Source organism: Halichoeres trimaculatus, unplaced genomic scaffold (assembly GCF_033239565.1).
Source record: "Halichoeres trimaculatus isolate MK-OKI-2021-1 unplaced genomic scaffold, fHalTri1.1 fHalTri1_scaffold_12, whole genome shotgun sequence".
NCBI lineage: Eukaryota > Metazoa > Chordata > Actinopteri > Labriformes > Labridae > Halichoeres > Halichoeres trimaculatus.
Window position 1 is genome coordinate 32,734,555 of NW_027437190.1, and position 52,956 is coordinate 32,787,510.

General features: G+C 40.8%; 2 protein-coding genes across 3 annotated transcripts; one reads left to right on the top strand and one right to left on the bottom strand.

The window, feature by feature from the left end:
• Positions 1–342: 342 nt before the first annotated feature.
• On the bottom strand, positions 343–41,097 carry smarcc1a (SWI/SNF related BAF chromatin remodeling complex subunit C1a). 2 transcript variants are annotated; one of them, XM_074683076.1, is made up of 28 exons: positions 40,844–41,097; positions 33,385–33,504; positions 33,208–33,293; positions 32,861–32,942; positions 29,102–29,194; positions 28,930–28,999; positions 28,688–28,757; positions 26,104–26,179; positions 25,861–25,986; positions 25,092–25,186; positions 22,954–23,084; positions 20,724–20,777; positions 20,580–20,617; positions 20,378–20,499; positions 20,218–20,289; positions 20,020–20,133; positions 17,937–18,090; positions 17,733–17,843; positions 17,483–17,542; positions 17,084–17,342; positions 14,139–14,300; positions 11,893–11,948; positions 8,424–8,580; positions 8,163–8,338; positions 7,952–8,086; positions 4,804–5,134; positions 3,038–3,163; positions 343–2,942 (listed from the first exon to the last, which is right to left on the bottom strand). In XM_074683076.1, the coding sequence occupies exons 1-28, from the start codon at positions 41,030–41,032 to the stop codon at positions 2,866–2,868; spliced, it is 3,342 nt and encodes a 1,113-aa protein (XP_074539177.1). In that variant the 5' UTR covers positions 41,033–41,097; the 3' UTR covers positions 343–2,865. The 2 variants fall into 2 exon arrangements, with proteins under 2 accessions (XP_074539177.1, XP_074539176.1); XM_074683075.1 differs by having other exon boundaries at positions 25,092–25,210.
• A 4,209-nt stretch (positions 41,098–45,306) lies between these two features.
• Positions 45,307–51,679, top strand: LOC141801240 (uncharacterized). The gene is made up of 5 exons (XM_074684216.1): positions 45,307–45,370; positions 48,988–49,273; positions 49,602–49,756; positions 51,134–51,419; positions 51,496–51,679. Exons 1-5 carry the CDS (start codon positions 45,307–45,309, stop codon positions 51,677–51,679), a joined length of 975 nt encoding a protein of 324 aa, XP_074540317.1.
• Positions 51,680–52,956: the final 1,277 nt, after the last annotated feature.

The following is a 52,956-nucleotide window of genomic DNA, read 5'->3' on the forward strand; positions in this document are numbered from 1 at the left end:
TATTTTAAATGTTTTTTAATGTCTTTTAATGTAATTTTAATCTCTGGAATTCAAATTCTTTATTTCAGGACCTTAAGCAGATATGAGATTAAAATGCGATTAATTCGATTAATTAATTACAAATCATGTAATTAATCAGATTGTTTTTTTTTAATCACCTGACAGCACTATAACAAACATAATTTTATTTTTTTGTACAGATTTGATCTTGTTTCCTCATTTACCGCTGCTTGCAGATTATTTTGTTCTTCTGATTTTGCAAAACTGACGCTGTTGAAGGAAGAATCATTTTATCACACACAAAAAGAGACAATGAGGACGTCGAGCTCATACAAAACACAGTTTATTTGACAGTGTCTAGGTCCAAGTACCAACAGACCCCATACAAAATAAAAAAAGGAAAACAAATGCTACAAACTTCCAAAGAACAGAGATAACTTCCATCTACACAAAACTTCTCCTTAAAATACATTACCATCAACACAAAAAGTAGCGATTAAAGATAATATATGTAAGGGGATTCCTGGCATGTCGAATATTTCAGAACAAGCCTGAATGAGAAAGGAGGGCGTGTTTAATGACCGTACGTGTGAATTAATTTCATGTGTGTTCTTCCTCCGACGGACTGGGAGAAGAGGGCGGCGGGAGTCGGTGATGCAGCAGTCACGCGGGCGGGGAAAAGAAAAATGATTCAACAGAAGAAAGGAGATGGGAACGAGAGGTAGCGAAGGGGTGCGCAGAGAGGTAGCAGAGAGCAGGAGGAAGATTTCTAGAAGAGGTAGCTAGCAGATGAACGAGGAAGAGGTAGCAGAAGTACTAACAGTGCAGAGCGAAAAGGGAGGAGGGGAGTCGAGCCACTCTAGTCTGGATTGTGATGAGATTATCTACCTGAATTCAAGGCTGTTTTGAGTCGCAAAATTTGTCTGTAAAGGTATCCTATAAGACAAAAAACAAACACATTCCAGTTGAAGAAACTAACAAATCAAGATGGCTACTTGATTAATTAAGCGATTCTTCTTTAAGTTTCAGAAAATTTAAGTTCCCAACAACACGAGTTGTCAGGTGTGGGAGTATTTTCCCAGCTCTTGGGCGCAGATGGACTGACACAGGAGTGAGGGTATTGCTTATTTCCCCGTGGCTCGAAGAAAACCTGCGTGTGTGTGAGCGGGGTTAGCGAGGTAGGCAGCAGTAAGCGTTGGGAAACCGAAAGCAGAGGTGTTAGGGAGTTAGGGGTCGTTTTATTCGCTACAGTATCAGCACCTAAACAAACATCTAGAAGCCCACCGCGCTGAGGAGGAGCGTCGTTTGTGTCCGGATGTTTCCGTCGAGCCGCATCACAGCGTCTCCCACTCTCTGTAAAGGCTGCGTGAAGTTCAGCAGGAGATTAGATGTACGTGTGTGTGTGTTTGTGTGTTTATGTGTGTGTGTGTCGTCCAGTGCTTTGTGGCAGGGTCTGGCCAAGTCGTTGTGTGCACGCAGCCTCCAGTGTGAGCCTCAGCTTAGCTTACTTTTCTGTGTGTGTGTGTGTGTGTGTGTGTGTGTGTGTGGGTGTGTGTGTGTGGAGAAGGAGGGATGATGGACGTTCATTCATCGCCACGACCACAAACGCTGTAGGTTATTCCCGTTAATCCACATACATCGCCCAAAGCACCAGATGTTAAATAATCCATCGCTGGAAAAGTCTCCCTACAAATCCACTGTTTACTTTTTGCTCGAGTGACATTATCTCTCAGCGCCAGAGCAGCTGTTAAGGAAAAATTAATCACGCTTAACGATCTTTAATTACGGACAAAAGATTTTTTAAAAAAGCAGATCAAGAAATTTAGTTTGAGCCCAAAAAGTTCAACAAAATTCAACAAGTTTCTGCAGCTTAAAACTCAAAGCTTTTAGAGCTCCTGCTAAATGGAGCGGCCATCTTTGTTTGGGTCAAGTGACAAAGCTTCACTTTGACAAACAGGTTTGAAAACACAAATACTACTTTTTAGCAATAACTGGTGTTTGTTTTTATGAGATTTATCAAATTCTATCAAATTAAAGCATAATCTGACAAATTAGATAAGAATTAATTTAATTACGCGCGATTTAACTCATCTTAAGCTAACGCAAAAGTCTGAAATTGAGGAAAGTTTTTATAAGAGTGATGTGAGCATCCATCATCCATCCTCCTGACCTGAACACACACACACACACACTCATAGACACACACACACAGAACTACAGTGTATCATTTAAAGAGGAGCGAGAGGTAGATACTCGACAAGACAAGAGGCTGAGTCCTTCCTGTGTGTGTGTGTGTGTGTGTGTGTGTGTGTGTGTGTGTGTGTGTGTGTGTGATCCGTTTGCCTCACACCCCTTCATGTCCGACCTGCCCTGTTGTCTCACTAGCTCCCCCCAGTGTTTGGCTCGTAAAGAGGCAGCAGACATGACGAGGTGTGTGTTTCATGTGATTGGAGGAGGAGGGGGCGGGGTTACAGTGTCGTTTCAAACTAATTAAAGAAACAGGAAGTGAGACAGAGCCTGTATTTGTCATCGTTCAGAGTGGGTCTCTCCAGCCTCCTTCTGGCCCAACAGAGCAGAAAACAGTGTTTATTACTCGACCACCCTTCCCGCTGTGCCCTGAGAGGAAGTCTGCATGTGTGTGTGTGTGAGTGTGTGTTTAATTGGGTTACCCTTGCTGCTGAACCCTGAGTGTGTGTGTATGCGTGTGTGTGTGTGTGTTTGGTGGTAACTTTATGGTAGGTTTTGGGGTGTTAAGGGTTAAGTAGCAAAGGCCATTAAAATGGGGCTGAGGTTTAGAGAGTGTGTGTGTGTGTGTGCTTTCATTGTGTGTGGATGTTTGGGTGTAAGGTCTTAGTTGTCAGTCACTCATGAACTAGGGGGCGCTGGAGGACCCACAGGAACTGGAGGGACCCCTTCAGGCTGTGCAGGTGGAGGGCCAGGATCTGGAGGAGGACAGGAACCGTTTCAGTTTACACACTGAGAGAATCAACGAGTGGGAACAAACGTGGAGGAAATGTCTGGAAAGATTTGTACTCACACATGCCGTTGGGAGCTCCAGGATGGCGTGGGGGCATCATGGGAGGCATGCCCCCAGGGGGAGGGCCAGCAGAGGGGGGCCCGGGCATCATACGTCCTGCCATTGGCTGGCCGGGTCCCATCGGACCTGTGGAGGAAAAATATGTTTAAATAATACTGAAACACTGGATTAATCAATGAGGAGGAGAAAAACAAGACTGAAAAATGAGAAGTAGTTATTCTTTAAAGGTAGAGTCTGCAGGATTTTCCTAAAATACTAAAATATCAACTTTTGCAAGAATAATCCTGCTCAATCTTCTCTTATGAGACATGTGTGTCAGCGTCTGTGTCTGCCTCCACCCCCTCTCCTCGGCCTGTATGTTGATGTTTTGGTTGTGTCAGGACATTTCTGGGCGGAGATCAAGTATGGTTGCGTCAGCCAATTACAGAGCGCTCAGTGCTCAAGTGACAAGTGGAAGAAGCTAGCTGAGAGGCTACGATAGTGGACGTAGCACGGAGGAAGAAAACACAACCAAAACGAAACAAAAAAAAGTGAAGTGAAGCTTTCAGAAAACTTGGAGAGCAGCACAAATAAAGAGCTAAATCAAGACCAAAAGTTTGTAAATTTGAAAAAAATCAAAGCGGTACACCTGGCTTGCTATGTTAGCACGAGCTACTTAAGGGTATTTAACACATACCTGGTTAGCTGTAGGCTAACTCACGTTCTTTGCCCCATGTGGGGATTTAAATTAAGGCCAAAGGTTTTATAAATTAGAAAAAGAACATTTTAAAAGCATAAATTGAAACCAAAAATGTTTAAAAAGTTTATCCTTAATTTAAGAAAAATTAAATACTTTAGCAATTATTTTTTCAATCCAAAAATACTTCTGATTCAGCTCTTAATTTTTTTAACAAATTATTTATTTTCAGTTTTTACTCTTAAATATATTTTAAGATTTGAGGTGTCAATTTTTGAGTGCAATTTTTTTCCACATTCAAAGTTTTTTATTTACATATACAAATCTTCCTTTTTTGGGTTCAGGGTTTTTTTTTAACTTTTAGATTGTTTTTTGTTTTGTTTTTTTCTCCCAGATTCAAACTTTTGGCCCTGTACTGGCGTGGAGGGGCATGGCAAATAAGGCTCAGAGCTTTTCCAGTGATGTTTCCTTCAGGAAACATAGGAACTTTGAGAGATATGACTCTACCCTTCCTGTATTTAAAAAATCAAAGTGCTGTATTAAAAGTATTTTTGGATTGAAAAATAATTCATTTTACTTATCTTTTTGTTTTGGTTTAGTGTTTAATTTTTCTTGAATTTAGGATCAAACTTTAAAGTTTGGGTTTCAATTCATCTCTTTTTAACAATTTCACAAAAATTTTGGCCTTAATTTGACTCCATACATGGGACAAAGAGCAACGTGAGTTAGCTTTATGCTAACCAGGTATGTGTCAAATACCCGTGATTAGCTTTTGCTAACATGCTAAGTCAGCTGCACTACTCCCCAGTCTCTCCCATGTAGAAATGTGATGCTACAGGCGGTTGCTAGGCTACAGAGTATGTTCACCTAGTCACAGCTGGAGGCTGTGGGTGTGTGCTGCAGCTGGCACTGAGCCCAGTTTGAATGTTGTGTTTATAAATAATCCTGCAGACCTTACTTTTAAACAATTATCAAGCAGAAAAAATTAAACAAATGAAACAAATGAACTTTGGTGGAAATCTGGACAAATGTTTGATGAAAATGTGAGATTCTTCTTTCTTTTAACAACACTTTGAAAATCCTGTCTCACCCGTCTGTCCTGGGTGGTGTGGGGCCATCGGATGGTGACCCATTGGTGGGTAGCCAGGGTGCATTGCACCGCCTGGAGGTGGCCCTCCATGATGGGGCACCGGGCCTCCATGGTGAGGCTGAGGCCCTCCTGGGTGCATGCCTGGTGGAGGGGGTCCTTGGTGGGGTCCAGATCCTGGAGCCTGTCCCTGTCCTTGAGCCTGGGCGGCGGCTGCAGCTGCAGCGGCGGCTTGCTGCTCCATCTGCTGCCTGGCCTTCATCTCGGCGTACTTGAGCTGCTCCATGTGGAAGGCCTGACGCTCGGTGAGCAGCTGCTGCCGCTGGAGCTCCAACTGCAGAGAGAGACGCAGGAAAATGTCAAATACAAAACAGAAAAGCCAAATATTTATACACAACCTTCAACGAGAACAGTAGAGGGCTGAATGCACGCCACAAAGTCCCCACTTAGAAAGACAAATTCCATCACTGCTGTTTTCTAGCTCAGATAGCTCCTGCTTTAATGGGCTAACAGTAATCTACCCCTGCAGAAAACTGAGTTCTGGTTAGAGATGCAAACTGCCTTCAGGATTCTCTAATCAGGTCAGAGAAGATGCATGAAGCCAAACTGATCTGCACAACTTTATTCAGCTCTGTTAGTTACTCGGCACGTCTGCACAGCAGCCTCTACAGGTTTGTTAGGAGTGAGTGTCTCTTTTTTCTGCTGTGTAGGTCTTTGTTTTCTGATTCCCACTGTTTCACAGCCAGCAGCAGCAGCAGAGGTCTGATTTCTCTGCCTGCTTTGGAGAGCTTATGTAAACCAGAGTTCTTTTCATGCACTATTTACAGCTGCAGAAACTGGGCTACGCTCCTGAAGCCTCCACCGCAGAAACACAGTTTTACACTCTCACTGCTGTCTCCTGGGATCGTCCAGTGGCAGGACACACACCCACACACAGAGCCCAGGGCCATTCATTTGCCCCGGAGAGGCAGGTTACGGTTCGTCTTGCCTGGCTATTCATCCTCTCACAAAGAAGTTACTCTGTGTTTTTCTCTCCTGTGGCTGAGGAAGATTTGGATCGAACAGGAAGAAACTTGTGAGACGCTTGCTCAGGCTGATGAAGTCGAAATATTCACTCGTTATTAGAGATGGATTTTCCTCACTTGGTTCGTGTGTGCTTTGTTCAGTGTGAGCTCTGATGACAGCAGTAAGAAAGTGGAGGATAAAACCACGACTCAGTGTTGCCAACTTCGAGACCTTGTCGCTACATTTACTGACTTTTCAGACCCCCTGGGAGTTTTTTAATAACAACAATTCTTGCAACTTTCAGAAGTTTGGAGAATCTGAGGTTAAGGAGGAGGGTTGATATTTAGACATAAAAAAACAAGAATGTACAGAAGAAAGTTAATTAGTAGTTGTAAACATATTTATGATGCTGTGTTTTACCTGCTTTCTGTCTCTCCCACCTTATTTCTCTCTCCTACAGAGTCCATGACAATCACATGCAAATGGATTTTTATGCAGATTACACCGCAGCATCATTTAGTGGCTTTTACTGACTTCTGGGACAAAAAATAGCGACTTTCCTTACTGAGGAGTTGGCATGTTGAAACTAGCGATATTTCACTCTGCTTCAACAATGTTTGGAATAGGGCTGGACGATTAATTGAATTTTAATCTTGATTTCGATTTTGGATACTCGCAATCATAAAAATGTTATAATTGAAGAAAAACGATTAATGTGTCGCAGGGCGCGGCGTGTATGTAATTTCCTGCGCTACCAAAGCACGGTAAATGCACCGTAGGTAGGACTATTTCAATCATCTGGAAGCTTTTTGGCTCCAAGTCGTCGGACATCCAGCAGAAGGACATTACTTGCAAAATTTGTCACGCTGCCGTGTCAGCTTCCCAAGGCAACACAACAAATTTATTTAACCACTTAAAGTTCTGCCACAAAATGGTTTATGATCAAGTTTTAAAGGACCAAAAGAGCTGGAAAAGTGCTAGCTTGTCAGCTTCAGCCAGCGCCACAACGACAACACTCCGTTAAAGTGATACTCTGGGATGGAACAAGTTGGGTCCTATCACAAGGTTTAGGGCAGAAATTACCCCTACAGCAGTGTTTTTGTGCAGCAGAAGCCCAGAGCGCTCGCACCAAACACCCCCTCCCTGCTCCTCTGCTGGTTTCCTCTGCACTCAGACGGGGCCATATTTTACTTGACCAAAAACACAAATAAACGGACTCCCACTGAAAAAATCTGATATCGGTCTGCATTCAGGCTTAATTGAGAGAATTTTCAGCGCGTTACTTTCACACAAAAACACCGCTAAATAAGGCTCTAGTTCTCATCGTGTCTCTTCGTCCTGGCAGACTACCTGCGTTTGTTTATATCTGGCACGCCGTGCGCGTGGACTGATACACTAAGCGGCGAGCGCCTCGTAGCCAGCTGTGGCTCTGCAGCGGAGGTAGCGCCGTTTTTCGACACAATGAGAACTAGAGCCTTATTTAGCGGTGTTTTTGTGTGAAAGTAAAAGCTGAAAATTCTCTAAATAAAGCGTGAATGCAGACCGATATCAGACTTTTTCAGTGAGAGTCTGTTTATTTGTGTTTTTGGTCAAGTAAAATATGGCCCCGTCTGAGTGCAGAGGAAACCTGCAGAGGAGCAGGGAGGGGGTGTTTGGTGCGAGCGCTCTGGGCTTCTGCTGCACAAAAACACTGCTGTAGGGGTAATTTCTGCCCTAAACCTTGTGATAGGACCCAACTTGTTCCATCCCAGAGTATCACTTTAAGCAGATATGAGATTTAAATGGGATTAATTAGATTAATTAATCAAAAATTGTGTAATTAATTAGATTTTATTTTAATTGCATGACTATAAATGTCAAAATTTAAATAATAATTAAAATAATAATAATCTACTCTGAGAAAGAAGGAGGACTGTGTCACTTCCAGAGGAACTGGGGTCTCAGCCCTGAAAGATGAATCCATCCAACCCTCTTTGGGTGTGTGGGTTGGACTGAGAGCGTCTGCTAACGGATCATCTTCATAATTAATAACCACAGCGAAGAGCACTTAGTCCTTGTACAGAGATTAAGTTCATCCAGGAACAAGCGCACAGTTCAGGGTCAGCGCTTCAGATTAACATCCATATTTAATGACCCAAAGACTTACCGCCTCCTTCTCCCGGTCCATGATGGTCTCCAGCTCCTCGAAGTGCCTCAGCTTGATCTCCAGCTTCTTCATCTGGGTCTCCACCAGCAGAGCCACCAGGGACTTGATTTTCCTCTCCTCTACTGCCGCCAAGTGCTGCGAAAAAAGAGAGGCGTGATAAAAATCTGCGTTCATGTTCGTTGTGGTTTCGTCGGCTCTTCTGCAGACTCACCTTAGCCTTGGTGGCGGCAGACGCCAGCGCAGCAGCAGCCGCCGTGGCAATGTTCCCCTCTCCGATGTCGTGCTCCAGCTTCTTCCTCTTCTCCTCTCCTTCCTCCGTCACCTTCTCGTCCTTCTCCTTCTCCTGATCTGAGGACGACGTCTCCATGGCTTCCTCCTTCTCTTTGTCTGACGGGGGATGAAGAGATGGATCTTTAAATGTTGACTCAGAGTCTTCCTGTCCACAAACACCTGACACATCTTCCCCACTCACCTGCTGCGGTCGTCTTGGCTTCTCCACTTTCCTCGCCCTCCTCTTCACGCTCTGAAGCCTCGGCTCCCTCCTTCTTCACCTTCTCTGGAGCCTCCGTCTTCTCGCTGCTCTTCTCTGCAGACTCGCTGGGCTTCTCTGCCTCGTCCTTCGACTCGGCCTGAGAGAAGAAGACACAGAATGATGAGCGTCCAGAGGAGGGGCGGTTTAAGTTTACAGTACAAACAACAAAACTCTGCTTTAAAAACTTCTTCTACTCTGGGGATGATGATGAATTTTAAATCACATGTGACTTGTCTTCTGAAAAATCTGAGGCTGAGTTGTGTTTCTTTTAATGTAAAAAAAGTCTTATTGCTGCAATTTTTTACCTGTTTTAGATTTTGTGCATGTTTCCATATGGTGGATACTGTCTACCATGCCTCCTTGAGGTTCACAACAACAATGTTTATAAATCTAAAATGAAAAACATGAAGGCTGGTTTTATAAGATGTTAAAGTTTCAGCTCAGTTTTTTGATCAACTGATTCCTAGAAATTTTAATCCATAAAGTTGTGTTTTGTTGACTGTACTTTGTCTTTTTTTGGGTTTCCCGTCTAACTTTGTGTTTTGCTGCTGCCCGTCTTGGCCAGGTCTCCCTTGAAAAAAAGATTTTTAATCTCAGTGGGACCAACCTGGTTAAATAAAGGTTGAATAAATAAAAATAAAATTGCTGGTTTGACATGGGTTAACCCTTTAACACCAGATGCGTTGGCGCAGACACATCGCACTTTGAAGGATCTTTATTCCAAAAATGATTCACACAATCAGAAAAATGCAGATGGTTTGTGAAAACTGAGACTGTGCTCTTTCAGCCCTGGTTATAAAATAGGGGTAGGAGAAAAAAAGGAGAAAGTACATTGATCTGCACACGGTTATGTGAATGCTTGTATATGTGTGTGAATACATGTATGTGTGGGCGGATCTACATGTATATATGTATATATATATATATATATATTTAGATATGTTTCCATATATATATATATATATATATATATATATATATATATATATATATATATATATATATATATATATATATATATATATATATATAAATAAGTGGATTTGATTGTACAATGACCTGAAAATAAACTAACTAAACATCAAAAATCAGGATTCTTTGTCAATTTCTTTTTTTCAAATTGAAATTCTTCATTTTACTCTTAAGCCACGTTTCTATCAAGCAGTTCAGTACGGTGTGGAACAGTTAAGCCTGATCCTGTTTGTGTTTCCACAGCAAACTGTGCCCTCTAGTGGTAGGTGGTAGCCGGATGCCAAAAGCTGCAGCTTTTTAACAATAGCGTGACACCGTAGCAGTGTGACACAGTTTACCCAGCTATTAAATCCAACGAAGAAGAAAAACGCGACACAGTAAACAAAGAGCATAGATGTAAGACATGCAGCATTTCGTCCTCTCTGTGATTGGCATGTAGCTCTAGGGCTGAACAATTTATCGTTTTCAGATCGAAATCGCAATTTTAGACAATGCAATTTTGAGATCGCCAAAGCAGCAATTTTTTTGCAGCACTCCTGACTGACTCAGGATCTGTTGTGTCAAGTATTATACACATTCTGTTTTACAAATTTGTAGACAATCTATATGTTAGAAGTGCTGGTAAGCAGGTCAACAACACAAAGCCTCTGTTTAGGAGTAGAAGTTGATGAAAACAGATTATTTATCATCACTATTGATTAAAAAATCGTGAATTGCAATATCTGCCAGAAAAATTTTATCTTTTCCTATAACCGTTCAGCCCTACATGTGAATATCCCAAAGCTTGATTTGAAGAAAATCGTGAATCGAATTGAAATCACAATATCTGCCAGAAAAATCGCAATTCAATCTTTTCTTAAAATCGTTCAGCCCTATGTAGCTCTTTGATACAAAGAACAATCAAGCTTTGTCTCAGAGAAGTCTGCGTGCCACCAGGAGAAATCCAGCCGCTGTCGCACAGGAAGTGTTGATTCTTTCGACCAATCAACAGTCTGCAGTGTTGTACCTCCACCCTCAGAGAGCGGATCGGTTCAGTCTGGCACCCATACGGAAGGGTCCCAAAAAGTGGGACGGCTTGTCTGGATTATTTGGGGATCTATCAGTGAAAACGCCGTACCAAATCAAACTGAACCCATCTGCTTGGTGGAAACCCGGCTTTAGTTGATAAACTGGACTGAAAAAAAAGTTACCAATTTTCTCCAGCAGAGGGCGAACTGTTTCTCTCTGACTCACGTAATGTACATTTTATGGGATAATATGGCTCCTGATACAGTCTGTAGACATTATCATCATTTAACTTATTTACATGGTCTGGAGTTACAGAGCGAACGAAAAACCGCAAAAATAGTAAATTTCGAAGACACCCCAAAAATTGTGGTAGCATATCATCCCAGCCCTGAGGTTTTTGCGTGAGTCAGAGACTTAAGAGGGAACTTAATGTGAAAAAAGTTAACATTAGACGGGATCAACTTTGCCATGAATGAGGCTCTCTGTAGTTTTTAATTTGTGTAATGTCATGTGTTGATTAAGGCTTGTAATGTGTGGTGACTTTTTTAGCACAGTGAACCAGGTCTTGTTTGAAAATTATGTGCAAAATTCAAGGTTGACGATGCGTGATAACCTTCTTGGAACAGAGCTGCATTTTTACTGTTTATGTATCGGCTCATGTATTTATTGTGAGATGTTAGAGCAGTGAACCAAGTCTTCTTTTTACTGTGTGAGCATGATTTGAGGCTTTTATTGTGTGATATCCTTTTTAAAACAATGCTCCAAGCCTTATTTGTACTGTACATTTAGCGTAACCAGCTGATCATCTTTATCCTTTACTTTCACTTTCAGTTTGTCCTGTGACGAGGAGCAGATTCTGGTGATGCTGTCAGCGATTTTTTATTTACAAAATAAGAGACAATGTTTAGAAATGTGAATATACTTGTGTTTTTTATTCTTAAACTTGAAGTTTATTCTGTAAAAATTGTTCCTGATGTTTGATTGTTGAGTTTTCTTCCTTAACTAAACTTCTAAAACCCAATTCTGTCTTTGTGTTTTGCTTTATTTTAAGCTTTTTTTACTCTCATATAACATAAAGACACTTGGAAGTAACTTCAGATATTGAAAGTTCAAAGCATATGGGAAAAATGGTCCAAAGCATTTACTGACAGGGCGTTTTGAGGCTCAGGTGTTAAAGGGTTAAAGGGCTAATGAGGAAGTCACAAATTAGACATTTAAATAATCCCTTCATATTCATCCTGTGGGCCTTTCTTCGTCTGGAAAATAAACTTTTGACACCAACTTAGAGACTGATAATGTCAGAAAGCAACAAAAAAATGTCCTTGAAGTTAGTCGTGATGAGGATAACGAGCTTAATCCTGCAGAGGGCGCCACATGAGACTGTCTCCGACCCGTGCTCAGGCTGGGATGAGGGGAAAGAGGGTCTTACCTTGTCGGCCTGCTGCGAGTCTGAGTCTGTGTCCATCTTCTCTGCCTCTGGAGTTTCTGTGAGGGAGAAAAACAATCATTATGTCACAAACTCAACCTGATGAAGAGGGTTACGGACGCTGTGCTGCAGCTTCAACACTCGTGTGTGTATGAGGTGAAATAACAGAACAAAACTCCACGTTACTCCACGCTCAGGGGACGTAACTGTAAGAGCAGGAAGCTGCAGTGACATTTCCCCGTGTTTGGAGTCGCACATAAACACACACTCATCAGGAAAGTGTTTAAGGGAGAAAGTGAGGACATGGAATTAAGGTCAGGAGCGTTTGAAGTGAGCAGGCTCACAGGGGAGACGGCGAGAAGTGTTACGCAAGAGCAAAGACGCAAACACACGCATGTGACCGTGTGTTAAAGCAAGTCACGGCGCACTTCAGTGTTTAAGAGTTGAATATCCATCGCATAATGAGCGCCTTCAGGGCGGAGCATGCTTTAATGATCAGAAATGTGGCTCGAATTCAGGTGACGATGGTTTTGTTTGCAGGAGAGCAGAGTGAATTATTTTAAGAAAGCAAAGCGAGGAAGAGATCAGAATATGATGAGTGAGATGACCCAGTTTTCGGCTCCCCCTCCTCCCACTCTCCTGCCCCATCTGCCACTGTTGTTTTAATCCACTAGTTACCACGGATGTATGCACACACACAAATATTTCTCTGTTTCTCCTCCCGCTGCTGGTGAAAACTCACATTCTGTCTGATATTCAGAGGAAGAAAACAATCGTTTTTACTGTAAAGTCACACATACTTCAACTGAGGGTTAGTTTATATTTCTACGAGAGTTTTATGAGCTGTTCAATTTATCAAATGTCACAAAATGATGTAGGGCTGCAGCTATCGAATATTTTAGTATTCGAGTTTTCTACTGAAAATCCCATCGAGTAATCGAGTAATCGGATAAAATACATTTTTGTTAAGTTAAAAGAGCAGTTATTTTTCAAATGAAAATTTGTAAACACACTTTGACTTATTTTTTGTGCCTTGTACATGTCATCAAATGTTGCGGACCCAAATGGCACCCGTTTCGTAGAATGACCCATTAGTCTCCAAACTCCAGAAAAGAAGCTCGATTTGTTGCTAGTTGCTATTTTGTATAAGAGGTAGCTTAATATGGCCTCAGCTCTATTTGAAATACTCTTCGATCTTTTTTCAAATTAAACGATTCCTCGAGGCGGAGAAAATTACTCGAGTAATTTTTGTAATCGAGTACCTCGAATCATTTGAGGAATCGTTTCAGCTCTAAAACAGGGTTCCTACAGCTCAAAGCAAGTTAAATTCAAGAGGGAGTACTCGTACTGGTATTGGTCTGCATGAAAAGTAGTATTGAACATCCCTAATTTTAATGATTATTTTGAAGAAGTAATTCTTAAATAATGCAAACATGTTTCTAGTTTGAATTTTGAAGAGTAAACTTGACAAAAACTGCAAATTCCAACATAATAATAATTTCCATTTTTAGCTAAATAAATGATAAAACCTGTTCACTTTCTGTATTAAATAAAAGTGAAATACCACCCAAATGACCCACTGTAAAATTGGTCATTGCTTGAAATTAATACTTGGTAAAATTGATAAGTTTACCCCATGGACATGAAATGTTCCCCTAATTAAAGAATCATTCTGTTTTATTTCTGTATTTCTGACCCCTTCAGGCGGAAAAAGATGTCTACTTCTCTCTTCTCATAATGGTCCATTAGTGAGAAACTCGCCTCCCTGGTGTGAAGTTATGTTTACTCTAAATCAATGTTTCATGAAAAATTAAAAACATCCCCACAAAGTCCCTGAAGACCCAAACAAACAGCGAGATAAACACTGAGCAGGTTTCTTGAAAATAATCTTTAACCAACCTTTCCCTCGCAGAAAGATGACTCAAACAAATGAAGTTTTAATCTAAAGTATGCGCTCTGTCAGCTGATAATTTATGTTTGTGCAGTAGGTGTGAACGGTTTAGTTACATATTAAGCAGAAGTGAGTCTGAATCACACACACACACACACACACACACACACACACACACACACACACACACACACACACACACACACACACTAATGTGCATCATGTCATATCTCCAGCCCAACACTGAGAAGTTAACCTGCTCGTATCTGCTGCCCTCCAGTGGCAGCAGAGGAAACTACACCCTAACTTCCATGACAAGCCCTTCACAGTTTTTAAGCTCAACTTTCTCCTTTCTTACCGGTCTTTTCCGGCTCCTCGGGGGCGGTGCCGGCGATGCCGCTGCTCTCCAGACCGAATGCGGGGTCCACCTTCCCCGTGCTCCTCGCCGCCTCCTGCACCTTCTTCACGTGGGCCTCCACCAGCTCAGCAGGCACCTCTTCACGCACACGAGAGAACTCCTCTGTGGAAAGACAGAGCATATTTCAAAATAAAATCAGACCAGGCAGCTCTGTATCTATGGCATGAACCACATTTTGATTCCTCGCTGACTTCTGCACAAATCTGGCAAAAATATTAGACCCTCCTTCATATCTACGGTTATACGTTCCTGGATAACGTTGCACCGTTTATCAATCGTGGAATTTAGATTGTAGCTGAGAGCAATCACTAACGTAAGAAACAGCCTGAATTTAAAAGGCAGCAGAGACACAAACCCTTAAACCAGGGGTGGATGATATGACCTAAAACTAATATCACAGTATTTTTCCTTTATGTTGCAGTAATGGTATTATATCACGGTTTTCTTACATGAAAGAAGTGAAGTCTTTTCAAAACATGATTTTGACTCTGTTCTGTGTTATAAGTGAACACATCCTCCCCAGCAGGTGGAAACTGTCTAATACTGGGTTAAAAAAAGGCCTTTGCCCACAATGGCCCACATTTAACATTATTGCGTAGGTATTTCAATACAATTAATATCTAAATTTATGTTCACACAGTGTTTTTTTTTTATTTTATAAAAAAGTGCACTTCACATGTTGACATATTTCAGTGGTTGAGCCAGAGATTTGGTCTTATTTACATTTCTGCTCTGTTTTTATACGAGATCCATAGACGAGAGGATTCATATTTATTTTTTATTTTATTGTTCATAATAGGCCTGTTGTTCTGCAGTAATTTGTTCCTTTCTCTGATTTTATTGAAGGTAATTTATGATCATTTTATTACAGGTCTACAAGGCCTAAAATCAAATCAATCAGTCAATATTCTACTGTGATTGTAACGGTTAAATAAAGGTTTATGTTATTTGTAAACATGACATGTAAGCCTTGCAAACAGGAAAAAATTGTATGTTACACTATCCCTTGTTGTGTTGGTCATACTATTGAATGGTTTATTGCTTGTGTCAAGTGAATAATGTAGAGGATAAACATAACCCCTCCAAAAATCGCAAGCTAAATCGCAATCCCAATATTGGTCCAAAAAAATCGCAGTTAGATTATTTTCCAAAATCATTCAGCCCTAGTTTGAACTCAGAAAGAAGCTGCAGACTCCAGCCTGAACCTGTCACAGACTGAGGAGGGAGCAGAGCTCTCACCGGGTCTGCGTCAGTTTCAGGCGGAGACGGAGGGACAGACCAACCTGCTCTGTGTCAGATACAGATGAAACATTTTCAACACTCCAAACTAATTGACCTAAAAACCGATCTCATATAACTTCACTTGTGGTCGTTTTGGTGCTTAGACAAGATGTGTGCCGATCATGTGCTATTACACACAGGTAGACCGGAGTTTTATGATTAATTGTACCATGAGACGAGCACATTGTTTGTGATTCCATGTAAATGAACTTCTTTTGATATTAAACAGTCCACTTTTGGCAGAAAAAAGAGTGAAATGTTGGAAATAATCTTGGTTTTTATATTTAATTCAATTATCTAAATATTAATCTAAGACAATTTCTTCAGTCTGAAAATGTTTTGCCCTCATATGATCTAATGATTCTTCTCTACAGACGGATTTTCCCTCGCTGCACTGCGCTCCAAACTGACATGAAACTTGCGTATACAAACTAGGGCTGCAACTAACGATTATTTTTAGTGTCGACTAATCTATCAATTATTTTTTCGATTAGTCGATGAATTACGATTATTTTGTGTTTCAATCTAATTTGGCCTTTAAATGTGCAGACCTTTATAATTCAACGTGTGTGTTACATTTTCACTGCATTTACCCAGAGTTAGGTTCTCTACTCTGACTGGTCAGCCCTGTGTCATGTTTGTTTGTTTGTATATATTTCATTCATGATGACATAAAAAATATAAGTACTAGGCTTTACAAAAAAAAATAAATAAATCTCAAAATGAGTGAAGCAGGTAACAGGGAAATGAAGTTGCTGTACGCAGTGTTGGACAGACCGCTTATTAGTGACTTTGTGCTTGTTTTCTAATGTTTATTTGCTCATTGGGGCTTTGCTCTCTGTATGATCCCGCCTGACTCTCCCAGCTCTCCATGACAACGTGTTTAGTTTCGTTTTTCTACATGCGCTATTTCGCTCATGCGCACTCCGCCCCTCCTCCTCCCCGCTGAGTGTTACCGCTGCAGCGTGAGCTTGAAAGTGATAAATGTCCTCTCTTTTCAAAAGTTAGGGGAGTTTTGACTCTAGTTTGTGACTCAGATCCTGAAAAACTGTCTGTAACAGAGAGTGAAGGAGACTCTCTAGATCACGTTATCAGACGTTAAACTCTGGGAGCTGTCAGGCTCCGTCAGAGTTTCCGTCAGCGCACAGCGCTCTCTGGAAGTGGAGATTTTTCCTCATCAGTATTCCTCACGTATGAACTTAGAGATATTTTCCCATAAAAGTATCCAATAACACAGCACCTCATGCTGTGAACTGAAGTTACTAATGAGTATTACCCCCTGGTATTTGATTTCACCATGTGACAACGACAATAAAAACAATAATACGACGCGTCGACTGTTAAAATTTGCGTCGATGAATTTTTTTCGTAGACGTAGTCGATTATGTTGACTAATCGTTGCAGCCCTAATACAAACTCAGACCTGGTGTGGGATTTGAGCATACTCAACACCCAAGTTCAGGTTGATAAATGCCGATCTGTGCGTGGAAAGGAGCAGACACATTTGATAAATGAGGGCCACTGAATTCAGAATCAGAACTTCTGATGTCAAAGTGCTTTGAGGTGACATGCTTCAGTTTCGGTTTCTTTCTCTTTGCTCTTACCCAGGGCCGCCTTTGCAGCAGCAGAAGCCACTCTGGGGTCGACCACAGAGGCCAGGAAGGCGACCGTGCTCATGACGGGGTTTCCAGACTGGCTGAAGGGGATGGGCTGGTAGGCCAGAGGGCCCAGGGAGGACTCTGTGCTCTCCAGGTACGGGTCCTCGATGGGCAGCCGCAGGAAGTGGAGGATGCACTCGTCCTGGGTGCGTGAACCGACGTGCTCGGACACTTTGTTCCAGTCGTCTTTGTACATCTCCAGAGCCTAGAGGAGAAAATACAGAAATGTTTAGGATTATGGAAGTAATGAGAGAGGGGAAAGAAAGGGATTAACAGAGTTATGTGCTGTACAGATTAAGGGGTCAGAAGGAGGAATGTATAAAAGTGAAATGAAGTGCTGGTTACCTCCAGCAGCAGCAGAGTCTCCTGCTCAGTCCAGTCCCGGGTGGAGTTTGTAGCTTTTCCCTGCAGGGCAAACACAGAGAAATCTTTGTGAGAGTGATGGAAAACCAAGAACAACCTCTTTTTGTTTTCTCAAACTTTTCCTCTTGTAAATTTGTAGCTTGTGATCTTCTTTGACCTACAGTGACCCTGGGACACCACTAGTTTGAGATGCTATGAAGAAGAGAAAACAAAAAGATGATATTGAGCTGACCTTGATGTTCTTCTTGTTGTAGAGGTCCGAGCGAAGGCCAAAGTTCTGCAGGTCGATGGCCTTGTCTTTGCCTTTGTCCATGAAGTTGGGCATCTGCTGTGGAGGAGGAATCTGAGGGACAGAGGAGCATCACGTCACGGTCTGTGGAGCTGTGGAGAAGGAGTCCAGAGGAGGTACAGAGGCTGGGACAGTTCAACAACTTACCGGTGGGGGTCTGTGGTTCAGGGGCATGAGGCCAGATGGTGTGTCAGCCAGAACAGTGAAATGAGGTGTGGGTGGGGGGCCCATGGGGAGTGGGCGACTCTCATGGTCGACCTGGTAGTTCACCAAACCCCACTGCTCCAGGAACGCATGGACTCTGGAGAGAAACAGCACAGACAGTTAATAAGAAGGGATGCAAATTTGGCCAATATCCATTGCTATCGCTGAAAACCGATATTTACTGACATCAATATATATATTTTTAGATGTACTTTATCAATCCCCTTGGGGAAATCCTGTTTTTAAACTCTAAATCATGCTATATACACACAAATATTGGTTAAAAAAACAAAAAACAATCTGAGATGATGTGTCGAGGTAGTTCAGAGAGAAAGAGCAGCGCCATCGTGAGAAAAGACGACGGAGATCATGGAGAGGATCAAAGGATGAACTCGACAAAAAAAAAGTATGTTTCCTCCGATACTTTGATCATAAACAGGAAAAGAGACATAAAAGAACAGAGTCCACTCTTCTTAGGTAGTTTTGGTGTTTGCATAGTCAGAGAAAACAAGACTTTCTGGGTCTTGAGAGATTGTTCAAGGTGTTCTAAAAATCTCTGGCAGCCAATGGGTAAACATCGACATCGACGTGTATATGTTAAAGGTCCCGTACTGTACAAAAATCACTTTATTAAGTCTTTTAGTGAAATTTGTGGGTCTTTGTCTTTCCTCCCAGCCCACAAAATGTGATATTTAATGACAAAACCTGTACTTAGTAGTGCTTGTGAATGTAAAATCCTGACCTAAAACGAGCTGTTTGGATTCTGGGGATTTGATGATGTCAGCGATTCCCTTTTTTGACCAATCAGGAGCAACTCTGACCTGATTGGTCCACCGGAGCAGATAACCCCGAACCTCCTCCCTGCCCACTCTTCTCACTCAGAATGCCAAAGTTGAAGAGCCATCACTGCTCTGTTTTTGGCTGTAAACAGCCACAGAGTTCCATGCTCAAGTTTCCCATCTCAGAAGAAGACAGACTAAGTGTCTAGAGCTCATTTATCAGGAAATGTTCCAGCTACACTCAGTAAAACTGTGCATGTGTGTGCTAGTCACTTCACGGCCGACTGCTTATCCAACTTTGGACAGTCCAACAGAGGGCTAGCCAGGACTGGTCCTGAATCCAGGTGCATTACCAACCATCCTCCAACAAACCTGGGACCCTGGAAATGTGAGTATTTTAAATGCTGTGTGCTGTGGAGCAGATGGAAGAGCTTTTCCTCAGTGTCCCCCCTGTCTCCGTGTTAGCTTCAGGATGCTAGCTTTAGCTGCGGTTAGCCTGTTGTTTTAGCCTGTAATGTTACGGTAAACGAGCTTCGCTGTTTTCTAAACATTGTGCACTTGGAGCTCGTGGCGCCGCTCTCAGTGACCCTGAAGAGCGGGGCGGTATCAGCGGTGGCTCATTTACATATGAAGGCCACGCCCACTAAATCAGAGCGTTCTGAACAGAGGGGCTATGAGAGCCTGGAAACAATGCTGCTGTGCTTGATTTATTGGCTTTTTGGACCAAAACATGTGACTACCACTCCGTCTCTGTGTTAGCTTCTGGATGCTAACTTTAGCTGAGTAAATTTGATATATTGGCGCCCCAAAAAACGTAAAGAATCAAATCAGAAGAAAAGCATTTTATTCCAGACGTACAGATTATTAAATGTACCGCAATAGATATTCTGTGTTTGTCAGGTAGTGTTTTACTGCTGCGAAATTAAGGTTATAAAGCCAATAGTTGCTTTATGGCTGTAATTACAGGACTATTATGCAATAAATTCAACTTAAATCAAAGTCTTGATTTATGTAATCTGTTTTATAATCGATTGTAAAATATAAATTGATTAATTACTTCAGCCCTCGTCTGTTTACAAACATGAAGAAGCCAAATTGTTCCTTGACGGCTGCTGATGGGGTTCAGGGATTAACATTATCGTGGACAACACTCCCTTATTACAGAAATGAACCCTGGTATAAAATCATCCTCTGGCTGTAGATTCTGAATGTTTTGAATTAAATACAGATTATTTGACTTCACTCACCTCATGATGGCGCAAACGTCCCCGGTCAAGTTCCTGCGACAGGAGGTGGAGGTGAGGTACTCCTGAGGGTTTAGCCGATACGTGTCAATCATGAAGTTACGATACGCCAGGTATCTGTGGAGACAGCAGCAGCACGGGAGATTAACCACAACATGAATCAGACACGCAGAGCCCAACAGGTGAAGTGATGACACTCACATCTCTGGAGTTTTGGATTTGTTTTTCCCGTTGAAGAACTCAGGAAGTGCTCGTCTCTCGATCTCATGGATGCTGCAGTGAAAGGAAAAGCGAAATCTGGGTTAAAGTCATCAACTCATCCTGTGATATCTCCTCCTCCTCCTGGGTTCACAGCTCTCACCAGTTGTAGTCGAACCAGGAGCCGTAGCTGGGGATGATGATGTGATGGGTCTGTTCAGTCACGTTGTCCTCGCTGGCGTCGATGAGTCGGTTGATTTCAGCTTTGCCCTGCTCCTCGTCATCCTGCGAACAGACGCAGAGTCAGCAAACCTCCAGAGTTTCTCTCAAGGGGACAGATTCAGTCCAGTTCCTCGTGTTCTTACCTTTCCACCCGACAGCACAGAGTCGTCCTCCATGTCGTCTGAAAAACAAAAGCAGCTTTCATCTTAAAATCAGAGTTGGAGTTGATTCAGCTCTGAAGTGATTCATGTTTATGAAATGTTTGTTTTTCAGGGCCAGATACGTACCCAGGTCATTCCCTCCTTTCACAGGAGTGTTCTCGTTATCTTTCTTTGAATTTGCTAAAAGAAGAAAGAGATTTAAACCGTGTTAGAGCATTAACAAGCGTTTAAAAGAGGACGCCAAAACAGAGAGTGCCGAGGAGTGTGTGTGTGTGTGTGTGGTGAAGGATTTTAGTAAAAGTGGGACACTACAGATGGGACCTGGTCTAAAAAGAGCATCTTCAGTTAGATTTGGTTTTAAAAGAGGATCTTTGTGGAGGATACGACTCGAGCTCACTTCAGCTGCAGTCATTCAAAGACGTCCTCGGGCTGTTTCCTTTCTTCTCTGAGAGGACGGAGGTTCAAGAATCTGTGGGAGGACTTTTCTCCAGCAAAGAGAAATTTCTGGTCATCCTAAAGACACTGATCCTGCCTCAGAAATTCACTCTGTTTGATCTCCTCTGAAAATTCACTCACAGGGATTTTATCTAACTGTTTTTTCGCTGGATCTAGTTCTAAGGTTTTGTCAAGACTAAGGATCTTCAACCTGCGGCTCTTTGACTCCTTAGCAGTGGCTCCTTGCAGCTTTAAAAAATACTATTTAAATAAAGAATTTTTATATTTTCTTACAGATTCAAGACACTGATGATTGAAAAAAATCCTGCGTTAACATTTAGTTGAACTAAATCTTCATCCCATCTGTCAATAAAGCCTGCCACCGCTCTACTTCACCTCCTACAACATCAACAGCCCACCAACTTTCCATGCACCTGTGGCTAACCTCAAGTTTTACAGCCCTGGGAAGATAACTACATCTACAAAAAGACTAATCTGGAAGGAAATACAGATTTTTATTCTGTGTGAATGGATTCATTTAACTGACAACTGTATATACATGCTTAATATGGGTTGCAAAAAAATAAGCAGAGAAAAAAATAGGGGTTGGGTAGAACATCCAACAAATATAACCAGATTCAAAAAAATTCTTTTCCCTTATTTTCTTATTTATTAGATTTCATTTTCTGTTGGCAAATTTGTGAAATTTAAAAATTGTTTCATATTTTTGGTAAATTGTTGAAATTCTCATTATTTCTAAATTTTTGCAAAATCTTGAAATTTAACAAAATTGACATATTTTTAGATTTGATAAAATTTCTAAATTTTTTAGCAAAATTTTAAGTTCCCTTTTTGTAAATTTATTCAATTCCTTTTTTTGAAAAATTTTTGAAATAAAAAATTAACAAAATTTTGGATTTGATCAAGAAATCTTAATTTTTTTGCAATTTTTTTTCAGTTTCATTTTTTGTGAATTTACTTAATTCCGCTTTTTTGCAAGTTTTTGAATTTTAAAAAAACTTAAACTATTTTTGGATTTTATAAAAATTTCTTAATTTTTTTTCTAATGTTTAGTTCCTTTTGTAGATTCAATTTACTCCTTTTTTGCATATTTTTGCAATTTTAGAAAAAAAAATTGGACGTATTTTTGAATTTGGAAAAAAAAATCTTAATTTTTTTTTTTCTGTGTCATTTCTTTTGTCAATTAACTTAAGTCTTTTTTTTTGCAAATTTTTGAAATAAAAACAATTTTGAGGTATTTTTGGATTTGATAAAAATTCTTAAATTTTGTTGCAATTTTTTTGTTCCTTTTGTAGATGTACTTCACTCCTTGTTTTTTTTTAATAAAAAAAAAAATATGTATTTGTGGATTTGATAAAAATTCTTAATTTTTTTGCATTTTTTTTCAGTTTCTTTTTTTGTGAATTTACTTAATTCCTTTTTAGCAAATTTATAAAATTTCATTTTTTTGTGATTTTTGTAAAAAAAACTTGCAACTTTTTTTGCAATTTCTGAAACTTCTAAATTTTTTAATCTTTTTTGCATTTTTTTTTAAAAACAAAAAAAACAGGAAATCACATGTAGGATTTTATAAATGTGAAAAACTTCTCATTTAGATAATTAATCACTAGATTTTACTATGTTTAGAATTTTATACACCTTATTGTCTCTAATGTGGAGATTTTGTGGCTTCTGAATGGCTTTAATCCAGGTGAGCTGATGGGAAATGGCTCCTATGAAAGTAGAGATTGTAGACACCTGATCTAGACCACCTGCTGATGGTGGTACAGGTGATGCTGAAGTTAAAGTGAGTACTTTAGTTGGCACACATGTTTGAGCAGCAGTTTGGTCTGAATATCTGAGCTGTTGTGTAGTTTTTGGATAAACAGCGCCCAGCTGAACACTCTGGCTTTTCTCGTACCGTTTTTGGACATGCTGCCCTCCTCCATGCTGGCACCAGCTGAAGAGTCGTCCAAGTCCTTGGTCATGTCCTCCTCCGTGTCCTCCTCCTCGCCTCTGTGGCCCCGTCGCTTCCAGTGAGGTCCTGGGTTCCTGGCAACAAACAGAAAACCAGACTTCAATGAAAAGGCTGAAAGTCCTCCACGAGTGTCTCATTAAGCCGTCAGCATGAGTGGAGCTTAATTAAAATCAGAGGATGAGAGGTGTTAATGGAGATTCATTTACTGTAAACACTGACAGTATTTGATCCATTTCTAGTAAAAGTATACTGCTGTACATGCTGTTAGCAAGATTTCTTTATAAGTTTCATAAAATAAGATGGTTTTTTGAAGGTTTTGTTGTCATTTTTCTTAGATTTCTGCATTTGCAGTTTTTATTTCACTCATTACAAGGAATGAATCACTTATTCTCTGCTTGTAATGTCTTTTTCTTAAGAGTTAAGTTTTCATTAGTTATAAGAAGTATTGTTTTAGTTGATTTAAGTGTTTTAATTTGTTCCTTGTTGATTCTTTGTTGAGTGAAATGTTTTCATTTGTTCTTTTTTTTTCTTACACTTCTCTCACATGTTCGAAATAAAGCCTTCATTCATTTATTCATTCATTCAAAATGTTAAAAACGATTTACGTCATGTTTAATGATGATTGACAGCTGCTGTTCTTGTGTATTTTTTTCAGGGATTGTAAAATATGTCGGGAGGTAGAGTCAAGAAGTGATTAGACTCTTGAAAGAAAAAAAAATATTATTATTTTTGTTTTGCAGACTTTCACTACACAACTGCTGCCACTCTATTTAGTCAATGATATTATTCAGAATGCCAGAGCTGCTACGCCTCAATTTCCCCCACCAAACAAAAACAAAAAAAAAACAGGTTGGGACAGGAAGTTGAGCACGGACACCATCTAAAATGTCCAAAGACTTTCAAAATAAAACAAAAGGTGTCCAAATCAGATTGTGTTTAACTTGACCACAGCAACAAACTGACATAATGACAGAGCCAGATTTCACAGCCAAAACAAGAACGAGGGGATGTTCAAATAAGGATCGGGAAGTGTGGGAACTTATTCAAAAAAATGAACAAAAATAAAGTACAGTGCAGGCGACGTTTATCTAATAATCTTCAAATAGTTACAAGCAAATATCGAACAGCTTTTTCCTTAAAAAGCCCATCTCTACTGGAAACAGATTGTTTATCTGGTGAATGTGGCTGATATTAGTCTAATGACGTATTTTGTACTTAAATTATACAAATACCCCTTTAATTTTTTAACTTTTGCAAAGCTGTCAGAACTTGAAGGATTCATGCAAACAGAAGATTACTATAAGTTTTCTGTTGAAGACAATTTGTTTGATGATTCTTATGTTTTAATATTTTTCTTAGGGATGCAGGGTATTGGATTTTTGCCGATATCCGATATGCCGATATATCGAAACCCATTTTGGCCGATACCGATAATCACAAGTTTGTTTGTTTTTTTCACTGTAAAGAAAGCTAAGTCTATCCTGTACTGGGATTTATATGTTACTCTAATTGTGGCGGTCCTATTTGTTTAAGAAACACACATAAAACAAGACAAAAAACATTTGATTTTACCATAAATAAGAAATGTATTATTTTTTCAAACTCAAGACATTCAGTATTGAAATACAGGAAAATAATTTCTTTAGATCACATGAACTTTAACTGTACAATGCATTTTTAAACATAACCAAGTTGCATTTGATTATTTTAGAGCTACTGTAACAACCTGGTGACAGACACAGAGCTCTGCAGTGCAAATAAATGAAGTGCTACATTTTATTTAAGGAGCTTATTTTTCAGATGGAAAATAATAATAATTCTAACTGAATAGCACCTTATCGGCTGTGCCTATCGGCAGAAATTTTCATATCTGCCAATACCGATAAACGTGTTTTTAAGCTTTTATCAGCCGATACCGATATTGTGTCGATAATATCGTGCACCCCTAATTTTTCTTAAGTTTCCAATGTAATAAAATCTTCAAATATGTCTTGAGAAATTTTTTTTTTTAAGATTATAGGAAAGATTTGAAAGCACGAGTGGTTTGCTTTAAAACAGAGAATTAGCAGATTCCTCCTTACCCCTTCTTCCCTCCCTTCTTGCGGGACTCGGCAGGAGTGCTTGGCGGCGAGGGCGAGCGTCTCCTCTTCTTGCCGGCAGAGTTAGCCTTGCGCTCCTTTCGATCGGGTGTACGGGAAGACTGATCAGACAAACCCCGTGCAGCGCAGGGAGCGAGGGATGGAGGATGAGAGAAAGAGCAGCAGAATGAGAGGATGGAACGGTTGCACACACAAGGAGGGGAAGCAGAGGAGGAACGACCACAGGGAGGCGGGTGAGGGGGGGATGCCGTGGTGGAGGTGGAGGAGACGACCAGGGTTCCTGTGCACGGTCGCAGCTCTGAGACTCAAAAAAGTCGTCTTTAGGGAAAATGTTTGGAGACTCAAATCAGACTAAGCTAAGAAAACATGTCAACGTGTTTTAAACTGATGTTTCCGTTGACCCAGAATAAGCAGCAGGAAGAAGTTTGATTTTATTTTCCAGCTTTTGTTCTGGTTTACAATCCTTAAAACTGCTCGGATATTTCTCTACCGTGGACAGAAACCCTGAAACAAACTGGAAGGAGACAAAGAGTGAGGAAAAGTCTGGAAAGGATGCGCACAAACAAAGAGAAGCAGACGAAGCAAGACAGCGACACACAGTCCACAGAGGACGGCAGCAGGCGACCGAAAACAGTGGCAGCAAAAACACTCGAACAGAAACATGACTGATTCAATCAGAGCGAGAACAGCTTCACATTTCTGTTCTTCATCAACATGACATCAAAATAATCTCCAAACGAGAGAAACTCACCTCCTCCTCTTTAGGGAAAATCCTCTGTCGGAAGTTGACCAGCTTCTTGTTCTCATCCACCTCGTAGTCCTCTTCATTCATCCACTCATTGAAGGCATCGGTGTCCAAGACCCACTTGGCGTGGACCTGAAGAGGAGGAGGAGGATTGAAAGTGGTTTAAAGGAGCAGTCGGATGTTGGTGACACTTTTCTTTGAAGATGCACGATGTGTTGTTTTTCTCCGCTTGTATTCTTCGACTCTCACCTTCCACGGTCTGTCGGTGCTGGGTGGGTCCTCCACATCCCCGTCCACCTCGCTGGCTGATACCCAGGTGTCGTAACTTAGAGAGTCAAAGGAAAGCAGATGAGAGTCAGACAAAGATCAATGTGACGCCCTGAATCTGAGTGATTATTTCTCCTTCATACTGACCGAGAAAGAAACCAAAGGGTAAAAAACTTGATATGGAAAATATAAATGCTGCTTGTGCAAACAGTGATATAAAAAGGTGACTCTAAACTTTATTTAAAGGCTGCGAGAAATCCTCCACAGCACTTACAGTGAGCCCTGTTTATTTTTATGAAATAAGACGAGTCAGGAGAGGAAAAGCAGTTTGTAAATCACGCTCTTAAACCCTAAGTTTAATATTAAAAACTAAACAAGAAAGAGTCGCCAAGCCCTTTCCCGAATCTCCTTTTTTTGTTTGTTTGTGATAGATTCCCTCCTTATCTACAGACACTGCAAACACCAGAGGAAAAGTCATCCCATCTCTCATTTAGGGGGGCAGCTATCGAATATTTCAGCATTCCAGCATATACATATTTTACTTACATTAACTTAGTGAAAGATGCTGTGAGGAGGATCTGTTTTATTGCTCTCCCTCGCCACCTTGTGGGCCCAGAGTCTCCGCACACTGTCGTAAATTACTTTTAGCGAGGTGTGTGTTTGTTTTGGATTTAAATGGAGATCGGATCAAAACAAATTTTCTTTGTTCAAGACAACTTTTTACTGGGTACAACTCGCTACTGTTACGTAGCGCTCTGGTTTGTTTCAGGCAAACGTTGTAGTAGCTGGCTATACGTAGCGCTATCGGCAGCCTGGTGTTCCGATGTATCTGTAGGCTAACAGGACAACAAGTAAACACTGTCTGTTTGTTTGTAGTTTAGTAGCTGTTTATATTTAGCTCAACTGACAACCTGGTGCTCTAAGACATGTCCGTAATGTGTAAGGTTAGTAAATCCTGGTTATGTCCTGCCAGTCATCTACCAATCAGAGCTAACGTAACCTCACTCTTCATTTATTGATAGACTCTCAAGTTTGAACAGACCACTGCAGAAAAACTGCTGACTGTGGGTTGGAGTCAACATTAGCACTAACAGATTAGCTCCTGTGTTAGCCTTTAGTTTGTGCTTTACACTTTAGCTTGTGTTCTAGTCTTTAGCCCATGTTTTAGTCTTTGGCTCAGACTTAAGTCTTTAACTCATGTATAGTCTTTAGCTTGTGTTTTGGGTTTTACCATGTGTTCTAGCCTTTAGCTCATGTTTTAGCCTTTATCTTGTTTTCCAGACTTTAGCTTGCGTTTTTGCCTTTAGCCAGTGTTTTAGTCTTCGGCTCATTTTTTAGCTTTTAGCTTTTGTTTTAGCCTTTAACTTGTGTTCTAGCCTTTAGCTTGCATTTTAGCATTTAGCCTGTGTATAAACTTTAGCCCCTGTGTTAGCCTTTAGCTTGTGCTCTATCTCTCTCCTGTTTATCTTTCTTCTTCTCTTCCATCCTTTTTCTGTCTGACAGTTAGGCTCCAGTGTCCACCATCACTGTCATAGAGACCTAGATGTGCCATAAACCAATGCCGTCCTGGTCGACCCGGTATGGAAGCTAAAAAGTAGCAATTTAAAATAACCTGTAACCAGCAATAATGAAGCTGATAATCTCATTTTAAAGTGTGGATTACGATCAGGGAAATATCTAGAAGGGAGACTTTTCAAGATCACTTTGAAACTCCCCACATCCCCTTAAAGATGCAGTTACTTTCAAATGAAAATCTGTGTGAAACAGGAGAATTTAGGAATAAATGTTAAGATATATTCTATGTTTAATGATCAGAAATGAGACATTTTAACTGGGTACCAGACATATTCTTCGTAAGATTTTGAGTCCTTCCAGTGTTTAGACTAGAATAACAATCCCTTCTGTATCAGAGCATATTTGGTACTTTATACATCAATAACCTGTGAGCTAAATTTGACAGCTTTCCAGTTAGCTCTGTTATGGTTTAATTTTTCATCAGCTTCAACCTACAGCGCTGTGTTTTACAGAATAAATACATCCCAAAATGACGCCACCGCCTGATTTGCATAACAAGTCATTTGCATGTAACTGACGTGGACGCTGAGGGAGAGAGGAACCACATCGTAGGAGAGACAGAAAGTGTAATAACACACTGTAAATGTGTTTAGAACTACATATGATCTTTCTTAGCTTCTTCTTGTTTTTTTTTTCTTTCATGTCAAAGTATCAATCCCCCTCCTTACTAGATTTGTCACTGGTCGCTTTTTCAGGGAAAAAAAAGTCGTTAAAGGGGCTGAAAAGTCACTAAATACAGCCATAAAGTTGCTGAGTTGACAGCTATGCTTGGGTGACGTCAGCGTTATGTGAAACATTAAAAAAGCAAAAACACCATTCTGTGAATTTAAAAAAAATCAAACGGTCGCTTGAGGTGGAGGAAATTCCTCAATCATTTTTTGTAATTGAGTTACTCAAAGAATCGTTTCTGCCTTGCTCATGTCTGAGGCTGATTAATCATAAATCATGAAGTATGTGTTGAGATGACTCTTTAAGGTTCCTCTGTGCTCACCTGTCTGGAAAGAGCCCCCAGTGCACCAGCACCTGTTTGTCTTTCCTCATGACGGGGCGAAGCCATTCCTCTGCAATGGAAATAAACCAGAGCTGAAACATGTTTCATTCTCATGCCAATAAAATAAATCCACATAATGAAACAGAAACATTCGTAACTTGTCACTTTATCTCTTTTAAGGTTACGAAATATGAAATTCCTGTGTCAGGTTTGATCTTCAGATACAGGAAGCTCCTCCTTACCTTCCTCCTGTGGGGCGGGCGAGGGGTAAATGTGATGTGTAGCTTTGGACTTATCATCAGTCATGGAGCCCTGAAACAGAAAAAGAAAAAAATCATTAAGTATCTGTTTAAATAAAATGGAAACAGAATAGTTGGTCTCTTTTCCTTGAGTGATGCAGTCCGTTTGGCTCACCTGGTGCCTCTTGATGATGTCTTTGAGCTTACTGGCTTGTTTCTGCTCGATGTCCGGGGACAGGAACACGGTGGGGCGAGTCAGGCAGTTGTTCTGTTAGAAAGAGTACGTCACAGAGTGAAATCACAGTTAGTTTATTTTATATCCTGAATAACATAAAGCAGAGTGGAGCATAAAACAGAAAATAGACACAGAATGGTGATGGAAAAAAGCAAAGGCTTCAAATTCGATCAAAAACAGTAGATGAATAAAATCTAATGAAACTCTTTAGAACAATCTGGCTTTAACGTCTTTTTTTTCCTTTTCATCCTTTCTCTTTCATTTCTATCTTACTTTAGTTTGAGTGTCTTGTTAGTTTTTTATTTTTTATTTCTTGCTTATCATTTTATCATCGCTTTTATTATTATTATTATTTTATTATTCTCTTAACGCCCTCAACCCGATCATGACCACATTTTTTTTTAGCATTTTAAGGCATATAATTTTATTTGTTGTGTCCCTCTGAATCATGTTATGCATTCATTTTCCATTTTGTACTTTGTTTTGAGGAAATTATTATTTTTATGGTCACACAGCGTGTCACTTGGTCACCTAATAAATATATAGAAACAATAATAATTAAGTCGTAACAAATAATAAAGTCATAAATAATTTAAAAAAAGTGTGTGTAGAGGCATTGGCGTGGTAAGTACACATGTGTCAAGAAAATTGCACCTTATAAGTAAATTATGAGCAATCCTGCAGGCAGTGTTTTCCTTTACTTAGCGACTAGCTCTGTGCCCAGCGGCAACTTTTGTTGCCACTCACAGAAAAAAGCCCATGAACAAAAAAAAATATTTATCCCAGGTACATTTTTTTGGCAGAGGGTTACTCTAGAGAAATGAATGATTAAATAATCATAAATATGTTTAGGGGTATACAAAATCTATGAATATTGGCTCTTTCTAGAACAATTTGGATCCACCAAGTCGTCTACCAGGAGGAGCAGGAAGCAGATGATGTCATGTGACAGGAACCACTTAGAAACTTTTTTTTTAATCAAAGTCTTTGGCTGTGTCCGAAATGGCATACTAACATACTACATACTACATGGTCGTTGTGTATATACTGTATACTACATACTATAAGTATGATTAGAGTGCCAACCGTTTACACCGTAGTATACTACTCGGTTTCCCATGATGCATTTCAAAACCTCCGACGACAAAAATTGGACGCACACATAAGTCTATGGAAGCACACCAGGCTATCAAATATCTCTGTTGATTCACCATATTTGAAAGTTTTAACAACATTTTAGGCGAGAAAGTCATCACATAGAAAACCAAAATGTGGTCATTTGGGCCACAAAACGCACGGATACAAATTTAATTTCGACATTTCGGACATTCTGTTAAGAGCGCCAATATGCTATCGAAGAAACTTCCGGTCCGCTCCAAAACAAGAGCCCAATTTACAAAAGCGTTAAAGAACTTAAAGGAGATAAACGGGTGCTTTTATTTTGAAATTGGGAAGTTCGCTAGTGGATGATTTTTAGCTAACACCGGTCTCAAGACGAATTCATCACTCTTCAAAAAATTAAAAAATGTTTACTGCTCGCAGACACCGAAGATGATCCGTCCGTCGCCTCAGGCACTTTATTTCTTTGTACTTACGTTTAGGTTTCCCTGTAGAGCTAAGTCCATTTTAGTTGCTTCTCATCTTGTCATCTCATGAATTTACGTTTATAAATACGGGGCTCGCAATGCATTATGGGGCGTGTCAGTACGACTAGTATGCCCACCTCCCATACTTAAAATTTTTACCGATATAGTATACATCCGGGTATTTCTCGCGCACACAATCTTTTCATACTATTTAATGTGAACACACTACATACTATTTTTGACGTCACACTTAGTATGAGTAGTACGTTAGTATGCCATTTCGGACACAGCCTTTGTCTAAGTTGTTAACTAGCATATAAGTAGAAAAAGTTGTATTAGTAACGTTGAGATTTTTTTATTGTGAGTATGAAATGACAGTGATAGACAGAGGCAACAATTGTTACCAGAGGGGCAAAACGGGTTAATATTGTCTTTTTATACTTGCTGTCCTGTTTTCTACTCTCAATCCCTGTTCGTTGCCTTTTTTTTTTTTTTTTTGCTGATTGATGCTTTTAGCTTTAGTTTTGGTCCTCATTGTCTCATGCATGGTTCTTGTATTGTTTGGATTCATATGTCGTATGAAACTACAGTATTTCTATGACTGTCTCGTCTGAACTGAGCCTTTTGTTTAATTTTCTGTGTGCTGAAGCTTGCGTTTCTTGTTTTTATGTCCTGACTGTTGTCAAAGCACTTTGTAAACTTCTGTTTTCACAAGTGCTATACAAATAAAGCTATTATTATTCTGGATTTGATAAATGATTTGCTCAATGCTGTATTGAAATGTTGTGACTTGTTCTTGACATCTTACTGCAGGGGTAGGCAACCTCGGGCACAGGTGCCTTAGATAACACTGACGTCTATCTATGTTGGCATGCAAGGAGTAATTTCTATAAGGCAGAGGACTAAATATATAAATAAATAAATAATAAAACTATTGTGTTGTATTCTATTTAACACTTATCACAAAAATTGAGCACACTATGAATGTTCTTACGTGACAATTTAACAAATAACTCAATAGATTTAAATCACAATGTTACAAGTGTGTAAATGTTTCTTGCCATCGCATCCATTTAGCGGCGTTATACAGGCAAAAAAAAAAAAAAAAAAAGTTCCAGTCGCTCTTTCCAACTTAGCTGGAAAAGGGAGCATGGATTTATTGCCAGAGATGGCCGAAGATCGAGCGATATCCACCCTTTGCTGTGAAAGTGTGGTATGCAGGACATCAAGTGAACGGAGTCTTTTTGAGACCAAACGCGAAAATAGTGTTAGCAAAGTTTGCAAAACAAAGCAACACATTCAAAACAGGAAGTTAAAAAAATCTCACTGCATAGCTAAGCATGGAAAACCATTTAAGGAGACTTTGCTATCAAATGCAGATATTTTTATTAGAGGTCGACCGATATGGGTTTTTTGGGGGCCGATGCCGATGCTTTCCAAATTTGGGCAGCCGATGCAGACATGCATAGCCGATTTTTCCAATTTGATATTCAGGCCGATTGTTAAATAGATATTTATCATATTTTTGTGAAACGCAGCAATTTCTGAGCAGCTAAAAGAAATCTATTTCAACAAGTCGTGTCCAGTCCTCTGAACATTTATTCAGCTTTCAAAACAATGAAATATTTTGTCTGAGTAAACACACAATGTAACAAGCAGTAGTAAACATTCACACTCTTCTTAAAATGTCAAAAAAGAAATTTAAACTTATTAATTTAATTTGAACAAAAGTATGTAATGTATCCAAGTGGTTCCACAAGTTTGAGGTGCTCATCTTTTTTGTGCCTGATCAAAAATTGCGTCATTTTATACAACGGATCAAAAATCGGCTTTTTAAAAGAAAATACGGCCGATGGCCGATAGAGACAAATGTCCAAATATCGGCCCAATAAATCGGCCGGCCCATATATCGGTCTACCTCTAGTTTTTATGAAAGAACCGAGTCTTAGCACTTTGGGCATGAGTGGATTCAAAAGTGGCATGGGTCATGAAAAAGGTCGTCTACCCTTGTCTCACTGGTTCCTCTCTACAAACTTAGGACTGTTCATATGAAGTTTGACTTTACAAAGATCAGCTCATTGTGGAGCCTTTGTGTCAGAATGCTGGGTCATACCTGGACCAAGTTCTTCTCCACATTTAGGAACATTTCCACGTTCCTGTCCATGCGTGAGGGGTTCTGCAGGTCAAACCTGCGCCTTTAGAGAATAGAAAAAAGCAGAGAGAGATAATCATTGAGATGTGGACAATCACAGTAACAGGACGTAATGGCTCTAGTGACTTCTGGGGTAAACAAAAATGTGTGCCAGATTTCTGTCAAAGAAACCCTACAATTACAATCAAAAATAGAAAATACTTATGTTGTTGCCAAAAAAATAAACAATGTAAGGGCTTTGGCAGAAACGAGCATCATTTAAAGAAAGAAAGAAAGAAAGAAGAAGAAAAGGTCACGAGTCAACTCACCACCCCTGCTCGCTCTTAAACTTGTAGACCGACCCCAGGATGTGGCAGAGAGCCCCTGCAGCCTTGAAATCCAGGAAACACTTGGCCTGAGGACAGAGAGAAACCACAAAGTCATGACTGGTGGAGATCTGAGGAGGTCAGACACAGAGCAGCGCTCCCCGGGGTCGTTTTGCTTACAGGTAGCTTGGTGAGAGCTGGATTGTTGACTCTGCGTCCAAATGCATCCTCCTGGAACTGCAGCAGCTGGACGACCAGACCGGCCAAAGATTTACTGGAGGGGGAGTCGTTCTGGACGTACTGGAGCCAGACAAGAGAGGAAGAGAGATTTATTAACACACAGCACAGCTTTCCACTTTATTCATCTACTTAAATATCCCCAATGAGGCAATAGCAACTGAATTTAAAAGTTTGTAAGGTACACTGATCCTTCTCTCTTTCAGGAGGTATTACTCAAACTTCTAGATTATGTTTTCTCAATAAACTGAAACACACAGACTGCACTTTGGAACAAGGCCAAATGAAGTATTTTTATTTACACCATTTATGTTTTTTTAATCCTTTACAATGTGGATTAATGGTATGTTCACCAGAATATGCTGATAGATCTTAGTCTCAGGTGCAGATAAGGCCTCCTTTTCGGTACCTAAAATGTATTAATCTGGATTTGAACTCCCTTAATAAGCTGTTTAATGAGATTACTGCAGCTCTAGAGGAAAGTTCTGACTTGTTTGTTTTTCTTCTAAAAACAACTGTAAGCTCTTGGCGTTTTTAAGCGTGAACTAAAACAGTCTTCCAACAGAGTTTCTACCATGGCGTGGCTTTCTAGCTTGAAAAATCTTGCGCATCAGACTTCCTTTCCTTTAAAGTAGATGCATTTTCACTCCTGCATTGGAGTAGGGTCTAAATCTCTCAAGGAGCAGGAATGACACAAGGTCAGGGAATGGAGAAAATAGGACAAGCAAATCTAAAAAGGGGAAAAAGCTCATGCAAGAACTAGTCTACATAAAACTGGGTCACTGTCAAAAGGACAAATGCACTGTACTGTCCAACAGAAATAGCTGCTTTTTCATTTAAGCAGGTAGAAGACAATTCAACAATCAAATGAAAAATATTATTATGTTACGATATCACTAGGAGTTACTCAAGTTTTCAACTATCAAGCAGTTTGGAAAACACTCCGACCCAGTTGTTCGGCCATCACAATTTGGTCTTTGTCAAAAGCCGCGTTTCCACCAAGCAGTCCGGGTCGGTTCGTCTCGGTAGGTGCGCTTTTAGCGGCGTTTCCACAGACTCATCCCGGGACGGATCCCTAAAAACCGAGACGAGCCGTCCCACTTTTTTGGGACCCTTTCGTATGGGTGCCAGACTGAACCGATCCGCTCTCCGGAGGTGGAGCAACACACTGCAGACCGTTGATTGGTCAAAAGAATCGTCACTCACCCCGACAGCGGCTGCATTTCTCCTGGCGGCTCACAGACTTCTCTGAAACGAAGCTTGATTGCACTTTGTAACAGAGAGTTTCATGAAAATCACAGAGAGGACGAAATGCTGCATGTCTTCCATCCGTGCTCTTTGTTTACTGTGTCGCGTTTTCTTCTTTGTTGGATTTAATCGCGGGGTAAGCTGCTACGGCGTCGCGCTATTGTTTACCAGCTGTGGCTTCCGGCATGCGGCTTACACGCCGCCCACCACGAGAGGGCACAGTTTGCTGTGGAAACGCAAACGGGATCAGACTTAACTGTCCCAAACCGTCCCAAACCGTACTGAACCGACCCGTACTGCTTGGTGGAAACGCAGCAAAAGTCTCTCGTGTCTTCACCCTCGACCATTTTCCTCCTTCAACAGATCAACCTCAAGGACAAATTGATCACTTGCTGTCTGAAATACTCCACCCTATGACTGGCGCCTTTGTTACAAGCTTGTTACAAGATGCCATAGGGATAAATATTTTCTATACCTGCAACACCGATTAGGCCTGTCACGATATTCCAAAATATTATGCCAATAAACGATATTATTGTCAATATTATTTTGATTTTTTTTTCATTTTTTCATTGATGTAGTTATGATAAATGGGATAATAAAGTGAGTACACCATATCAAAAGCAAGAAACTTTAATTTCTTAAGAGTATTTAACTGTAATTAAAAGGTCATAATCTTTTGAATAAAATAAATTAAACAAAAAATATGATAAATTTAACAAACAAGAAAGAGAGAAAAATACAATGAAAATGAAATGGACTCTCTTTTAGAAAAATACATGTCAATGAAAATAATTAATACTAATCAAAAACAATAAAATATAGACCCTGTCCCTAAAGAAAAAACGAAAATCAAAAAAGAACAACAGCAATAAAAACTATAGCCTAAATAAAAGGGAGTTTATACAGTTCCTGAATTGTTTGTAACATGTCCTTTTTCCCAGTCAATCCGTACTGTCTGTCAAACATTTTGAACATTTCTGGCTTTCAACCGTATTGAAGGGCTGCATTTCTTTGGCAATGTATCTGTCTTTGAGCGCCCACCATTTGGCGCTTTTTAGGGTCCTCGGCCTGAGCCAGGGCACCTTCTAGCAGGGCTAGAAGGTGCCCTCGGCCGAAGGCCGAGGGCACTATTGTATTTCGTTCGTTTCTTTCTTATTATTAGGGTCCTCGGCCTACGGAAGAGGGCACTTTCTAGCAAGCTAGAAAGTGCCCTCGGCCGAAGGCCGAGGGCACTATTGTTCCTGCTGCGTTTCTTTTTTTTTATTATTATTATTATTCCACACGCGCTTTGAACGCTTATTAGGTCCACTTAACATATTCAAAAACTCACCAAAATTGGCACACACATTGTGACTGCCAAAAAATTTTATAAAATACAAAAAATAAAACCCGACATCCCATAATAATCTCTCTAGAGCCAAATAACCTCTAAAGACCACTCAAAAACACACAAAAATGGCTCTAGCTCGGGCCAGGAGTGTGGTAGAGAGATGAAACCAACACCAAAACGTTCGTCTCATTGAGACGCACAAAAAATATAGGAGGTATTTTTGCGTAGCTCCAACAGGAAGCCAGCAATTTGCCCGCCAAAATAAGAGTTTTCTGAAATTTAAGCCTCTCTACAAACATTAACTTGTCAATAACCAAAAATGGTACCGGCATGAAAATTGGCTCACATGACAGACCAGACCTTGTTCTACAAAAGTTGTGGGGGAATTCGTTGTTTCGGGCCCGGTTTTCGAATGGCGAGCCCTCAAAGTCGCCGACCACGCAATGTTAACAGATGGGAGAGGAGCTTCAGTGAAGCAGTTGGGCCTCTAGACAAAAAAGTAAAAGTCGCACAGCTTTAAAAATGACATGGTTGGATTCCTCACAAAACGCTCTTCAAGAAAATCATATTTTTACACAGATTAGGTCAACATTCTGGCCTACAGGATGAGAAGTTTGTCCCCTTTAGGAATCTCATCCCCCTGCACTTCTGTGATGATGTCACACACTGATTAGGGGTTCCACACAGCTGGTCACATGACTCAGCAGAGGCAACAATGACTCTCTCCTCCATTAAAGTGCTTATTAGACCCCCTGAACATGCTCAAAAACTCACCAAAATCAGTACACACATTTCAAGCATCAAACTCTTCAATATAATACCAAACATCCCATAATATTCCCTCTGTCCACATTCTGACACATTAAAACAGCCATAGCAGCCAGTAGGAATGTCCTAGAGAAATAGAACCAACATCAAAATGTTCATCTTATTGAGACGAACAAATTACTTGCTGACACCCTGACCTTTCCCAGACAGGAAGTTGGCTATTTCTCTTCAGCATAGCAGAGGATACGTTGCCATGGTATCAACTGACTCCCTGACATCCCATAATATTCTCTCAGAGCCATTAGGCTCACTTCCACCTATGCACAGCAAAATAGCCCTAACTGGGGCTAGGAATGTCCTAGAGAGATGAAACCACCACCAAAATGTTCGTCTTATTCTGTTGGACACAGTGGGGCCAATACCACGATAGTAGGGCAAAACCGGCATGAGCCCCGAGGACCCGTCTAACGCTGCTTGCAGCTTTAATTATTATTATTCCACACGCGCTTTGAATGCTTATTAGGTCCACTAAACATATTCAAAAACTCACCAAAATTGGCACACACATTGTGACAGCCAAAAAATTTTATAAAATGAATAAAATTAAACCCGACATCCCATAATAATCTCTCTACAGCCAAATAACCTCAAAAAAACACTCAAAAACACACAAAAATGGCTCTAGCTCGGGCCAGGAATGTCGCAGAGAGATAAAACCAACACCAAAATGTTCATCTCATTAAGATGCACGAAAAATATAGGAGGTATTTTTGCATAGCTCCAACAGGAAGCCAGCAATTTGCCCGCCAAAATAAGAGTTTTCTGAAATTTTTAGCCTCTCTACAAACATTAACTTGTCAATAACCAAAAATGGTACCGGCATGAAAATTGCCTCACATGACAGACCAGACCCTGCTCTACAAAAGTTGTGAAGGAAGTTGTTGTTTCGGGCCCGGTTTTCGAATGGCGAGCCCTCAAAGTCGCCGACAACGCAATGTTAACAGATGGGAGAGCAGCCCAAGCTGAGCAGTTGGGCCTCTAGACAAAAAAGTAAAAGTCGCACAGCTTTAAAAATGACATGGTTGGATTCCTCACAAAATGTTCTTCAAGAAAATCATATTTTTATACAGATTAGGTCAACATTCTGGCCTACAGGATGAGAAGTTTGTCCCTTCGGAATTTGATCCTCCTGCACTTCTGTGATGATGTCACACACTGATTAGGAGCTCCACACAGCTGGTCACATGACTCAGCAGAGGACACAATGACTCTCTCCTCCATTAAAGTGCTTATTAGAACCCCTGAACATGCTCAAAAACTCACCAAAATCGGCACACACATTTCAAGCATCAAACTCTTCAATATAATACCAAACATCCCATAATATTCACTCTGTCCACATTCTGACACATTAAAACAGCCATAGCAGCCAGTAGGAATGTCCTAGAGAGATCAAACCAACATCAAAATGTTCATCTTATTGAGACGAAAAAATTATTTGCTGACACCCTGACCTGCCCCTGACAGGAAGTTGTCTATTTCTCTTCAAAGAAATATTTCCACACATTTTTTCCCCTACCTACACTTTTTGATTGCTTATAACACCCCCAAGCATGCTCAGAAACTCACCAAAATTGCCACACACATTATGAGTGCCCTAAATTTCCATATGATACTTAACATGACCCCAAAGATCCCATAATATGCTCTACAGCGCCACCTAGGCACACTAAAACGGCCCTAATAGGTGCTAGGAATGTCCTAGAGAGATGAAACCACCACCAAAATGTTCGTCTTATTCTGTTGGACACAGTGGGGCCAATACCATGATAGTAGGGCAAAACCGGCATGAGCCCCGAGGACCCGTCTAACGCTGCTTGCAGCTTTAATATTTCTATTTGCTTTGCAGACCAAAAGCCTCAGTAAGAGCGGATTGTCAGAGAACAAGGCTCCGCTGCACCTCCCCTTCTTCTTCTTCGTCGCCACTATTTTCAAACAAATGCGACATATCAGCTCGTTGGTGTTCATGAGCTCACACTTTGTTCATTCTGATAAAAAACAAAATATTCCCACACTGGGACTGTGGCAGGCGGCTTAAGAACCGTATCTTTGGTGCCATCACTCATATTAGCGTGTGTTTCCTCCTTACCCCTCAGGACGCTCGCTTCAGCTCTCTCCGTGTGTACGCGCGAGCAGCCCCGTCTTCACCCCAAAGATCACATTTTTGACAGATGCTCACTCCGCTATAAATCCACTAAATCCGCTATAGGACCTATGCACCCCGATGTTAGGAAAGATAAACGTAGTGAGCCATCTTCTCATTCAGCCTCTTTGGTCGAAAGAGAGGAGGAAAACAAACATGCATGCACGTGTCAGTTTATCGAGGATGGCAAACTTACCGAGGACGTTTTTATTTATCGTTCGGTTCATTGATTTATTGATTATCGTGACAGACCTACCGCTGATACAATTGTTGATTGTAAACAAACATGAGGCAAAGCATGCAGAACAGCATTTGTGCAGAAGCATCCATGTTTACGTCACAAGAAGACCACACATACCTCAGGTTTCAGAGTAATTTGGCTCTCAATTTACTTTATCTATTTGGTCGTTATTGAAAAATAACTGACTAGGAGCATGGGGAGACAGAGGGACCGGTCTTTGTTTGGCTAAGTTAGTGGCTGAGCGCCTACACACAGGCTGGTATGCTGCTGTGTTGACAAAATTCAACGCCGCTCACGCTTCAGTAGAAAACACAACTGGGCCTGCAGAATACACACACTGATCAGATGTGTGAACTTTTAAATAATTAATAAAAAATTACATTTAAAAGGGCCATGAAAATCAAAACTAACCAAGGAACAGACAAAATGACACATACATCAAACAAAAAAGCACAATCACAGCTTTTAAGACCTGAGAGTGGATGGGTCAGAGCAACTTTGAACAAGGGTGATGTGGACACCCAAGGATAAATGCTACAATTGCAGAAGTCATACGCACATGGAAAAGTGTTTCAGCAGCAGAGAATGAGACAAATGGATGGAGGCAAACCATGTTTCATATGGTGGAAGAAGGCTGTTTTCATGAGCTGAGTGCCTTGGTGAAAAGGAGGCTTGCTGTCAAAATTGATACCGAGGTTGTGATTATGAGATGGGGGAGAACAAGCTGTGAGACTGAAATTTTGGGTTTAATGTGAATGACTAGGGTCCAATGGTTATTAGGGGGACTTTGCCATAGTTTAGTGGTTCATTTAATTCTAATAATCCTTTATTCATTCCACAACAGGGAAACTTACAGAATTGCAGCAGCAAAAGAGAACGTATTTATACTGCAAATATCACTTTAACTATGTGAAATAGAATTATATTTAAAGTTTGACCTAGAAAAAAAGTATGTACAAGATGAGGAGTATACAAGGAGTATACCATGGGTCAATATACAAGTACGAAATGTGCATAAATTGATAACATGCTGATGGTAACATAAAAATAAAGTAAAATGTAAACGTATGCAAAACTATGAGATGATGATGCGATACTGTACATGTTAAAGGTTGAGATATACTGCTAATTACACCAGTAATACAACAATTAAAAACAACCTTTCCACGTTGCACAGAGGATTGACCGATGATTGTATTGTCTGAAATAGTTGGTGTGCATCCACCCTTTCATTTCAAAATTGTTCATTCAGTAAAGTTGTTGAAATATTGCTGAAGTTGCAACATGAACTCGTTTGTAAACAATACACAGCCTCGTATGTTTTTAGTTCCAGCTCGGGGTGGCCGGTTAGCATGCTAGCAGTGAGCTAGCTAGCTGATAAGCAGCTTTGATAAGTATAATTGGACATTTTGTTGGGGTGTTAGCACAATATGGGCTAACTGGGAAGTATGCACGTCTCAAAATCTATAGAATAGCATTCGTAATCCACCTTTAACACGAATGAAGTTGTTTTGTTTAGCGATCGGCTAACTAGGAAGGCAGCGCTCCATTGTGCTGGAGGACGCGGGCCATCATAGAAATCAATGGAGAGCCAGAGCTGCTAGCTTACCTTCTTGTAGTGCTTTCCGATCCACTGCCGAACCGTCTCGAGCTGCGATACCGTCTCTGAACTTTCCCAGAATTTCGTTGAAGGACCGCCATCCTTTTTTCGTCCCACTGCGGTACCCCCGCCGCCAACTGGGCCGGTAGCCGGTCCGCCGGATCCCGTTCCGCCTGCCGTTGTCGCCGCCGTCGCCATTGTGTGTTTTGTTCGCTGCGTTCTTTCTCCTCCACCGCGACGCTCACCGTGCAAGTTTTCGAATGATATTGCGCAGCCGCAAACGTGTTGGTACTTTTCAGTTCTCGCGAGTCTCTGATTCACAGGGCTTATGGGTAATGTAGGCAGTCATATTATATTTCTTTTTGCGCCTTTCCACAATGCCCTCTTATCATTGGCTAAATGTGAAATTAATTAAACCATAATTCTCTCATGAATGTATAAGATTCATCAAAGGAAAGGAGTGACTTTAGGTGTTACACTAAAAAAATAAAGTTTTTTTTAATCTTATATATCCTCCTGACTACCAGGAAAAAAATATTGTCCAATCACAAAGATTTTAAGATTCCCCAATCTTTGCGAGGTTATTAGAATACTGAACACGCTTTTTTTTTTTTTTTTTTTTTTTTTTTTTTTTTTTGATATTTCAGATACTAATATATTACTAGTATATTACAGTGCTAAAATGTGTTGTTAAGAGTCCCATATAAAATATGCCACCAAAATTTCAAGCAAAAATTTGCTTATTAAAAAGTTTTATACACTTACTTTTCCTCTTCCCATAAATTGCACTTCCACTGATTGATGCCATTTTCCTTAATGAAAAAGAGAAAGGTACCAAAGCCCCACCCCTTCACATTTGATATCATTGAAAAGCCCTAAATGTCCTCTGTAGATGGCATGAGGAGTTTATTCAGTAGTGTGAAGTAAGTGGAAGATATTTAGGTTTACAAATGTTCTCCACAGAGGACAAATTTGAACTACTGGTAGTCAGGAGGATATGGATACATATAAATATGGGTCAACTCAAGGAAATAACCAAGTGCTTCTGCTTTTCAAGGTAAAATCTAAAGTAGTTGATGTAAAGACTAAATGTTGGAGGAGGGGTTAAACTAGAAAGATTTTTTGTTTCAAGTTGTGTTTATATTTCATAAATTTTGGAATTTTCTTGGTGTTATTAAGAACACTATTTACATTACAGTATAATGAACCCAAGCACTAGTGTATTCATGTAGCCTTAAATCAGAAACTAGACATTCCTATCAGGACTGATTCACAGAAATGCAGAAAAAAAAAAAAAATTTTGAAGTAAAAACTGTGAATATTTTTAATGATTTATGAACATACATTAATCATAAACTATTCCCTTAATTCTCTCATGTTTAGACCTTTTGAATGTATGTGTATATAACACTAACCTTCATAATATTCTTTGATATGACTTTTAAAATGTTTCAATTCATTCAATTCAAACAGTTGTCCAAAAACAAAACAAGGCTCCAATTTTAAGTGTAAAAGCAGTGGCAAAGAGAAAATAACTAAATCTTGGCACCAGTGCATGTTTTGTCTGTATGCCTCTTGATCACTGGTCTAAGGGTTTAATTTATTATTAATTTATTTATACTTAATTTAGCACCAGTGCAAAGGTGAGTGGAAAATCAGGGGAAATTTGCAGGAAGGAAAACTTGCAAGCAGGAAGAATTAAAGGAGCCACTGATGAGTAGAGAAGTGCACAGCAGGTCAGGAACATGGTTAAACACTTTTTTAATTGCAATTATCTAGGTTTTACCACACTTTCCAATAATAACAGAACACAACTAATGTCTTCATATAAACAAAGTGCAGACCTCCAGAAATGTATCACATGCTTGGTAATGTTTAGCAGTTCATGCTAAGAATGTGATCAAAAGTGGAATCACCTGAATTCACCCTGACAGAAAATAAGAATAAGTTGGGTAATTTTCTGCACTTCACAAAAGAATTATTTGTTGTATTTTTGGGAGAGTTTGTTTGTTTGTCTGTGAACAACATAACTCAAAAAGTAACTAACAGATCTTGGTTAAATTTTCAGAAAATGTTCAAAACGGAATGAGGGAGATGTGATTACATTTTGGAGGTTATCCGGACCACCGTCTGGATCCAGGTTGTTTTTAAAGGATTCTTTTTCATTGTAAGATAGGGCCGTTTTTACCATATATGTATATAACAGTGGTGATTGCTCTAAGACTGCAAAGGAAGCTCAGCTTCCCCTAAAATGTCCCTAAAAAAAGTGGTGATATGTTCTGCTGTGTGAACATTTCATTGACAAACTCAGAGCTAGAATTTCCTTCATCTTTAGTTCAGAATCAGCTCCTATCACAGGTAACTGGCTCCACCTCCTTCTCATTCATCCCCGCAGCGTCTCAGCGCTTTAACACAGTCGGACGCTGAGCGTCTTCTGACTTCAGCGGGGAAGCATAGAGTGGGTTGTTCCACTGTGGAAACTGGACGGTCATTGGATAAACGCTGGGCTTTGTCCTGCCCATCGGACGCTCAGCTTCTTGGGGGGTCTATGAGGCAGTGGGCTGGCCTGGACGCTGGGCTTCTGCATGATGATTGGATGATCTGTCTGAGGCTGAATCCCTTTTTGATTGACAGTGAAATGAGCCAGTCAGTGATCTTGAAGTATAACCCTCCACCAGAGCATCTTCTCAGTTGTTCTGGACTGATCCGGTGGCTTTATCGATCCCCAGAGAGTTTACCTTTCTTAAAAAGACGAGCGTTGTGTTTAAAGATTTTCTCTCTTTTCTCCAATAAGCAGCTACAGCTACAACTGAGGAGCTTCTCCCCCTGTCACTCACACTTACAGCCTGTCGTAGTCTCATGTAGCAGCTCCAGCTGATAACAAGCTGACACGGAGGGTAGAATTCACGTTTAAATAAATAAACAAATTTATGATGTAGGCCGAAAAAAAATGAGCTTCCCCTTCTTGACTGACCAGCAGCTGCCACTGGTATATAACTCCATGATAAATGGTCGGATTGCTTTGCCAAACAATACAAGACAAGGCCACCATAATTTCTGACAGATGTAAAAGTAAGATCCAGATCCTGGAAATATTCTGGATACCAAGATCCAGAATATGAAATATGTACTGGGTCATCATAATTTTCAACACTGTCAGGAAACAAATTATGGTACAAACCTGCAACTAACACCGAATTGTATCAGACATTCTGCTGAAAGGGAGTATAACATTAAAGTAGGACTTAGGTGCTTGGTGGAGGTCTGTACCCTCTGACTGCTTTTCTAGTTTAATCTTTGATTTAATGAGTAAACTGTCTAAGTTATCTGATGTAAAAGCAGTGATTGTTCAGCAATAACACTGTCAATGATTATAGCAGTTACAGTAAGTTCCTGCAGAAATCTGAACCTGCTTTTCATTGCATTTGATAATGCTGCTGATGCCCGCAGAATACTTGAATCAGATGTTTCAGCTTTTTCCACTGCGACTCATCAATGTCAGCTTTTGTTTCTTCAACATTTGCTGTCACATGCCCAAGTGTGTTTTTTCTACTTATGACAGGAAATAATGTTCTTAATCTACAATATGCAAGAAAGCAGACAGAATCAGAGAACTACTTTTAAAATGTGCCAATCTCTGACCTCCTTTTCAAGTGAGTAAACATTAGCACACCAGGAAACAATAAGTCACCTGCTGTAAACCATCAACAGAACAACAACAACACGTTTTGATATGATGTGGGTATAAATATCTGTCTGTGTTCCACAACCAGTCGTAATTATCATCAGAAGCTTCACATCTTCTCCTGAGGTTTTACTTGGAAAGACAGGTGGGTGGTAACTTAATAAAAACATTTTTGACTTTGAGTTGTCTCGAGGACTTAAAAATTAATCAAAAGAAATTCTAAAGGCTTTCTTTTAGCAAAAAGTTGGTGGTACCTATCAAAATTAAGGGTTATGATTTGGTGTATTAAGGTACCTCATTCAGGCTGATTTTATGAGCATCTTCACTCGATAAATGATTATAACCACAAATGTTAATCAACTTTTTGTGGAATCAGAATTTTTCTCTGTTGTTGAAAAAGGTAACATGGAACATAGTACTTTGGCTTTTCAAAAATAAATGTATTTTCTCAAAACCCTGAATTTTATAGCAGAAAAAGCTACATTAACTACCTTAAAATGTAATTATAAAGTATTTTAAAATCTATCAGTATCTTTTAATTTGAGATGTAATTAATAAACATATTTCAGATAAAGGAAGTGTTCTGGTGAAACAAAAGTTTATGTTGTCTGCAGGCTTATATTGTACTCTATTACCATCAGTTATCCTTAGACGGCTTTCAACAACATTTAGCTTCAACACCAAACCTCTTATATTCATCTCCAATTCATAGATATCAGGTAAACAAAGGTATTTTCTTTGTTGTTAAATTCTGTTATCTCCTCTTTTGTCCGTCTTTAGCAGAAAAATGAAACACAGCTCAGTCCTGCTCCTGGCCCTCCTCCTGGGATCATGCTCAGTTTATGCCTATGGTAAGTTTAACATTGCCTCATGCCCTTATTTCATGCAACATTTCATTTCAAGAATTGCTGTCATAGCTGAGAGGTTAGGTCATTTTTTGACAGTTTAGATAAAATCTGAATCCTTCTCTAACAAGGACAGTTGAGCCCTGTTGTCTATGAAAAAGAGTTGAGGTTTGAGACATTCTGCACTGCATTGCCAGAGCTGATGATACAGATTTGTTCAGTCTTGTTGTCCATGAGATGCTCATCTTGTAGAGACAAGTTATCATTTAGAGCCTGTACCAGAGACCTGTACCCTCTGTACCCTCATTGTTTAGAAAGTTATTAAACCTGTGCCTTGTTCTACGAAGCAGGATCACTGCCTAGCGAGGTAGCTTTGAGGATAGGTTCAGGATTCCCTGTTCTACGACACGGGATCACTCCTCAGCGAGGCGAGTCTCCATGGCAACATACCCTGAACGGCTAACCTGCTCCGGGGGCAGGTTAGCAGTTCCAGATTGAACTCGCGGACTATAAAAACCCCGCCCACTGACCAATGAGCCCTCACGAAAAAATGGCTTGTCCGTTCTTAGAGGATCCCGTGGACATCGGCCAATCAGCTTGCATTGTCCGAGGAGCACTCCGGCGCGTGAGAGTTTTCAGGGACCGCACCGACCCACTCTCTCTAAATCAGATTTAGAGTCATTACACAGTACATGACACTTTCTACAGGTAGTTAAAGGGAATGAAGAACTCTCATTGCCGTAATAAGATCTTCAATGCCAACACTTCTGTTCCATGACAATATTTTATCGCCCGTATTAAAATTGTGACAGGAATTCATGTAGGGCTCATGTGGGCTACATATCACACAAAATGTAAACACGATAGGAATGAACAAATGAATAAATTCATCTAAGAAATAAATTAGGTATGGTGCATGTTACAGTAAAAGTGCATGGTGAACAGTGCTATTTCAGGATGATAATGGCACAAAAGATTTTTTTTGCTCTACACTTATGCATTTAGACTGTCAGCAATTTTCTGCCAGCACTCCTTCCGTGCTTTAGCAGCGGCGACAGTGCTGTTTTTAACGTTAATTACATGTTTCACCTCGTCATACTTCCTCATGATCACCTCCTGCTCCTCCTGAGTGAAGTATGCGGTCCTTCTCTCTCCGCCTGCTCTGACGCTCCAGACTGCTCCATGTTCGCGATTGGTCAGATGCAGCGGGCTCCGCCTTATATCTGTGCACGCGCTCATTGCCTAGCTGGATCCACTTATGAGGTTGATAACCAGCGTCGTAAAACCAGGTAGCAGGACCGCCGGCTACCGCGCTCGGTTCAGCGAGGTAGCTCCAAGGCTATCTCGCTAGGCTGAACTTGCTTTGTAGAACAGGGCCCAAGTCACTTAGGCAGTGTGTGATCCTATTGTGGACGGAGGGTGAAATAAAAACACTGTAGGAACTCCAACAACAATCAGAAATGTTCATCTGCAGACCTTGCCTTCCAAAGTCTGAGAACCTCTGGAAAGTTTGTTTCGTTTCATTTTCCACCGCTTATCCGGGTCCAGGCCACAGGGGAAGCAGTTCCATCAGAGAAGACCAGTGGCCCCTGTCCCCGGCCACTTCCACCAGCTCCTCTGAGGAGATACCAGGGCGTTCCCAGGCCAGTTGATAGATATAATCTCTCCACCGTGTCCAGGGTCTACCCTGGGGTCTCCTCCCAGTTGGGCATGCCTGAAACACCTCCCCAGGGAGGCGTCCAGGAGGCATCCCCACCAGATGCCTGAACCATCTCATCTGGCTCCTCTCGATGTGGAGGAGCAGCGGCTCCTCTCCGAGCCTCTCTCAGATGTCCGAGTTACGAACCCCATCTCTAAGGCTGAGCCCAGACACCCTCATTTCAGATGATTCTTCTAGTCACGACCCACAGCTCGTGGCCATAGGTGAGGGTTGGAACGTAGATTGACCAGTAAAATTGAGAGCCTTGCCTTCTGGCTCATCTCCCTCTGCACCACAATAGACCGGTATAGCGTCCGCATCACTGCCGACCCTTCTCTCATCCGTCTGTCAATCTCTCGCTCCATTTTCCCCTCACTTGTGAACAAGACCCTGAGATACTTGAACTCCTCCACTTGGAGCAAAGACTCTCTCCCCCAACCTGGAGTAGGCAGTCCACCCTTTTCCGACTGAGAACCGTGATCTCAGACTTAGAGGTGCTGGTCTTCAAACCGCCCCAGTGCAAGCCAGAGGTCAGTTTGCTGATGATGAGGCCAACAGGACCACATCATCAGCAAAAAGCAGAGATGGGATCCTGAGACCCCCGAACCTGACTCCCTCCACCACTTGACTGCACCTAGAAATCTTGTCCATAAAAGTAATGAACAGAATCGCTGACAAAGGGCAGCCCTGGTGGAGTCCAACCCTAACTGAGTTTGGCCCTTCTGTTGGCAATATGGACCAAGCTCTTACTCCGGAAATACAGAGACTGAACAGACCATAACAGCGGGTCATCGACTCCAAATTCACGGAGCACATCCCACAACATACCTCGGGGGACACGGTCAAAAGCCTTCTCCAAGTCCTCAAAGCACATGTGGGCTGGCTGGGCAAACTCCCATGTGCCCTCTAGCACCCTTGCAAGGGTATAGTGCTGGTCCAGAGTTCCACATTGTTCCCCTTGAATCCAAGGTTCGACCAACCGTCGGACTCTCCTCTCCAGCACCCTGGAGTAGACCTTACCAGGGAGGCTATGGAGTGTGATCCCCTTCTAGTTGGACCACACCTTCTGGTCCCCAGTCTTAAAAAGGGGAACCACCACCCAAGTCTGCCGATCCAGAGGCACTGTCCCCGATGTCAATGTAAGGTTGCAGAGACATGTCAGCCAAGACAATCCTGCAACATCCAGAGCCTTGGGGAACTCAGGATGGATCTCACCCACCCCTGGGGCTTTGCCGCTACGTTGTTTAACTACCTCAGCGACTTCAGCCACAGTGATGGACAGGCCCAACCCCAAGTCTTCTGGCTCTGCTTCCTCAACGGGGTGCATGTTGGTGGAATTGAGGAGATCCTCGAGTATTCTTCCCATTGCCAACTTCACTCTCAGTTGAGGTCAGCAGCTCCCTGTCCCCACTGTAAACGGTGTGGACAGAGGGCCGCTTTCCCCTCCTGAGCCACCGGACAGTTTACCAGAATTTCTTTGGGGCCGACTGAAAATCTTTTTCCATGGTCTCACCAAACTTCTCCCATGATTGGGTTTTTGCCTCAGTGACTACAAGAGCCGTGCAACGCTTTGCCCGCCGGTACCTGCCAGCTGCTTCCGGAGTCCCATAGGCCAGCCTTTCCCTTTAAGACTCCTTCTTCAGCTTGACGGCACCCTTCACCTCTGGTGTCCACCAACAGGTTTGGGGATCACTGTTCTGACAAGCACCAGGCACCATGCGCCTGATTCCGGACAGCCACCTCAGCAATGGCACCATTGTACATGGTCTATTCAGATTCCATGTCCCTGGCCACCCCCAGGATGCAGAAAACAAAACATAACAAATTCTTGAAATTAATAAATAATAAATTATTCACAATTCCTAAACTTGTATTAGAGCAACACAAAGCTAAAGAAAATGAATCCGTGTGTTTCATTTAACAGAAAACGTGGCCCTGCGCGGCAAAGCGACTCAGTCACATCGCTACGGGCATAACTTTGGAGACGCCAACAGTGCAATCGATGGAAATCGCAACTCCGACTTTTCAGCCGGTTCATGCACCCACACTATAGAAATGATCAACCCCTGGTGGAGGGTGGACCTGCTGCACCGCTACGTTATCACCTCGGTCCTCATCACAAACAGAGCAGACTGCTGTTCAGAGAAGATCAACGGGGCTGAAGTTCACATCGGAGACTCTTTACAGGACAACGGCGTAGCAAACCCACTGTGAGTGTCATGAAAGCGGCTGGAAACCTTGACCCTGTAAAACCTGATACATTTGGCATTTGTGCAACTGTATTAGCCAAGTTTTTGGTACATATGCATTCTGTCAATGCAGAAAACACTTTCAAAAAAGTGTGACAATTTAGATGTTATTCGTGACATAAATTCTGAGTGAGTTTGTACAACTCATTAATCAAATATAATATCTTTGTAAGAGTCTTCTTACTATACAGAACCAGACCTTGTGGGGACAACATTTGATGCTTTATTTGTTGCTAATTCACTTATGTTTCTACAGACTTCTCACAGGTAGTTTCTCTGTCTCTTTTAGGGCAGGTGTCATTTCTCATATCTCTGCAGGGAGCTCACACATCCTTACGGTGGATAACGACATGGTTGGACGTTATGTGACCATCGTTCTGCCTGGTGCTGGCAGAGTTCTGACGCTCTGTGAAGTTGAGGTCTATGGGTACCCAGCCCCAACTGGTAAGACTTGAACCCTTGTTAACATGTTGTTTCATAATATGTACTGGCTTAAAGGGATAGTTCAGTTTTTTTGAAGTGGGGTTGTATGAGCTCTGTGTGACCACTAAGGACATTAGATACAGTAGAAAGTTGTCTCCTCTCCCTCAGTAAGACACAGACTGTAATCGATGGTGACGAGGAAATAAACGCTAACAGGGACAGACCGTACCAAATTCAAAGGCTATTATCTCTGCCTACAAGAACTAAAATAAAAAAGTAATACCACAGTTTAAGAGTACGCTACATAAAATATTTTTTAAGTGCATTAAGTCTTCGGAAATATAAACATTTATCTGGACCTTACTAACTGGTCATGTGTCCTTCCGCGCAGCGCTAGTGTGCTCCGTCCCCCCTCCTCCTTTCAGCTGTAGTGAATGTAAACAAGCTATGCTTCGGGCGCTGGTTTTAGCCTCGTGTAAGTTTGATCAAGTATCGTAATTCTTTTGTTTGTACTCTAAGGATTGTGAGGCAGCATAGGATGTCCAGTGTCCGCGAATGTTTCCTCTGTATTCCTTCCAGTCTCCATCTGTAGCAGCTCCTCTTCTGTGTAGCTGCTCCGGTTCATACAGGTATCCTTTTGGTTCCAAAGTGAATGAAACTTCTTCGTCGCTGTCATAGTCACTCATTTTGAATTTCCTACGCTGCCTCACAATCCTTAGAGTACAAACAAAAGAATTACGATACTTGATCAAACTTACACGAGGCTACAACCGGTGCCTGAAGCATAGCTTGTTTACATTCCCTACAGCTGAAAGGAGGAGGGGGGACGGAGCGCACTCACGCTGCGCAGAAGGACACATGACCAGTTAGTTAGGTCCGGATAAATGTTTATATTTCCGAAGACTTAATGCACTTAAAAAATATTTTATGTAGCGTACTCTTAAACTGTGGTATTACTTTTTGATTTGAGTTCTTGTAGGCAGAGAAAATAGCCTTTGAATTTGGTACCGTCTGTCCCTGTTAGCGTCTATTTCCTCATCACCATCGATTACAGTTTGTGTCTTACTGAGGGAGAGGAGACAACTTTCTACTGTATCTAATGTCCTTAGTGGTCACATAGAGCTCATACAACCCCACTTCAGAAAAGCTGAACTATCCCTTTAAGACGAGATTAAGTGAGTTCATATGGCTACATATCAGTAATGGGAGGAAAAACAACATTAGAAACAGATAAATGTGTTGGTTCCACTGATTGGACTGTTAGATGGTTTTTGACTGTCTGATATCTGTAAACATGAGGAGAAAAAAGCTTTTTGTTGAGACTTGATTGATGTTTAGAAATGAAAATAAACATACGTTTGGATATGAACATCATCTGTTGTTTTGTTTTTCTCTCAGGAGTTAACCTCGCCCTTAGAGGAAAAGCCTCACAGTCATCGTTATATCCGGGAGGCATGGCAAACTTGGCAATTGATGGTAATAATGACAACGAATGGGGGCATGGGTCCTGCTCCCACACAAAAGATGACTTCGCCCCCTGGTGGCGGCTGGATCTAGTCACAATCCATAAAGTGTTCACTGTTAAGATAACCAACCGCATAAATTCACAAGTCTCAACACGACTGAATGGAGCCGAGATCCGCATCGGAGATTCTCTGGATAACAACGGCAACAACAATCCCAGGTACTACTCAGATGGATCTGAACCGTCCTGAATCTTAAAGAAACGTGTTTATAACAAAACTGTTTCTTCTTTTAAGGTGTGCTGTGATTGAAAACATCCCAGCCGGTGCTACAGCTGAATTCAAATGTAACGGGATGGACGGTCGCTTCGTGAACATAGTCATCCCTGGAAGAGCAGAGTACCTGACTCTCTGTGAGGTGGAGGTTTACGGCTCTGTCCTGGATCTAGACCATCCTGCTATGTGCACCAACACCACCTGAACTTGTAGATGAGGCTTTGATTTGACTGTTTGCCTGAAACATGACAAATATAAGTTTCTCCATCATGATAAAAAAAAAAGAAAATCATGTCGTACTGTCAGGGTGATTTATGTTTTTAATTGGATGGTTGAATGTCTGATTCAAGCCATTTTATATGTTCATTGTATAGAATTAGAATGAGTCAAGGCAACTTAATTTTGTTATGTACTTTACATATACTGCATTTTAGTACAAAATGCCTAATCTTTTGAAAAATATCTTGCATTATGAATTTATAGAGCTATTGTATTTTGTTTTTTGATTCAATTTATCAGACCTTTTTTTTTTTTTGCAGACTTAAATTCAATATACTATATGTGCACCCCAAATGTTAAACCACAGTTTTCAGAAATAATAAAACACAATTAATGTCTTCATATAAACTAAATAAACACCTTAAGGAATTCAGGAATGTATCTCATGCTGAGTTATGTTTTATAGTTCATGCCAACAGTATGATCACAATGTCAAACAATTCACCCTAATGAGAAAAGAAAGTTGGAACTGAGAACTTTATCCTTTATTTCATCAGTTTTCTATTTAATAGGGCTGTCATTTTAACGCATTAATTAGATTAATTAATTACACCGCAAATTAACGCGTTGTAAAAATTAACGCAGATTAATCTGGATCCAAACCCGCGAGGCGTTCAAAGACGCACTTATTTTCAAATGTCTGGCATTTACAAACTGTTTGTCCTACTTGGAAAAAGGTGTTCTCATCAGATTCTCAAATTTCTGACGTTCCCTGAATGTATCACACGTGAAGTCAGCAACATGCTTTAAACCTGGGGGAAGCGAGAGTGATTTTTGGGGGACTGCCATACACATCTCGTTTATTCACACGTCCTTTTTGAAAATCTGCAGAAAATCAACCGTTTGCTCTAGCTCAATTCTGTAAAAAACAGATAATTCTACACTCTTTTCTGCTTTAAACCAGCCCTGAATGATCAATATTTGTCCCATATTTGAGTCTAAAGAATTCTTTGAAAATTTGCTTCCATCTTCCTGGTGTCATGTTTCAGCTTGGGGCTGCTCTGCACCAATGAGCAACAGTTTGTGTTTTCAGAGCATGTTAAACTGAGAATACTTCACTTTTCTTTGATCCAAGACTTGAATTAAGTGTTTTGTTCATAGTTCCTCACAGTTTTAGCCTTTAGCCCTGGTTCTCTTGACCTCATAGAAGCAGAGAAGTTCATATTGCAGTGAAAATTGAGTCCACATCAAGTAAAAATGTGA

What these genes read in the sequence shown, in the direction of transcription:
- smarcc1a (XM_074683075.1), bottom strand. Translation starts at nt 41,032, where the DNA reads ATGGCGACGGCGGCGACAACGGCAGGCGGAACGGGATCCGGCGGACCG. An exon ending in ACACCACCCAGGACAGACGG is followed by an intron (nt 3,164 to 4,803) that starts GTGAGACAGGAT and finishes TTTCCTCCACAG; the next exon opens with GTCCGATGGGACCCGGCCAG. An exon ending in TGGAGCTCCCAACGGCATGT is followed by an intron (nt 2,943 to 3,037) that starts GTGAGTACAAAT and finishes GTCCTCCTCCAG; the next exon opens with ATCCTGGCCCTCCACCTGCA.
- LOC141801240 (XM_074684216.1), top strand. Translation starts at nt 45,307, where the DNA reads ATGAAACACAGCTCAGTCCTGCTCCTGGCCCTCCTCCTGGGATCATGC. An exon ending in ATGCTCAGTTTATGCCTATG is followed by an intron (nt 45,371 to 48,987) that starts GTAAGTTTAACA and finishes TTCATTTAACAG; the next exon opens with AAAACGTGGCCCTGCGCGGC. An exon ending in TGGGTACCCAGCCCCAACTG is followed by an intron (nt 49,757 to 51,133) that starts GTAAGACTTGAA and finishes TTTTTCTCTCAG; the next exon opens with GAGTTAACCTCGCCCTTAGA.